General features: G+C 35.0%; 7 protein-coding genes and 1 non-coding gene across 10 annotated transcripts; 4 read left to right on the forward strand and 4 right to left on the reverse strand.

Moving 5' to 3' along the window:
- On the forward strand, positions 5,216-9,478 carry LOC109722618 (60S ribosomal protein L18a-like protein). Its single transcript, XM_020250712.1, has 4 exons — positions 5,216-5,613; positions 7,354-7,438; positions 7,601-7,715; positions 9,200-9,478. Exons 1-4 carry the CDS (start codon positions 5,394-5,396, stop codon positions 9,257-9,259), a joined length of 480 nt encoding a protein of 159 aa, XP_020106301.1. The 5' UTR covers positions 5,216-5,393; the 3' UTR covers positions 9,260-9,478.
- On the reverse strand, positions 11,778-21,028 carry LOC109722329 (protein VACUOLELESS1). 3 transcript variants are annotated; one of them, XM_020250354.1, is made up of 15 exons: positions 20,106-21,027; positions 19,188-19,478; positions 18,611-18,750; positions 17,066-17,171; positions 16,882-16,974; positions 16,351-16,440; positions 16,159-16,272; positions 15,332-15,439; positions 15,166-15,239; positions 14,998-15,052; positions 14,252-14,433; positions 14,043-14,172; positions 13,854-13,953; positions 13,269-13,366; positions 11,778-12,283 (listed from the first exon to the last, which is right to left on the reverse strand). In XM_020250354.1, exons 1-15 carry the CDS (start codon positions 20,886-20,888, stop codon positions 12,119-12,121), a joined length of 2,529 nt encoding a protein of 842 aa, XP_020105943.1. In that variant the 5' UTR covers positions 20,889-21,027; the 3' UTR covers positions 11,778-12,118. The 3 variants fall into 3 exon arrangements, 2 of the variants coding, with proteins under 2 accessions (XP_020105943.1, XP_020105942.1); XM_020250353.1 differs by having other exon boundaries at positions 13,851-13,953; XR_002219447.1 differs by lacking the exon at positions 11,778-12,283 and adding an exon at positions 13,636-13,736 and having other exon boundaries at positions 20,106-21,028.
- Positions 30,465-32,738, forward strand: LOC109721990 (cytochrome b561 domain-containing protein At2g30890-like). The gene is made up of 4 exons (XM_020249832.1): positions 30,465-31,200; positions 31,763-31,924; positions 32,141-32,289; positions 32,376-32,738. Exons 1-4 carry the CDS (start codon positions 31,051-31,053, stop codon positions 32,683-32,685), a joined length of 771 nt encoding a protein of 256 aa, XP_020105421.1. The 5' UTR covers positions 30,465-31,050; the 3' UTR covers positions 32,686-32,738.
- On the forward strand, positions 37,985-42,235 carry LOC109721961 (urease accessory protein G). The gene is made up of 7 exons (XM_020249794.1): positions 37,985-38,141; positions 38,246-38,440; positions 39,371-39,431; positions 40,107-40,308; positions 41,179-41,300; positions 41,388-41,492; positions 41,924-42,235. The coding sequence occupies exons 1-7, from the start codon at positions 38,086-38,088 to the stop codon at positions 42,005-42,007; spliced, it is 825 nt and encodes a 274-aa protein (XP_020105383.1). The 5' UTR covers positions 37,985-38,085; the 3' UTR covers positions 42,008-42,235.
- LOC109721960 (GDSL esterase/lipase At4g10955-like) lies at positions 45,350-47,616 on the forward strand. The gene is made up of 2 exons (XM_020249793.1): positions 45,350-45,530; positions 46,611-47,616. The coding sequence occupies exons 1-2, from the start codon at positions 45,388-45,390 to the stop codon at positions 47,521-47,523; spliced, it is 1,056 nt and encodes a 351-aa protein (XP_020105382.1). The 5' UTR covers positions 45,350-45,387; the 3' UTR covers positions 47,524-47,616.
- On the reverse strand, positions 47,697-47,769 carry TRNAR-ACG. Its single transcript has one exon. It is a non-coding gene; the product is annotated as a tRNA-Arg (tRNA).
- LOC109722101 lies at positions 48,266-54,267 on the reverse strand. Its single transcript, XM_020249985.1, has 11 exons — positions 53,489-54,267; positions 53,316-53,379; positions 52,749-53,096; positions 51,578-51,643; positions 50,631-50,705; positions 49,887-49,949; positions 49,734-49,793; positions 49,464-49,553; positions 49,259-49,366; positions 49,015-49,137; positions 48,266-48,616 (listed from the first exon to the last, which is right to left on the reverse strand). The coding sequence occupies exons 1-11, from the start codon at positions 54,223-54,225 to the stop codon at positions 48,488-48,490; spliced, it is 1,863 nt and encodes a 620-aa protein (XP_020105574.1). The 5' UTR covers positions 54,226-54,267; the 3' UTR covers positions 48,266-48,487.
- LOC109721962 lies at positions 54,476-55,140 on the reverse strand. The gene has a single exon (XM_020249795.1). It carries the CDS (start codon positions 54,842-54,844, stop codon positions 54,611-54,613), a length of 234 nt encoding a protein of 77 aa, XP_020105384.1. The 5' UTR covers positions 54,845-55,140; the 3' UTR covers positions 54,476-54,610.

The raw sequence follows: 71,190 nt of genomic DNA on the forward strand, positions 1-71,190 counted from the left end.
ATATATATATATATATATATATATATATATATATATATATATATATATATATATATATAGGCCGTGGCTACTATACTATTATGAGTATTGAAGCCCTCGTACTCATAAGTTGTTTTTGATGATGGAGCTTCCGAATCGACGATCCACTCCGTTAAATATGATCTAGAGTATTTGAAACTTCTAGAAAATAAATTTCGTAAATTTTTTAAATCATAATAAAGTCCATCAAGCGGGTATAAAATAAACGGTCAAAATCGAACGACGTCCTGAAAAAAGATGATCGGATCCTTCAATTCAAGATCGGAGTTATTGACATTTATCTAGATAGTGAATAGAATTTTCTATCAAAAATTCAACAAATTTCGATTCTTTTACACCGTTAAATTAGCAAGTATCTCATACCGGCCATTAAAAATTGTCAAATTTGTGACCTCTTGATTGTAAGGTAAATGCTGTCGAAAAATTATAAAATTTGATTTCTAGAAGTTTTAAATGCTGTAAATAACGTTTAACGGTATGGATCGTCGATTCGGAAGCTCTATCATCGAAAACAATTTATGAGTACAAGAGCGATCGTACTCATAATAGTATAGTAGCCGGACCCTATATATATATATATATATATATATATATGGGTCAAATGCATACAGCTCCCTGCAAACATAGCCAATTGCGGATATGTTCCTGCAAAATCGAAATTCCATAAGTTGTCCCTGCAAAAGTCTCAAGTTATGCAGATATGTCCCTGCAGTTAACATCTGTTAGTGAGCTGTTTGTTTTTTAACAGCGAAGTCGTGAAATGACCATTTTACCCTCACAAATATATCCCTCCAAAAGTTTTCCTCTTCCCCTTCTCTTTCTCTTCCTCTTTGGACCGTCGAAGCGGACGACGGCGGCGGCGGCGGCGGCGGCGCGAGGTCGAGTTCGCCGGCAACGAAGAAGAGGAAAGAACGCCGGGGCACCGGAGCTCTACCTAGAGCTCGTCGCCCTCAACGCCGTCTCCTCCCTCGTCGGCCTCCTCGGCGCCGACATCGCGTCGACGTCGTCTCCCTCCTCACCGACCTCACCGACGCCGACGTCCTCGGCGACCACGACGACCCCACGCACGCCCTCGTCGCCGCCCTCGTCGACAACAACGCCCTCGAGATTCTCGTCCAGAAACTCGCCCGCCTTTCCTCCGAGACCGACCCCAACGAGATTTTTCTCCCTCACCGGTGACGAAGAAGAGGGAAGAGGAAGAGGAAGAGGAAGAAAGAAGAAGGAAGAAGGAAGAAGAAAGGAAAAGAGGAAGAAGGAAGAGGAAAAGGAAGAGGGTTCGCCGTCGTCGTCGCCGTCGCCGCCGCATCTCCTCGCCGGCGACGAAGAAGAAGGAAGAGGAAGAGGAAGAGGAGGAAGAGGAAGAAGGGTAAATACGTCAATTCACACTATACTTAACCATGGTTAAGTATTTTAACCATGGTTAACAAAAAATTTCTAACAGATCTGGACGGCAGGGACATATCTGCATAACTTAAGACTTTTGCAGGGACAACTTATGGAGTTTCCGTTTTGCAGGGATATTTCCGCAATTCACTATGTTTGCAGGGACGTGTATGCAAATAACCCATATATATATATATATAGAGAGAGAGAGAGAGAGTCCGGCTACTATGCTATTAATAGCACGAAGCACTTAGTGCTACCAAGTTTTCCGCCGTTAGATCTATCATTTTGATCATTTTCACCCGTTAGATCATACTATTCAACCAACCACCCACTCAACCCTAGAGGACCCACATCATCCTAACCGCCCATCTCTTAATCCAATAGCCAAAAACTTGGTAGCACCAATGACTTAGTGCTATTAATAGCATAGTAGCCTAGTTCTATATATATATATATATATATAGAGTCCGGCTACTATGCTATTACTAGCACGAAACACTTGATGCTACCAAGTTTTCCGCTCTTAGATCTACCTTTTTTGATTATTTTCACCCATTAGATCATACTATTCAACCAACCACCCACTCAACCCTAGGGGGCCCACATCATTCTAACCACACATCTCTTAATCCAATGGCCAAAAACTTGGTAGCACCAATGACTTGCTGCTATTAATAGCATAGTAGTCTAGTTCTATATATATATATANATATATCTATATATATATATATATATATATATATATATATATATATATATATATATCTTCTGTAAGATTCTATATACATTATTAATATAAGAAGCACATTTGTAAGAACATAAAGAAAAAGAGAGTCGAATTTCTGGTCTTTTGGAAACCTCTGGGTAACAACCAAAAGTACAATCAATTATACTAGGCAGTGGTTGTTTACGAGCATCGTCTATTTCAAGCCAAAAATTACGCTTTTTGATTTTGTGAACTCATTAGCTTCTACTGTTTTTTTATAGAAAAGGTGTTGTCAATTTCGAACCAAATTGTCAGTTAGATGCGGTGTACGAGATTAGTTATTAAATATTAATTGAGAAAAAGGAGTGCAGTGATTGGCATGAACAAGTACAAATATCTCAATCCTTTCCTTTTCTCCAACTATTCCTTTTCTTTTTCTCTTTTTTTATTTGTGTGGAAAACTTGCTAAATTGGATGAGATTTGTCTTAACAAAGTTACCTAATCACTTGTTTGATTTTTTAAGCAGCCAATTAAAGTATGCTTTCATTAAGATAGAACAAATAGAGACTTTAAAAATTATGCACTATTTTTATTTTATTCACAAATAAAATAAATCTAAATAAATATTTAGTGGGAGCAGCCTCCAACGTGAAACCGTTCCATTAGACCTCCATCACGTGAATGACACGAACCTCAGTATCGCATAAATGGTGGATGAGACGGTCACAATTCTCACGTTAGGGATGTTTCCACCATTTTTTTTCTTTTTTTTTCCCAAGACTCTGAGTTTTAATAGAAGTTAACATATTTATAATGCAAATAATATAAATAATAACTCCAAAAGTATTAATTTTTATTACAAATAACTCTAAAAGTATTAATTTCTATTTTATTTTTGCATAAGGAACTAGCAATCCTATTGGACTCTTTTCTTTCATTTAACCTCAATAAAAGCAATGTATTAAATTAATTTCATTTTTTTTAAAAAAAAATCAAAATTACCTCTCTTGCTATAATACCATGTTGATAGCATAAATTGGATGAATAATTTTACGAATTTGCTACCACATAAAATAAATTAAACATGTCAGGGCTTAACATATTAGGGTTGATGAAGCTTGTGCCGACCCATTTCGAATAAGGTTGTAAATAAAAGCCAAAAATAAGAAAAAAAAAATAATTCATTTTAAATTCGTCTTTATCTACTAAAAGCAAGAAGTGTTAAGTGGAGAATTTCTTCATTTTCTTGATTTGTTCATCCATACAAAATATGTCAAAAAAGACAAAAATAAGATAAATTAATTTGTTCAGAATCTGCTCCAACTCGCCAAAGAAAAAATAGAGCGAGTGAGAGAAGATGGGGCCCTTCCCACGCTCTGAATCTGTCTCTGTGTATTCCTGATCATTTTTTATGAAAATGACCACTTATTGTATTAATTTTGTTTTATTTTATTTTTTTGGAACCTCCAAAAAGATTAATTTAATTTTATTAGATGAATCTTGTTGCAATCATCACCACATCTACACCTCATAAATTAATATCCCACAAGAAAAAAAAAGAAATAACACAATTGCACCTTTGAGCTTGGTGATTTCATATTGTGTTTGAGCTTAAACATTACAAATAATTTATCTAACTAAAAAAAAAAACAAATAAATAAGTAGATATGGATGGACGAAAAAAAAAGAAGATAATTCTTAAAAAAAATATTATTTTCTTTCTTTTTTTTTGTTCTCTTATTTTCTTTTCTCAGATTTTAATTCAGCTAATAAAAAATTTCTATTATAACCTTTTTTCTTTTTTCTTATTTTCTCTCCCTGAAGGAGAAAGCAATAGCCAAAACAAAAAAGTTTTAAAATTTTAAATTATTCAATATCAAACTTAATAATTAGAAAAAAAAAATAAATAGACGCTCCAAGCGTTATCAAATAGTTTAATAAGCATTTTTATTTAAGCATTTTTCCTTATTGAATAGCCACTTTGACCATATACCTTGTAAATAATTTTGTATAACTCAAAATAAAAAGGAATTTTTTTTTACTATTTGTTGCTTCTATTCTCGATAATTGAACATCAAATTTGAATAATAAAATAAATCTGTCCTTAATTTTTAACTTTTAATGTGTTAGAATAGAAAAAATAGATCCCTTTGAATTTTGTAGTTTTGTGATATTCTTTTTATATATAATAAAGTTAATAAAATAGCTGTTCAATTAGTAAAGGAAAAAATAATGGCTAAATTACAGTAAACATTTATGTCAAAAATCGATTTTTCACTTTTTCCTCACCTCATTTAAAAACCTACACTTTGCCCCCTTGTAAAATGAAAAATATTTACTTCATCCTCTACCGTTAGTGATCCGTTATGGTTCCGTTATAAAATATATTTTTATGCCAAAAATACCCTTCACCCTCTCTACTGTGCTTTGCCCTCCTTCGACTCGTCGCCTCGCCCTCCTTCACTGCCTCGCCCTCGCCCACATCTCCGTCCACGCCCAAAAACACCCTTTCGCCCTTCTCCGCCGCTTCGCCTTCACCTTTGTTGCCTTTTCCTACCTTTCTATTCACGCCCATCTCGATTTCCTCCCTACTGTCGTTGAAATGGAGGGACAACGAGAGTCCAGGAGGAGAAGGAAATAGAGAGGAACCGCGGCTGATCGAAGCTCGAACCGCAATCAATCGAGGCGGCGGATGAGCAAGTGAGGGAGGAGACGAAAATGGTGAGAGACAAAATTGTCATTTTGTAATCACATTTCATACCGTACCCCCGTGAACATTTTTCATTTTACAAGAGTGAAAAGTGTAGGTTTTTAAATAGCATAAGAAAAAAGTGAAAAATTAGGTTTTGATAGGAAGATTTATGTAATTTAGTCCTATTAAAAATAATTAAATATTTAAGTGAGTTTATTGAATCCAATTGTCAAGATCAAAAGTCAATTGTATTTATTTGCAAAAGTTCTACGATGCTTCTCGGTGGGCCACACAGTACTTGCCAGCTGATCACGTCCCCGTCCAATCAAAATCGGTCGTATATAAATTATCCATCCGAGACCCACATCCGATCCCCCTCGCCTCGATCCCGACCCCATCGCTCTCGAAAATTCCCCTTCACGTCCCTCTCTTTCTCTCTCTCTCTCTCTCCATTTCGAACGGCCCTTGGACGAGGACGAAGACGAAGGATCCATTTCCCTCCCCGTTCTAATCGACTCCTCAAAACCCTAACCCTATTCCATTCTCGATCGGAGGAGGGGCGGAGGAGGATGAGCGGAGGAGACGACGCGAAGAGCCGCGGCGGCGCCGCGGCGAGCGATCCCCAGCCCCAGCGCGCCCAGTACGGCACGTTCCAGGGCGGCGTCGGCGTCCCCGACTACTCTCGCCCGGCGATCGGCTTCCCCCAGCCGGCGCCGCCGCCAGGGGTGGCGGCGCCGCCCCCGGCCTACGCCGTGCCGTACTATGCCCATGGGTATCAGGCCGTGCCAGGTATCGTCGCTCCCGGATCAAACCCTAGAATCCTTGAGCTTTCTATTCATTGTTAATTGATTGAGTTGTTGCGATTAGTTGATGGCTCGTTTTGTTGTTCGTGTTTAAGATTTCCGTTTTGGTTTGAATTGAAACCGTTGGTAATATGCTTAATTTTGATTCAGTTTTCTCTCCTCTTTTTTTTTTTAGACAATTTTATTTTGAAATTTAGAAGATAAAGCGTAAGGAGAATTGAATGGAACAGGCGAGGTCGTATCTGATGTTAGATTCAGAGTATTGCGTCTATATAATGGATGTCAATTCGTTGAGTAGGAGATTCAGATACTTTTAGAGAAAATCATAAGGCTTTTGTGTTTCCATTTGGTGACTTTTTGGTGTTCGTCCTGTGCAGATTATGCATCTGTGGATTTAGGGCTTAAAAATCAGCAGTGAACCTTATATCAGGAGGTTTTCATCTCATTTTAGATAGATTTTCTGTTCTTTTCTTGGGTTGTTGTGTGGTGAGCCATGGTATTCACCCTGTGCCTGAATCTTAAAGCACCGTTCCAATACAGAAGCAATATAGATGTTTTCAGCGGAATCTCAATACTGTATTGAATGATTTGATTTGTATTAAATGGTTTCGATTTGTGGGGGAGCCAATAACGGAGAATGAGATTCTCCTTATTCAATTTTTTTCTGTTGAAATTGTTGTCTATCCTAACTAGGGGATTTTGTCTCCGGTGAAAAAAAATGGAAAGTTTGTTAATTTGGTTATCCTTTCTTGCATCTATTAGGTCGCATCGATGCACTTTCTCTTAACATTACTGTGTACATGTAAATGGATGCCTTGGGCTAGGTGGGTTTATACTATTTGCATGAAGTTCAATTCTTATCACACTGTCAATACTGTTGATTTGAATAGTTGTCAGACCTTTCTTTATTCTATCCTGCTTTAAAATCCATTGTGAATTTCGAACAATTCAATGGCCATATTTTGCATCTAAATCTTATGATCAGAATTGGTCTGTTTTCTTGTGCCTGTGTACTTGATGTTCAAGTCGGTATATGAACATCTCACAAAGGTGATGAAAATTGTTGTCTTAAGGAGAACTAAGTGACTAAGTGTTAGTGTTAAAAGGTTTGGGCCTAATAATTGTGTGGTGCAAATTTTGGCAGATAGTTGGCTGGAACTCGATTGTAATTTGTATGGTCCGAAGCCTACGGTATGAGAAAAAATTGTCTGGTGACAATAACAAATGACTTTACTTATACTTCCATTTATTGGAGCAAGGAGTTAGGAGATAAAATCAGTTGTGTTTCCTGTATTGGATCCCAGTTCAAAAATCTAGATGTAAAGGCAGAAAGTTAACGGTGATGTCAAGCATGTCCAAAAATTCTCTTCTTCTGATGTATTGAGGAATTCCATGTTTATCAGTAATATCTTAATTTAGGAATTTGGGATAACTTTTCAATTATTTATATTTTAAGTTCATGCAGTGGAGACCTTGGAGGAGGCCCTAGAGTCGTATACAGAACTGGAAGCTATGAGTAGTGTCTTTATATTTAACATGCATTTGGTTATTCAGATAAACTCTATTGGGTTTTGAGGAGTATTGATGTTTTAAAACATACGAAGTTGAGGCATGTAGAAGGAACTAGTATTGGGGCTAAACAATTTCTTCTATCTTCTTTTATACTATAATAGGGCTCCATGAAGATTCATTTGTTTACGAAATACTTTTTTGACTTGTTCGCTAGTTCAAGGCTATGTTGCTGTTGTTGAAGGAAGGCCTTTAAGAATGCCCCGTCTTCCCTGTTGTGGCATTGGCATAGGCTGGTTTCTGTAAGTTTCTATCCCTTCCACACCATAATCATGCTGTATTTCTGTTTTCATTTGTAGAATCTACTTTTCTTTTGCACACTTCTTGTTCAATTTGAGGCATTAATTCCATTTCTTTTTCACTGCCAATACCCTATCTGATGCATATTTCTTTTGCTGCGGTAGGTTCATCATCGGTTTCTTTCTAGCTGCTATTCCCTGGTATGTTGGAGCCTTCATCCTACTTTGTGTCAGAGTAGATTACAGGGAGAAACCAGGATTTGTTGCTTGCACTATTGCTGTGAGTAGTCCTCACTATCTTACTCTTTTATATTACCTGTTTATTTACTGCTACAAATATTCACTGTTGACACTTTTCTTGTGTTGACTGCAACACCGTTCGGAGAGAAGTTTGCTTTCTAATCTCATTTCTTACTTGACTGTAGCTCCATTTATAAAATTTAGTTACTTGAATCTTGTGCTTTTTATTATACATTTTAATACGACACTCAAGAAATATACCACCAGAAATCCGAAGAGCATTTGTAATATGATAGCATGAAACTTGAAATCATTTTCTGGTATGAAATTTTTTTGGTACTAGCAGGCGGCTAGATTTTCTGTTGTTGAATATCTAAGCTAGGTTTTTTATTTTAATAAACCATATTAAGTTGGTCTGTGTTTTATTGTTTTGGGCTTGGATCTCAAACTCAAGACACAATAGAAGAGAACATTAATAACAACAAAACTTATACTCATCAACATGTTATCTAATTGATCTTGTCGGTGACATCCAAAAAATTTTATCATTTTGGTTCTTACCTGGCAAGAAAGTATTGTCATAGCAGGCAAGTCCTTCAGTTCCTCAGTTTTATGAGAAAGGCAAATTACATATTGTTTGGATTTAGTTTTATTCAGATGCATGGCAGTTTAGAAGGTCATCCAAATATAATCAACCTAGAGAAGCTTTTGTAATTTCTCTTTCGGTATATGAATAGTCATTCCAAAATCTGATTACAAAGGTAAGAGGATCAGATTGGAATCAGTTGGCGTGTTATATTTACTTCACTACTTTACTGTCCTTTGAAGTTATTGATGAACCTCAAAAACACTCCTGGGTGCAATCCTGTGTATCCTTCGAACTAGCTTCCCTAAGTAGCTGCAGTTTTGCCTTAATCTGGTAGTGTCTCTGGTGCAATGCCAATCAACTTTCTGAATTCTATGCTTTGCTTAGCATGGTTGCAAAGTTCTAATTTTGGCTTGCATTCATTACTTCAGTGGCTGAATGGCTGACTCTGCTCCCATATTTAGCAAGCAAGTGCAGATGTGGCGAGTCTTATAGCACCAACCGAACACCACCACCACCACCACCAGCACAAATGGCAGTTTACACCACATAGCCACCCACTCGCACCATGAGGATGCCTAATTTAGATTCACGACTAATAGAATTAGTATGTTTAATGTGGCTGATACACCTGTCGAAGATGGCTTTACGAGTTCTTTTGAAATTGGTTCATAACTCCTTAATCTTATAAAAAGTGCCGGTCGAATTGTTGGTAAGTTATACTACATCACAAAATTGATATCTGAAAGGAGTGGAGGATCATTAGGAACAAATGACACGCAGTTCACGTGTAAACCAATCTACTTTTTCACCGCAACTTTCCTTTTTTTTTTTTTTTTCTTTTCTTTTTTTCTTGAAAATCTATGGTCTCTTACTTGGAAGGTGGGAGTTTTGAAGCTGTGTTTTATTGATTGCAAACTTTGATGTGTCCAAAACAGGCTGTTCTGGCCGCAATTGCGATTCTTCTAGGGCTGACGAAAGGAACAGATGTATGGTGAATCTTTTACGAATGGCGTCGAACTGCGCACCTCCAATGAGCATGTTGTTCCCTCTGTTCATTCAACTTGAATTCTGTGCAGATATATAAATTCAATATGTATGTAAGGCGGAGTTTGATTTCTTATGTGCTTCGTGCTTGACAATAAATGAATTCGAATCCAAAAAAAATTGTGACATTTAAATCCGAGCCATATATCTAGATGATGGATTTTCAAGTACGCATGTGTTTATTTACATTTTCGGCTAAATGCTTGTCTTAATTACTTTCTTGTATAAAAAAAAAAAACATCAATTACTTTCCCACACTTTCTCATTATTTAAAATAGGTTTAATTAATTGGAATAATTATTGAATTCAGCTATAAAGTTTTGTAAAAATAAGTTTGCAGATATAATTATCTGTAGTAATACAATAGAAGTATACAAATTAAATAAATTGTTTAGTACAGCTGTGTTTGGGTTTTGAGTACAAGAACTGCTTATTGATGTAAAAGAAGGAACTAGATTAATTTTGTATTTGGATGAAAATTGAATTGTTTCTAAAAATAATATAAATAGTATATTTTATCTAATTAATTAACATCAAAATATTAATTAAAAATAATTCAGTAAGTTAATAAATTGATTAATTATGAATATTATAATAAATTAATAAATATACATATTAGTTAATTAATACATTAATTAATTAATTAGTTAATTATAAAAATAATTTATTTTCTTAATTAGTTAGTAAACCATTTTAGTTAGATAATTGATTAATAGAAATAGTTTATTATTCACGCTTGAAATTTTACATATTTTTATTAAAAAATGGAAGAATAAAAACTTTAACAGGCTGGTACACGGCACGGCCCTGCCCGTGCCTTCCGGGCCTAAGGGCTGTACTGGGCCGGATGCCTCTTAGCTCCGGCCCGGCCCGGCCTGGATTTGGAACCGGGTCGGGGGCTGGTCACGATTCGGTCTTGCTAATGTGGGCCATTCCGGCACGCCACTACCTACATTACTCCTTTTTGGTCCACGCTCTTATATCTTTTAATCCTTTTCTCTTAAAAAAAAGAAAAAAGAAAAACAAAAGTTCAAAATCCTTAATTACCAAAACAGGATCTGCTATTAGCTACCCTGCTTCCGGACAGCAACATTTCCCATCATTATTTATACTACTTGTAAAATCGTAAGTTTTAAATTTTCTCTTTTAAAAAATATTTCTATTTTTCTTACCACTATTTTCATGTCCAGTAATTTTTAATCACTCATTTCAAGTAATTCTTCAAATAATAATTTATTCTTAAATATACATTTTAAGTTTTGGCCATTAAATCTCATCCAACGAGTAAAAATAAAAATATCTGACATTTTATTGATAAAAATACTCTCAACATCCGTTATCTTCTACCCGCCAACCACGTAATATGTAAAATTATATTTATCTTCACCAATCACGTAATACGTAAAATTAAATTTATTCCCAATCTACGCGTTTCACGAAATACGTAAAATTAAATTTATTCGCGTTTAAACATGCAAATAACGTAGTAATCAAAAATTATATTTTAAATTTTGAATTAAGTGTGAATTAAATTTACTATCTACACTATCTACTTCTTAAATATTATTTTTTTAAAACATAATACCTGCCAATTTCAGGTAGTATCCAAAAATTAAATTTTAAATTTTGAATTAAGTATAAATTAAATTTATCATTTACGCATTTTTTTTCAATATTTTCTTTCTATCAGACCCGCTAATAAATTTAATACCCGCCAATCTGATAATTTAAAATTTAATTTATAATTTTCTTACGTGAAATAATAGATTTAATATTGGCGGGTATTAAATTTTGGCATGCCACAGAAATATAGAATATGGCTAAAAAAATTTAATACCCACCAATATAAAATTTAATACCCACCAAAAAAAATTTAAAACTTATTTGAAAACAAATTAAAATTAGAAAAAAAAATTAATTGATAAATAAATTCATACCACCAACAACTATTTAAATTTAAAAATATAAATATAAATTTAATTTAATTAAAAGTGACGTACATCGCACATGCACTATAACTATTATTATACTTAAATATGTACTCCAGTTAAGTTAATAAAAGAGTATATGACACTTTTGGTCCCCACAATGAGTCGCGTGACGCTCATCAAACTTTATTTCGTTGTAATTTTTAACTCAAACTTTTTAAAGCGTTGCAAAGTCTCACAATCCGATTTAATAGACTAAAACATTAACAAATTCTTAATATAATATAAAAATGATATAAAATCTAAATTATTATCACATCATCAATTACAATACTTCCACATCAATAGTACATCATTAATTTATTAATATTTAGCCAACTAAATTAAAATTTTAAGACTTGATTGAATTAATTCACACGGTTCAAGCTAACAAATTACAACTAATTAAAATTTTGAGAGACCAAAGTGTCATGCGCCTCATAGTTTGACCAAAAGTGTAATTTAACCTTCGTTTAACCTCAACAAAATAAAATCATCAGCAGGAGAAAAAGCCGTCCAAGAAGCTATTATTAATGAACACACTTCTACACAAATAACACTGCACGTTCAAGGAGGGTTAATACGCGCGCGCGCACGCGCCACTCTTTTTAACCAATCAGCATTCTGCGGAAATTCTCACCTCATAATAAAACAGAATGAAATTGTTCTACAGCAAAATTACAACAGCTTCCCAAAAAGGGGGAAAGATTTTTTTTTAAAAAAAAAAACCAAATCATATTTGCACCAAAAAAGTTGCCATATATTGGGGGGAAAAAAACAGTAGGTTTAGACTAATTTACAGACTAATGAGATTCAAGAGCGAACCTCTGTTAGGAAGAAGTCTCAGTATACTCCTTGGAAAGAGAGTCGGTCCCGCAGTGTGTCGAAGATGGAGGAAGTGGCGGTGTTCTGCGCCAAAGTCTGTTTCAGACGACCGAACAGTTCGCTATCTTTGTCCTGAGAAGCAGCATCTGCAGCTTCCTTGGCCATGCCGATGCGTGCGTACGCCTGGTTTATGTATAAATCGGGTAAATTAAAGCAACAAATAGAGGCTAGTAATCAAGTCGGCGGAAATAAACAATGCCACAAATGTCAAAACTAGGGTATACTCGGCAAGACTAAAAAGTCACAATTCGCCCCCCAGAGTGAAAAATAAAAACAAAGAAACAACAAAAGAGTTAGGGGGCGTTTTGTTCGGCGTAAAACAAACCTAAAAATTATTTCGGTATGAAAAATGCTTTTCCGCTTATTTGGTTTGACATAAAAATATTTTTCCGTAAAAATGTTTTTACCTATTTGGAAAAATATTGAAGTTTTCATTTTCTGCTGATTTTCAGCGGAAAACAAAAACTCGAGTTGTAGAAAACTTTTTTCATTCATTTTTTTTCCACCGAACCAAACAAATATGTTTTTTTTTTCCTTTCAACCAAACAAATATGATTTTTTTTTTCCTTTCAACCAAACAAATGTTGATGAAAAATTACTTTTTTTTTTTTTTCCTTACAAACCAAACACTATAAAATGTAAAACTTCTTTTCCACTGAAAATTTTTTTCGACTGAAAATTATTTTCCACGGTTTTATGTTGAACCAAACGGACCCTTAGCGCATTCAGGAAAAACATATGTATATAATATAAAAATGATATGACTAGAAAAATACATGCATAACTTCTTCTATGTCGCTTCATTTTTGGAGTAACAGAAACAGGAAAACAAGATAGAATTAATATCTTTAGTTTTCTAAGTACTAATAGTTTTTTTTTGAATTATTACTGTTATTTTAGAAATGGTAGATATTTTATCGTGAGATTTTTGCCAGTAAATGCACTCCAATAAATTTGACGGATTGCATAGCCAACCAACCATTCAACCAATGTTTCCAAAATGTGCCATATGATCAGCATCAGCTTAAAGGCGGGGCGGAGAAGAATCAAAGTGTCTTTTTCTATTTTAGCATGTACAACAGCTAATTTGATCGAGTGAGAAGTGTACCTCTGATCTTTCGCGAGGTTCCGCAAGCTTCGGGATGTACTTGAGAGCTTCTGCTTTCTCATCAGCTTCAATGCATGCCTCCACAAATGGCTTATAACCTGTTAAACAAAAACACACGGATATGCATAAATAAATAATCACCATAAGACGTAGATGAAAAAGAAAGCAATAAGAGATAAATCTTCCTGCACCGTGTATTTCTCCAAATCTTATATGAATCAAACTGCTTTGTATTACTGAGATTCTTTTATCCTTAAATCATTGATTATGATACTAATTATCTAACAAGCCAGAACAAAACATAATTTACTGAAAAGGCAAATTATGCTTCATATTACCAATCTAGGGAAAGGAAACAGGAGTTTACATCAATTTGGGGGAGACACTAATCCATCAAATTATGAATCTCAACTGTGTAGTTCGCATGGATTTCTAGGATGCATGAAGGTCAACTGGCAAATTGGCCTTCTATAGAAGAGCAACATCCAAAAGTGACGAAGGAAAAAGAAAATTCAAGTCAACTAATGAAATTCAAGCATGAGCTGTGCAAGTTAGATGAAAAAAAAAAGACGATTATCTCACCACCTGGGGGCCTTTTCTCTTTTGAAAATTTTTCAAGACCTTCCCAGTCCCTGACTGTAGCCAGTGCAAATGCTTTAAGCCAGTACCACCTCTTCTCGGAAACCTATAAAACAATAATGTGCATAAAGTAAAAACTAACAAAATGGAATCCTATCTTTCCTAGCGGCATTGAATCAAAGAATCTGCAAGAACCTTGAATTCTGTCTTCACTTTCATTGCAGCTCGATGATTTCCAAGCACAATGCAAGTTCGAATCGTATCACTGATGCTTGAGTCCATGAATATAGCCTGCTTTGTAGAAACTTCTAATTCATGTTGTAATCTGTTGAAAATACAGAAAAGAATAATCACGGATAGTGTTGAATTAGCAATAATCTGTTGTACAAAATTGCACTCACTACCTCAGCAATTTTGCTTGCTCTTCAGCAGCTCTTGCTTCAAAGTTGTGTTCCTTGGTCTCAGAAAAAAGCTTCTGAGCCTGCTCTATAAGCCTTATACGTGGACCATGGAGGGGAGATCCTCTGCTCGCCATTGGATTCTTTTCAAATTCCCACGACTCTTTTAACAAAAGAAAAGCTACATCCTGTGCAAAACATGCATATCTCTTGACCTTGTAACAACTGTTGAAAATTTCATTTAAAAGCAAAAGCAGAAAGAGTTTTCCGACATCTGCCACGATGAGCAAGAGAACTTTTAACAGTAAAGATATGTATCTAGGCACATTAGAAAAATAGAAAGTGTGAAATCAAATATGAAACATATTTGAAGCATTATGGTGAGGCAAACAGAGACCAAAAGAATGTCTCACCACCAAGAAAATGATGAACAGATAGGACTCTTTTATAGAATAACAATCATGAAAATTGGTCGGCAGGGAACTTTGATCTCTAAGATAGAATATAAGGAAATTATTTCTTACACTGCCAAATCTACTCAAATAGCCTAGACAGTATTTTGACAATTCATACCTGCATCAACCAAGGTGATTGGTGACTCACAACTACGAAATATTAATTACTTTAACCAATATTCTACAAAGAAACATAGGATAAAAAATCAATCACACACATGAAGTACACATGATGATAGTTTTGAGGAAACATATATGATTATGAACAATCAAATTTCTATAATTAATTCAACCTACTTGCAGTCGGCCTGTTGATAGGAAAAAGTCCTTCAGAAATTCATGCTTATAAGATCTGCAAAGAGGAAAGAAGAAGAGCATAATTGAAGATTTCTGATTTTTGATAGTACAGTTTAGATGAACAGAGGTGAAGGAAGAATCATATACAGTAAGAAAGTTCCGAAGTACCTAGCATATGTAACAAACAAATCACGAGCCAAAGGTCTTGCATTGATTGTCCCAAAAAAATCCAGGGCGGGTTTCTGCAACAATAAGACAGAATTAACATGAAGAACCTAATAATATATACATTACAAGTTGAAATCTAAGATTTTTTAAAGTTTCCCATCAATACCGTTTGCCAGATATGGAAAAGAACAAGATAGACAAGGTCAGTATCACCACTTTCAGTTGCCTTTACAAGGGCAGTATCCTCCTCCCCAATACTCAACAGCAAAGGAACCTAATAAAAATGAAGCCAATATTTAACAACGATACCAGCTAATGGCATACTCAAAACTTGAATCAGAAATTCACATGACAGCACGAGGAGAAAATAATATGATCTACCAGCGATATTACAAATTTGCAAGGATAAAATCATACTCGTAGGTTGTGGTGATCTCGCCATAATATTAATTCTTGAATTTAACCCAAATTTCATTTTCCAAATTCTACAATACTAAACAGATAAAAGAACAGCTTAATTAAAACAAGCCAGCCAGCTGGCCAGCATGCAAATAGAAATTTACAGTACAGTATATGATAATCCCTATCTATTGCAGAATTTTTCATTCTGTTTGCTTAAATGCGATGCACCTCCACAGGAAAAAAAGAAGGAAAAAAAGAGTAGAACAAATAAAGACCATTAAAAAAAGGAGTAAATGTCCAATTTTGGCATGTTTAAAGGCATCAATTGTCAAGTAATACAGGACCATATGCAGACGAAAACTAATTCTAGTTCTTAATTAGTGTCTATTACAAAGAAATATATGAGAATAAAGCTAATAAACATAGCAAGGGCGTTCTTTCCTATAAGATGTCCGAGCATATGAAACACAATAGTCTGGTCACAAGTTTCAACTAATTTCCCAGTATTGTTGTCCTAAGGGTATCAACATGTGCATAATATGCATAAATGTATGCATAAAAAATATTCAATAGTCTGCAAATTAAACATGCCTGCTTCGAAGGTTGCAACTCATGGTCAACAAGCATTGCAGCTAACTTTCGTCTCCCACTATTATCAGCATGAGCAGCTATTGCAGCATAGGATATGCCTTTGCATAACTTGAGCTGTAATTGTGACACCACCTCTCCATAGTAAGAAGAAATAATATGGAATGTATAACAGTCTGCATTGAAGTTACCAACCTTGTCAAGCAATTGTTCAAGAAGGACGGCATCGGGAATAGCAGGTGATGCTGTTATCTTCTCACAAGCCCAATGCATAATAACAACCTCCTACACAAGTTTTTGACAAAAAGAAAGAAGAACTAGTTAGTAGTCACAGATAATATCCTTTTCCAAATTGATCCTATTTACTAGAAATGTTAAATGTCAACAAAAAAGTACTAATGGCTTTGATCATGTAGTCATCTTTACAGTTAGTGAGGTTTCGCTCCGTATAGCAAGCAAATTAGAGTGAATAGTATGACAACTAGATGACAGCAGTTCAAAAGAAAATTCACAGGTTGATGCCAAATTAATATTGCTACTCATTGAATATCCTGTATTTAGTATCCAAACAGACATATTAAAAGTTTTAAAAGGACCAACTAGAGAAGATTTGGAAGCTTCAGAAATATTTATATAAATCTGCAAACAGTCTTTTCTCTCCAGCTATAAAGCCCCAGGTTAAGATTGTAGTAATCAAGACCAAGTGACCAACAGAGAGAAAATTACCGGGTTTAATTTAAGGTACTCGGATATTCGCAGAGCCAAAAGGTGTTGGTTGGCATTAATCAAACGGCCAATCAGAACTGGTGCAGTGAGCATCTGAAATATATATATATATATCACCATTAAAAGAAAATAAACAAGATGTGCATGCTCAGTAAAAGAACGATACTCTCAAAAAGATATGTACCTTGTATTGCTGGATGCTAAGAGGGGTACCGATTTCATGGTTGCGAACAGCATTTAAAACTCTCAGTACTTTGCACATTTCTTGAAACCGCTCACGTGGAAACTGACTGCCAAAGCCAACTGGATATCATTACGAAGATCACAATCAGAAAGAAGTAGCTCTTTCTAATAAAGTAGCTCTTTCTAATAAACTATGTTAGTAACCTATAAGAATCTGTAAACATCAACATTGAACTTGCGTACATGCTTTTTATCAACACACAATAATCAGGTAAAGAAAACAAAATGCAACATAGTCAGGTAAAGAAAACAAAATGCAACTCAAAAGACGGTAGTTAGATTCGACAATACGATCATGAAAAAGACATTTTTAGAATAGAAGCGCCAACTGATGTTTTAAAAAATAAGTCAATGATTTGACATTCATTCACACAAATTGAGCATTAAAAATTGAGTAAAATCTAGTTTTAGAACTGAAACTCTACTAAAACCACAGAGTACCCTTTGCGCTCAAATAGACAACCATATTAATTAGAGGACATTTGAAAAGAGAAAAAACTGAAATAAGAACGAATAATGCAAACAAGTTCTTCTTTAGAAAGCCAACAACATTAATTAATAACACTGTTTACTTGTAAATATATTTTGAAGAAACAAACTGTAATAAAGGCAAAGACATTATGTTACATTAGGATTGTTAAAAGTGACATTAGCGAATCAAAACAGTACTGATGCTTCAATAATAATATCTTCTTAAACTGTCAAGTTGTTCCTATAAGTTTCATTCTTAAACTATCTGGCTGTCCCTATAGCTCTCATAAGTATCCAGGCATCTGAATCTTAAGAGATCCTAGAAGCATTGTGAAGCAGGGACAGAACAGTGTAAACATTGAAAACATAAGCTGCTAAGAAATTTAGGAGTCCTCAAAGATACGAGTAAAAACCCATGGAGCATATGTTCTGCAAATAAAGGGCATACTCATATTAATAAAGAGAATTCTGAAGGCAAATGTGCTGTAAACTATCTTCCAGTGAAAATAAGATATGAAAAACATCTCTGGCAAACAAAAGTCTATGACAGTCATACAACATCACCACTACTCATACGATTGCATAGTTAAATTCATAAATATAAAATTTACAAACATTTTGGTGCAAAATAAATGAAATTTACTCAGTAATTAAGTCTGAGAGTAAACTACAAATTAGCATATTTCAAATTGCATAAAGAGTTAAATTACGTATATTTTCAAACTTGTTGAACTTTAAAAGTACTCAACATTAGCAGTTTCTTTTAGTATATTAGTGAAAAGAACAAACGTGTACAATCTTGAAATAAGATATTTAAGATTGCTTGAGTGAATAACATGCATTAAAATGTAATGAGATTGGAACAAGAAAGAAAGCACACTAGTTTGAAAATTTTATTAGAACTAGAATAATCACAATGACATAACTAGCTAAAGAAAATAAGAAATGAAGTCTTGACAATAAATAAGTAGAATAGGCACAGAACATCTTATTATAAGACATCATAAAATACAACCTGCAGAAAGCCCGACCATAACTAGCAGCTCTAAGCAGTGTGCGCTGGCGGGAGATATCAAATTCATGCCCGGCAGCATCTATACAAGCCTCTATTGCCTCAGGCAGCGAAGAGTGAATCAATCGCAAGTTCTCATCAGCCTGTCAAATATCACCAGATATAGAATAGATATAAGAATTACGAAATCAGGAGAAATATCTTTCTCATAATAAGACACTTTATTCAACAAAATGGCCTAGGGATGATAAAGAGGGGTCTTCTAACTGGCCTTAGATCTTATGCCTAGTTCCCAGGCAGAGGGTTCTCGAATGTACAATCCACTATTATATGGTTGAAAAGCAGTTTATTTCTGTATCACGAACATTTAGATAATCTAGAAATGATTAGACATAAGTACAAAATACATTTTTTAAAAAAATTAAAAAAAACTTGAAAAAACTGTGCTTGTCAAACTTATCCAAAGAATCCAACACTAAACTCAGTAATGATAGACCTCCATGTTTCAAATCAGAATATTAAATTGAGCAAATACAGTACTTATAATATAATTCTAGAACAAAAGAAAATAATTAGATACCTTAGCACTGCGCTTGTCAAAATGATCCAAAGCATCATACAGCAAAGCTGCCGGTGACATGCTTCCTATACCGAAAATTGATACGGTAGAATCAGGAACTCTCTGTAGGAACTCCATGCTTGAATTTGAAAGAATTCTAACTCCATCACATTCTGGAATCAGTTTTATAGGTTCATCGTAATAGTAGCATACTGGTTCTCCATGGGGACCAACCATTAGAAGCATTTCATCCCAGTAAAGAAGCACACTGTCCAGCCCACACCAAGCTATTTGTTCCGGAGGCAATGCTGACTACAAGATATTACCGAAATGTTCAAAATTTCCAAAGTTCTTAAAATGATCTAGCATTGCTCCAATAAACAAAAATAAAACACTACAGGGAAACATGTGGAAGAGAAGGATAACTCTCTAAGAAATACAAATTTTTGCGGAAGTCGCAAATTACTTGAAGCACGCAAGCACGAAATGAATGAAGAGCAAGAAATGAAGGCCATTGCATCTCTTTCACCAATGTAACAAAAATTTTGTTCCTTGAAAACCGCTTATTGTGTATATTCAAAATTAGCAAACATCTCAACTACTGTTGTTTACACAAATACGCAAAGTTGTTAGGGATAGCTGAAGTTCATACATATTCAGTTTATTTTTTTTTCCCAAAAATCTTCTTTGACAGGATACATAACAATCGACCTAATGTTCTCCTAGAGGATTGCATCAACATTCTAATTTTCCCACTATTTCCATTTTCCTCTTTATTTAACAAAAGCAGGATTTTTTATAGAGAAAACTAATTGGCGATGTACACGAAAATTATCCTACGATTCCCAATTTAGGACTGCTGAAAATAAAAATAAAACAGATGAATGCGTCCAAGAAGATGAATTTCGCAGCAGAATTGTGAATCTTAACCGCACAAACCTCGCAGGTGTACTCGAATATGATCCTGGAGAAATCAGTGGGGATGACGAGAAGCCGCCCGTCGTGCGTGAACGTCGCCAGGTACTTGCCGTTCTGCGAGACGGCCATCCTCTGCAGCGGCCCGATCCCGACCCCGAGCTGCTGCACCCCGTCCTCCTCCACGGCGAGCACGTAATCCCCGACCCCCAGGAGCACCTCCACAGCGCCGGACATCGTGTACTGGGGCTCGATGACGGCGACGCACAGCGGGAACTCGTCGATCCCGGGGTCGGCGAGCTTGCACGGCCTGGGGTTCTTGAAGTCGGGGACGCAGAAGATCTGGTTGCTTTCGGTGATGGCGACGACGCCGTTGCCCCAGAAGACGCATTCGGCGACGCCCTGCTCGAAGCACTCCTTGCCGAGGGAGACTGGGGGGCCGACGAGCTCGGCGCGGATGTTGTAGCGGTAGAGGGAGCCGTCCTGGACGAGGCAGTGGAGGAGGAGGTCGTCGGACCAGGCCATGCCGACGAGGCGGCCGCCGGGGCGGTCCCAGGCGGCGGAGGCGAGTGGGTGGCCGGAGGAGGAGAAGATGAGGAGCTTGCGGCGCGCGGACTCGGCGAAGAGCTGGACGATCTTGGAGTCGTCGCGGATGGCGGCCACGGGGCCGCCGAATGGCGCGCAGGCGACGCGGTGGCGGGCGAGGTCCATCCGGGCACCGCCCCACTGGAGGCTGTAGAGCTCCGGCTTCCGGTAGAAGCGGTCGTGGAGCTGCTCCCACTCCGCCGCGACGGAGACGGACGACATGGCCGCGGCTGCAGCGGCGGGATCTAGGGTTTCGGAGGTGGAAGGAGGAGGAGGAGGAGGAGGAAGGAGCGGAATTTCGGGTTAGGGTTAGGGTTAGGGTTGCAAGGGAGCCCTAGACCGGAGAGAGAGGGAGAGAGAGAGAGAGAGAGGGAAGAGGGGAGCAGAAGAGGAAAAGGGGTGGAATGGGGGAGGGGACGAGAACGAGAGAGATCTGGTGCATGCACTCGGTGCACGGTGCGCCTCAGCCGTAAACCATATTACGGAGATTTTTTTTTTTTTTGTAAAAATTTTAAAATTTTAAAATATTTATTGTTTTTAATGAATTATTAATTTTTTAAAGTATTTAATATGGGCGTGATAATATCTTTTTACTTTATATTTTTAGATGTATAATATTTAAAAATACTAAATTATGAATTTAAAATATGAGACGGATGGGCCTATTACAAATTGGGCCCAATTTTAGCGGGCGAGATCAAATTTAGGGTTTACGTACTCAAGTACAAAACTAGTTATTGTAGGGATATCACCGGTTACGGATACCAAAAAATGTATCAAAGCTTGAATTCGAACGGACTTGATTTATCTGATAGTAAATAAATATGATTTCGTATATGAGTATAAAAATTAAAAATTTGATTATGAATTTTGTCTATTATGAATTTGAGTTCGATTATGAATTTTGTCTATACCCAACCATTATCTAAATTGGACCTAAACTCAAATAGATTTTATATTATATATATAATATATATATAAATGTTTGATGTTATACTTATATTTGTATTTTAAAATTTTGGCATTTTAACATATTTTGAAATATAGTAAAGAGAAATGATTGTTTAGGGTTTGGTTCGATTCGATTTTGGATTTGAATTTTCAAAACCCGCCGGATTCAGATTTCGGATTTCGTGTTTGGCTGTCAGATTCGTGCTTGGGTCTTTAAAAATCCGTCCCGAATCCAATCTTCCAGCATCCCTAATTGTAACTAGTTATGAAATTGCCCCTGCTTCACATTAAAACTTTGATGAGCAAAAAATAAAACTTTATAAATTTTGTGTGATGGAAATTTATGTAGTAACACTATGGCGAATTTGGGCCTACAAAAGCTGGATCAAACCAACATTGTGTGCGATTTTCGGGTCGCGGATCCAGCTGGGCTTGGGCTTAGATTGCTTGATCTAAACCCATATCGAAACCCGGTCCATTTTGCATCGAGGGCTAGCTAATGCTATAGTGCAAAATACAACTCCAGTAAAAGCATGTAAAGATATGTTTCTCCTGCTTTCCCGCAGAACGTATATTTTAGTACTGAATTAGTGCGGTATGGATGACAGATTATTATATGCAGAAACAACCGAAATATTTCTCTGGCGTAATATTTCTGACTACATTGAACGTGTCTTTCCCACAATTCTGCCTTAGATGAGGGAGAACAACTTTGTTACATCTATTTACATATTCATATTGACATTTACGAGAGCAACTTTGGAGCAATTCTAATGAGCATAAGATATCTAAACAAACTTTTCTTATCTTATTTATTAGTTCGCCCAAATGTTATCGTAAGAAAAAACCAACTTTCGAGAGATTGTGTTTAATGCTTCTATTATTATGGTTTTCTGGTCCAGCGTAAGTGACATATGATTTATTGGAGGCAAAGTAGCTGTCGGTCTGACCCTAACATCCTCAAGAGGTTCCATTTCTTAGCTGAAGATCACCACAAGATATGAGATTCTATCTTTTTTTTTAAGCGACATATGATTTATTGAAGGCAAAGTAGCCATCGGTCCGACCCTAACATCCTCAAGAGGTTCCATTTCTTAGCCGAAGATCACCACAAGATATGAGATTCTATCTTTTTTTTTGAGAGAAAGGTAGCATACCACCCGCTTCGTTTATTTCATTTAGAAATAAATATAGCTGAAATTGTGAATCAACTAGAATTCGAACTTGCGTCTCGGGTGTCGGATTGTTGGCGTTAACCATTAATCCCAAAAGCTCGAGCTATTAGAAATACGCAACCAATTCACTTAAAGCGTACAGAAACAGCGCCCAGGGGTAGGGGTGGAACTGGGCTGGGTTTGGGTCGGATAATACTATGCCCAAGCCTGGCCAAAAAAAAAATGTCCGGCTTCGGGTCGGGCTTTTATGCAATTTTTTTTGAAAATTAAGGCCCGGCCCAAGCCCAAGCCTAATGCCCAATACCCATCGGGCTTTGTGGAGACCCATTTTATGTATTTATCATATAATACATAAATACTTTTAATTGTATAAAATTAAAATAAAATGCCTATTTTTAGTTTGATCACATCAAAAAAATTAATATCTAATATCAAATATATCCTAATATGGAACTAAATATTTTGTTAATAGATAATATATCCTCATATATATAAGTATATATCATTAATAATAATATATACTATATATGATATACTATATTATTTATTTCTTTTATAGATAAATAATATATATATATAATTAAATATTTTATTTTGATAATTAATATATCGGGCTTTTGGGTCAGGCTCGGGCCGGGCTTGGACATGCCCAANAAATAGGCCCAAAATTTCTTCGAGCCTAAATTTTTAAGCCCGGCCCGAACCCAAAGTTATATTTTTAATACCCAAAGCCCGGCTCAAACATGGCCCATCGGGCCGAGCCTTGTTTAGGCCCGGGCCCAGTTCCACCCCTACCTACGGGTCTCAATTGTGACTCTGCCCACCTAGCCTTACGCCACTTCAAACATGACTTGGCCTAACCTAGCCTCACGCCATTTCGAACATGACTCGGCCCACATGGCAGGATGTTTATTTAAGCCAACAATCCCCCCTCCAGCACCTGCACATATTTTGCAGCATGCAGGAATCGAACCCCCCGTGACCTCTGGCTCTGATACCACTTGTCGGATCATTGGCGCTAACCATTAATCCCAAAAGCTCGAGCTGTTAGAAATACGCAACTACTTCACTTAAAGCGTACAGAAAGAGCGCCCACGGGTCTCAATTGTGACTCGGCCCACCTGGTCTCATGCTACTTCGAACATGACTTGGCCCAACCCAGCCTCACGCCATTTCGAATATGACTCGGCTCATATGGCCTCCCGCCACAGGGCAGGATGCTGGCCCATTTAAGCCAACAATCCCCCCTCCAGCACCTCCACATATTTTGCAGCATGCGGGAATCGAACCCGTGACCTCCGGCTCTGATACCACTTGTCGGATCGTTGGCGCTAACCATTAATCCCAAAAGCTCGAGCTGTTATAAATACGCAACCAATTCAATTAAAGCGTACAGAAATAGCGCCCACGGGTCTCGATTGTGACTCGGCCCACCTGGCCTCACGCCACTTCGAACATGACTTGGCCCAACCCAGCCTCACGCCATTTCGAATATGACTCGGTCCACATGGCCTCCCGCCACAGGGCATGATGCTGGCCCATTTAAACCAACATCGGGTATCAACCACCAAGCCCTTTTGCTACTTGTACTAGGAAAGGTCGGTTATGAGATTCTATCCTATCTCACACTATCGGCAAGCAAGTCAACTATGATATCAAATGTAATAATTCAGTCCATCATTACTAATAACTTATTGGATTTGAATCAAACTACCGACCTAAAATGCTTAAAACCGATGATTAGTATTATTATTATAGAGTCCCTAATCCTTATACTTCAATTATATAATTTTTTCATTCAATATAGATTATTGGAGTGTCACAGAATAAGTCCCCTTTCATCAACACAAGTAACAAAATTTCTAATTTTGGCTAAAAGTTAAGTCCACCCTCTCCACTTGTGTCCAAATAATTAAGCATCTGCTTAGAAATTGATGTTTTATTATTTATGCTCAAATACATAACCTTGGAATAAATTAGAGCATAAATAGAAGCATTAGCCATCATATCTCCTTTTACTCCTAATCAACTTTTGTCTAAGTAGGTGAAATATATATATATATATATATATATATATATATATATATATATATATATATATATTTACATGGATCCACAAATTGTCTTTCAAAAAATTTTACAGCTAAAATAAATCTAAAAAAAAAGAGAAAAACAAAGAAAAAGCTAAAGTTGGGGTGAATGTCAATGTCATAAGAGCATCTCTAGGCATGCAAAAGTGTTCTTCTCCAAATAATTTCACAGATTCTTCAAAACAAGAAGTACTTTGCCACCAAATGTGTGAAGTGGTTTCAGAATAGAACCTACCAAAGTGTTCAATTTCAAGTCAAAGAACAATTTTAATTTCAATTTCAATTTCAATTGCAAAATTTTTCCTTTTTTTTGAATAAATTATATATATTTTTAAATATTATTAAAGAATCAGTATTATTTATAAAATAAGTAATGATTGATTTGATTTTCGATTTTTAGATGTGACACATCACATAGACATCAAATATAAAAAGTTGAATTAATCATTGATGGGTAGTTATACTAGGGTTAATTGCATCGTTGCTCCCCAACTTTTTTTTTTTTTTTTTTTTTTAGAGATAGGTAGCACACTACCCGCTTTGTTTATTTCATTTAGAAATAAACTTAGCTGAAAATGTGAATCAACTATGATTCGAACTTGGGACCTCGGATACCAACCATCAAGCCATTTGCCACTTGCTCTAGAAACGGTCGATTTGGTCCCCAACTTTTTATCTTATTTTCTATTATGGCCCCCAACTTTCTGTTGCAATTAGATCCGTCATATTTTGAATTAATTGTATCACCAGCCCCTAACCTTTACCCCTTTTCTTTTTTTTTGTCCCTAGCCTCTTCCGCTATCTATGCACTTATTACGTCAAGTCCAATCTCACTATTCTCGGTATCGTCTTTTGTGTCTATGAACGCATCGACCTTGCACATAATATTTATTGACTTTTTTAGAGTATCTGACTATATAATGTCAAGCCAGATGTAACACCAAATTTTTTCAAAAATTTGAAAAAGTCGGCGCTGAAATTGATCGGAGGTTACCAGATCATAACTATTAAGAATGCCAACAGGTCGGATTCGGGGCAGATTTTCAAAAATCCAAACTGAACCCAACACCTAAATACGAAACTAAATCCGTACCCGACGGATTTTAAAAATCTATATCCAAAATCAAATTCAACCAAAAGTCCAAAGCCCGAACCAAAATCCGAATCCGATACAATTATTTCTCTTTAAAATATTACAAAACATGTTATATTAATAAAATCAAATATATATATATATATATATATATATATATATAGAGAGAGAGAGAGAGAGAGAGAGAGAGAGAATTGAGCTCCTATGCTTTTAAAAGTACCAANATTCGATTTTCGTTTTTTGTACCCATATCCAAAACTATATTCATTTAGCATTAAATAAGCTGTATAGTTTAAATTTGGATTCAAATAAAATTTTGGATATCAATATCCATTGACATCCCTAATAACCATGATCAATTTAAGTAGCAGGAGCACATTGGAGTTTGTGTTGCCAATTTTAACAAAAATTAACAAAAATTTAAATATTTAAGATCTAATTATAAAAAAGGGAAAAAAATTCTCTATGCAATACTAGGGCTCATCAATTATTATCTTTGGACCTTTCATCTTTAGAAGCAATCATTCAGTTGGTGATGAAAGGAATAATCCAACAGTTAGAGGATAAGAAATCTTATTTCAATTTTTTTTTTTCAAAAAATTCACCCTACCAATCATTTTAGCTACTTGTTTATTTCTAAAATATTATTAAGGGATTTTTCTTTCTTATTTGAGTAGAATAAGTAGATGTTTGGCTGTGCAGTCGCGCGCACTCGACTACGAAAAATTACAGATTATGAAAAGTTACAATGTAGCTCGATCGTCAGCTGAATTGTGCAGTCAAATAAATTCTAAATAAACATTGTATGTGTCCCAATTTTCGCAAAAAAAGTCACTAAATTGAAAGATTTAAAAAACCTTGTTAATTCTAAACTGTGCATATGAAGAAAATCAAAATTCATCATTCGAAATATATATTAAGATAATTTATATTCTGTTCTAAACTGCGTATATAAATAAATCAAAATTCGCTCTAAATATATATTAAGATTTGACGCTGTTCCTCAATTAACACTGGGTTGAATATATAAAGACCCCAATTATATAACTCAAATCATGGGTAAAGCATAATCATCATGAATGATAAAAATGAAACTATTTATCTTAATTATATCCCAATTTTCAATGGCCCTCTCAACTTTTATTTTTTCGGTTGAAACTTTCAAAACCTTTGATTTTTTTTTTTCAAAATTAAGTAATTTTTTAAAAAATTAAAAAATTTAATCAAATTTATTGATAATTTTACAAAATTTAATAATTTTAATTATTTTCTCACAAATAAAATTAAAATATCAAATATCAATAATTAATAGAGCAACTAAATTTGAAAAAAAAAAATCTATCTTAACTAGATATAAAAACTCAAATAAAAAAAAAATAGAAGTAAAATCAAAATGGTTGAGGGGTCCATTTTAAAATTGTCTATAGTTGAGGAGATCCTCATACATTTTTACTAAAATATATTATAACATAAAAGGGGTTCTTCTTGGTTGAAAGAAAACAAGGTGGAAAAAGAAAAAGAAGCAAAAAAGCAAAAAGGGAAGAACAAAAAACTAATGGGCTTTGTGGGCTCAACTCTTTATTCAATTGGTTTAATTATTCCTAACTAATCCTTCCATTAGAGGAAGGAACTTTTTCTTTTTCTTTTTTCTTTTTAATTACTTTTTTCTTTTTTTCTTTTTCTTTTTCTTTTTTATTTTGAAGAACCTGATTCCAAGTCTTTTGTTGATAGATATTGGTTGTTGAGTGAGAGACCACAAACATAATTATGCATCAATGAGATTTTCCTCTTGTTATAGTTTTATCAAACACAAGAGAGCAAAAGTGTTTCTAATTTCATTATAATTCTTTTTAAAGAAAAATCAATGCAAAGAGACTCATAAAATATTAAATTATTATTTTGTATAAGTTTAAGATTATATTAAAAAAAGTATTTCCAATATCTAGATACTAATGAGTTTATCATTACGTTACTCAGTTTTGCTGTTTATATATAATTACAATAATCTCACAACCTTTTTAATGTTGAGACTAAACGTTCGATGTATTTGAGAGCAGATAATTATTCTTCGAACTCTACGTTTGATTGTTGCAAAGGTCTTAGGCTTCGTAATAGACCGTGTTTGTCCTTTAATTTTCTTTTTTTTTGTGTCATTAACTAAAAGGAATTACTTGCAATTACTGAAGAGTCAGTTGAACACTTGCATCAAGATATGTTTTTTTTTTTTTTTTTTTTTTTTTTTTTTTTTTTTTTTTTTTTTATTGGGTGAGTGATGAACAAATGGTGGACATAATGCTTGTGAGATGTCAACTTCACTGCTGGGAAAAGGCAATATTTAAGGCTGACTTGTAGTTCCACTTATTCATCATTGTTAGTGATCTGGAATTGTTCCTGGTGGTCCAAAACCTAATCAATAAGCATAGGCCATTAGAGGAACAAATCCTTGCATGGAATTTTATGTAGCTTGTCCCCTTTAACCCATATACTTTGTCAATCTAGCTCATACTAACCAATGATTGTTGTCACATGCATAATGTTGATATCCAAATACAAGATTATGGGATGATTTAGTACAATAATACTAATTTAATCAATGATAATCTTTTCTTAGGTTTTAACTAGTCCTATGTATGTAGTGGGAAGGAGCACTTTCAAGGATTAAAGGGTTATTTGGCTCGTCTAGATCTTCTGTAAGAGTATTATTTTAGCAAAGGGTCTGATGATTGGTATTCGAGATCTTAAGTTCGAAGCCTAATTGCTTTACATTTCTAGCTAAAGTTAATTTCTAAAAAAAAAAATTTAAACAAAGCGGGTAGCATATTACCACTCTCTCTCTCTCTCTTAAAAAAAAAAAAAAGCAAAATCTTTTAAGTGACATGAATGTCTTTTGATTAGTATAGATACTTTTAATTTAGAAAAGTAAATCTTAATTTGAATCACACTTTAAGCCTATATGAATAGGTTGCATGCATGAATTACCACAAACTTGATTTAGAAAAAAGGTGTAAATTGAACAAAAAGACCTTCAGATGGTGAGACAGATTAATCCACCGTCCACACTATTTCGAGATTAGAATACTACACATGATTGATTGCAGATTAGACAGTCTCACTCTGATAAGAGTTATTTTTTTCTTTTCTTTGTTTTTGGGGCAAAATCTATAAAAGTTTTGGGCATATACATCTTACATCTATAACAAAACTGATAGAGTCCCCCTACCAAACCCTTTTACTTAAACGTGGTCAATTTTTGCAAATCTAATTAAGCACTACAGCTAAAGCAATAAAGCAATCTCTGAAGAAAAAGTATATATGAATCACATTTCACCTTCAATGTCCTCATGGATCATGTAGAATCTTTAAACACTAGCTTTTCTCTTACCTTCCACATATGAGACCAAACAATGTACAGTGGGAAACAGTGTCACATGGAAATCACTTTAAACTTATTTTGGTATCTTAAGCTTGTTGTATAAATCCTTGTATATCTTGTTGTATAAATCCTTGTAAGTTTATGTATATATACCACTTAAAATGAAAGCTACATGTCACTATGACATCACCAAAATGCTAGACTTTATTGTTGTAAGATGTTTAATACATTGTTCTTCAGGTGCAGTTAATTTGCATGCACCATCAACTACTTAATTTTCAGTCATTTTTCCAAACTTTTCCATAATAGAGATCTTTCTAAAAGTACCCATTTGTGTTTCTTAAGGTTTCTACTTACTGTTGTTTTGGCTAAATTACATAAAACCCTCGTGTCAAAACCCGATTTTTCATTTTCCTTTATGTCATTTAAAAACCTACACTTTACCTCCTTATAAAATAAAAAATGGTCATAAGAGGGTACGGTGTGATGACAAAATGACTATTTTGTCTCTCACCATTTTTGGCAATAAAAGAGAAGGCTGGGGACATTTTTGGCATAAGAACATATACAATAATATTTTATAAATAAAATCCTAACGGATCACCAACGGAAGGGGGTGAACTGAACATTTTTCATTTTACAAATGAGCAAAGTGTAGCTTTTTAAATGACAGGGGGGGGAAGTGAAAAATCGGATTTTGACAGAAAGGTTTTCTATAATTTAGTCTTTCATTTTCGGTAAACTAATTCTTTTTCTCTAAAACTTAAACTATTGTTTCGCGTGTATTTAATATATATACATGTAAATCTATTCTTGTTCACAGGTAAGAAATCTTTCTATCAGATGCATGCTTTCAAACACACCATTCTTTGCTGTTAGATTCCGCTGTTTGTAAATTTAAAGTACCGCAAAGTAAAATTCAAAATTACGTACTGTTTGTGCTATGATTTGTGTAACAACTATTTTCTTTAAAAATTTAAGCTGCTAAAGAACGGTATCCGTAATATTAAATCCTCACAGTATGGAGGGGAATGAACCAGACTAATTGCTGACTCCACATAAAAAAGAAAATGGCCAACTACTCCTTTGTGCTCTCTGCTACAAATCCACAAACCTTACCATCATACCACAAAGCTGTAAAAGTTTGTCCTAGCTCCTTAAAGCTTCTTATTCCATTCCCCTCCACAATAAAAGCACTTGTAAACAATATTCAAAAGCACTTTTTATGCCCATGACCATCCAGAGCCAACCCTTTTAAACTACTCTCTGATATACATCTCATAGCTTTACCTTGTAGGATTCCTTTATTGGCCTACAAGCTTTCTTAGGATTCTTCACATAGTATTAATTGAAACATAGAAAAAAAAAAAAAAACCCCACCAATGCAGCAGTTGCTTCATTCTTGTTGTTCATATGGGGAATTTATTCCATAGGAGTATGATCTTATTGTCCTTCATGAAGGAACCTCAAATGGGTATTAATGTATTTCAAAGGGAGGGGTAATTAGTGTATATAAATATGAGTTTGCTTGTTCCACTAAGTTTTCAAAGCTTGAGGGATATATATATATATATATATATATATATACACATACACTTATCTATTTTGAGTTACTGTTTAGATTAGAGTAATAGAGAAGCTTAGTTCAACTGAAGTTTTGGAGAGAGAAAGGAAAAGGAGGAGTCTTTTTTTGTAGTTAGCAATGCTAACATATGGAAGGGAAAGAATGCTTAGTACTTTGGCAGGTTTTATGGCTCTGATTCTTCTTGCACCATCAGCAGACTCTGCAAGAACCCCCCCAAGATTAAATCAAATTCACAAGATCAGCCAACCCAGTCCATCATCATTGAAGGTAATCAATATGGTTTTAAGCACTTCTATTTTGAGCTCATTGTTGTCGCTATTACTTTATTCTGTGAAAATTTTAGTGAAGCTTGCATTTTCTCACATTTGCTTACTTTTACTGGTGAAAAATTTTCCTACAATGATCATTTTTAGTTGTATGACTAGTTTTTTTGGTCATCAGAATCATCGATTGGTACTATTAGATATGAACTAGGTTATTTGAACTTTGTAGAAACTAAATTTCGTAATTTTTTGACATCATTTAGCTAATGATCACATGATCTCAAATTCACTTTATATTAGCCATTAAAAATTATCAATTTAGAGATTCTTTTTTTTTAATTCTAGGCACAAATGACGTCGTAAAATTATGAAATTCGAAAGCTGATAAGTTCAAATAAGCTAGATCAAGTTTAACAGTGTCGACCGTCGATTCAGATGCCCCATCTTCAAAAACAATGTGGAAGTAAAGAGAGAGAGAGTTTGCTACCTGTATTTTACCTTTTATTTTCATAGATAAGTAAATCATCAAACAATGAATATGCCAATGCTTCAATTTCAATTTGCAGCTGACTCCTCAGCTCTCATTCCAAATCAAGCTCCATGCATTCCTCCTCTGGGCTTCAGTAGGTTTCTTGATGCCCATTGGCATACTTGTAATCAGAATGTCGAACACTGTACAATGTGGCAGAAGACTAAAGATCCTCTTCTACACTCATGTTATGTTGCAGGTTTGTGAGCTCTTTTTCCTCTTACTCCTCTTTTCTTTTATTGATCAGCTTATCAATAGAGTTGCTTTTATTGCATTATTCGTCGTGCTCGAGCAGTTCATAACGCAGGCACGTAAATTTTATATCATACCAAAAAGAAGATATTTTTTATATAATTTAAGATCCCCCCTTAACATTACAACTATCTAAAAGATCGCGGGTGCTCAAATTGTGCAGATTACAGCAGTCCTGCTGGCCACCGCGGGAGCCGTTTTATCGATGAAGAACTTCGAGAACTCATTCAACAACACACACCAGAGAATAGGCCTGGCACTCTATGGGTTCATTTTGCTTCAACCATTCATCGGTTTCTTGAGGCCTAACAGGTAATAATAATACAATAACACAAAGCTTAATCAAATTACAAGTTGTGTAACATTATACTTATTATTTCATTTTCGTTATTCCGCAGAGGAGTGAGAATAAGGAGCATATGGTACTTTGTGCATTGGATACTCGGAATCGGTATCTGCACTGTGGGGATAGCAAATGTTTACATTGGTTTGCACACATACCATGAGAGGGCCTCAAGAAGTGTGGAGTTGTGGACTGTTCTATTCACTGTGGAGGTCTCTTTCATTGCTTTTGTGTATCTATTGCAAGGTAGATGGGATTATGTTATGAAGCAGGGAGTTAATCCTGGTGATGAGCAAATTAGACCCACTGATCATGTAACATCACCAAGTGGTAGTGTTCATAAAGAGTTAGCAGTGATGTCCTGAAGAAGTGTTAAATATAAGATTGTGCAGTTTCTTATTGTTTTCCTGTTTCTTTAGTTCTGGGAGTGACATCATATTGGTTTGCAATCTTTCAAGTGTAAGCTGAAAGAAAAATCAAATCCTGACTTGATGGCAGAAACAGTGGCACTCTGGAAGAAAACCACATGGAATGCAAAAGATGTGAATCATGTAAAACTCTTCTGATGTAGCATCTTAATCAAACAAAATAGACTAATTGTGTGACAAAAGCTGAGAAAAGGAAAATACAGTGGGGAGAGCTGAAAATCTAAAATTCTTGACAAACTACAATCAAATGTGTATGCAGCAGAAGGAAAAAGAAAAAAGGAAAAGGTAAAAACATACAGGAGTCCGGCTAGTATATTCTTATGAGCACGATTGTCTTCATACTCATAAGTCAATTTTGATGATAGAACTTCTAAATCGACGATCCATACCGTTAAACATTATTTAAGACATTTAAAACTTCTAAAAATCAAAATTTATAATTTTTTGACATCATTACCTTACGATCAAAAGATATCAAAATTGATAGTTTTAATGGCCGGTATGAGATATTTGTGTAAAAGAATTAGAATCAGTTGAATGTTTGATAGAAAATTCTATTCACTATCTAGATAAAGATCAATAACTCCGATCTTAAATTGAAAGATCCGATCATCCATTTTTAGGATGTTATTCGATTTTAACCATTCATTTTGTACCCGTTCAATGGACTTTATTATGATTTTGAAAAGTTACAAAATTTATTTTTTAGAAATTTCAAATACTCTAGATTATATTTAACAGAGTAGATCCTCGATTTGAAAGTTCTATTATCAAAAATAACTTATGAGTACGAAGGGGTCTATAAGAGTATACTCAAACATACAAAACTTATATAGACTACTTTGATTTGGCTACCCAACATTTCAAAATTTTGATTTTAGTACATAACGTTTCAATTTGTTCGATTTGAGTCAATCGACGATACTTTAACTTTAAAATTCGAATGTGTCCTTTTATTTTTACAAGTTTAATTAATTTATTTCATTTAATTTTTATAATTATAAATTTATTAAAGTAATCAGCCGTCCTTAGCGCAAGTGGCAAAAGAGTTGGTGGTTAATATCCGAGGTTCCAAGTTTGAATTCTAGTTAATTCATATTTTCAGCTAAGTTTATTTCTAAATGACATAAATGAAGCGGGTAGCATGCTACCTTTCTCTCAAAAAAAAAAAAAAAAGCTAAGTAATTAGTTTAAATTAATGTCAAAGTGTTCTTGCCTGACTCAAATCAAACAAATTGAAAGAATAAGTAGCAAAATCAAAATTTTAGTTAAACAATTAATATAATAATTAAAAATAATAATTCCCAGACAAAGACATGTATTTTGGAAAAAAGTTTAAAATCTAGTAGTTATGTGAATGACGTGGCATCTTCAACCAATCATATTTGCTCTATTAGGTTCAGCTATGCCATCATAATTTTTTAAAAAATATTTTTATTATATTTTTTTTTAAAAAAAATTGATGGGATATATATAGATAAAACTAGAGAAGTAACTCGCGGGATGCGACGGATAAATAATAAAAAAAAAATTATGAAAGAAATAAAAATATAGGAATATAAATATTTCATGATATTTGAGAATGCGGCAGCCAACGATGATACCATACGCCGTTCTTGTTGAGGACGTATGAGGAGCAGCGGGTGAAGGCAGAAGGGCTCCGAGTGGGGCTGACAAATAAGTGAGCTAGCTCGTGTTCAACTCGCGTTCGGCTCGATATTCGGCTCGAATTAATTTCAAGCAAGCTTGAGCCTAAATTTAGGCTTGAAATTAATTTCAAGCCGAGCTTGAGTATTACTCGGCTCGCTTAAATTAAGCTCAAAAAGCTCGATATATATATATATATATATATATATATATATATATATATATATATATATATATATATCTATATATATTCGGCTTTTGGATGAAGGGATGTGCGATTAGAATGATAGTGATTCCCTAGGATTGAGTGAGTGGTTAGTTGAGTAATATGATTTAACGGCACAAAATTCGATAGCAACAATCATTTATATAGTATTATCGATAATATAATAGCCGGACTCTCTCTCTCTCTCTATATATATAGTCCGGCTACTATACTATTTATATTATCCATAATACTAAGCGCTTTGTACTATTCAGTTTTCTGCTGTTAGATCTACTAATATATATATAGAGTCCGACTATTATATTATCAATAGTACCAAACATTTGGTGCTATCAAGTTTTCTGTTGTTAGATCTATCCCTTTGGCTATTTTCATTCGTTAGATCATACTATTCAACTAGCCACCCACTCGACCCTGGGAGGCTACCATCATCCTAACCGCACATCCCTTCATCCAAGGGCCGAAAATCTAATAGCAAGTGGTTTGTACTATTAATAGTATAGTAGCCTAATTCTATATAGATAGGCTCGGTCTACTATACTTTTATAAATATAGACTCTTTTATACTTATAAATTTTCAGCCGTTGGATGTGCGATTAGAATGATAGTGGTCCTCTAAGATTGAATGAATGGTTCGTTGAATAGTATGATTAAACAGATGGAAATAATCAAAAGGATAGATCTAACGGTCGAAAACTTATGAGTATAAAGGGGTTTATACTCATAAAAGTATATATAGTAGCAAAATCCTACTCTAATTGCTCTCTTTCTCTCTTTTTCACTTCCTTGTAGAGTCGCTTTTCCTAATTTTTTTAGTATTATAATATTGTATTTCATGCAATCATTTTGTATGTTAAACTATTAGATATTTTTTATATCAAATTTTAGATAATATTTTACCGACCGTCCCAAGAGCAAGTGGCAAAGGGCTTGGCGGTTTGTGCCCAAGACCCAAGTTCGAATCCTTGTTGATTCACATTTCTAGCTAAGTTTATTTCTAAATGAAATAAACGAAGCGGGTAGAGTGCTACCTATCTCTCTCTCAAAAAAAAATAAAATAGATAATATTTTATAAAAAATAAATTATAGATTGCACTATGTTAAGAATTTCAAGTAGCTTGTTTAGGGGTCGAGCTCGCTCAACTCGAAGTTAGGCTCGCTCGAGCTCGGCTCGAATTAATTTCAAGCCAAGCTTGAGCCTAAATTTAGGCTCGAAATTAATTTCAAGTCAAGCTTGAGCTAAAGTAAGCTCGCTCGAGCTTGGCTCGTTTCCACCCCTAGCTCCGAGTGGTGAGCGAGAGGAAAAGAGGGAGAGAAAAAGAAAAACCTTAAATTATGGATGCAGAGATCCAGAACCTTTCATCCAAACTGTTGCGTAGGCAAAATGAGGGGAGAGGGAGAGACGCCGTTGTCGGTTTGGGAGATACAAGAAATTAAGAGATAAGAGGAAAAAGAAAAGAGAAAGAAAAAGTGAGTTGAATGACGTGGCTATGAGGAAAAAGAAAGGTTTTACTAAGATAAAAGAGAATAGAAAAAATTTAAAATAAAGAGTGGGTCCCACAGCCCTCAATTAAGGTAGAATAGAAAAAAAAAAATAAAATAAATAGTGACTCCTACTGTCCTCAATTAAGGTGGTACATTTAAGTTGAATTTGACCATAAAAAATAATATATAGATATAGAAAATAAGGTACCGCTAGAAAATTTCTTGTATTTGGGGGTGACTAGTTGCACTGCCCTTGTTTTAAACTTTTCTAAATGATTCTGAATTTTAAGGGGAAAACTCCAAATACTCACACTTTTTCATTTTAGTATTTTGTGGTTTAAAGTGTATCAATTTAATATCATGTGGTTTCGCACTTTCTCACTGCTCTTGTTTTAAACTTTTCTAAATGATTCTGAATTTTAAGGGGAAAACTTCAAATACTCACACTTTTTCATTTTAGTATTTTGTGGTTTAAAGTGTATCAATTTAATATCATGTGGTTTCGCACTTTCGCACTTTCGCACTTTCGCACTTTAGTACCTTATGGTTTAAAGTGCATCAATTTAGTATTCTGTTGTTTCATTTTTTTTTTTTCTTTTCGTTGGCTCTTCTGTTAATATTTCATTAAATTATATACAAAAAACTTCAGATATCCTATCTAGTTTTATCGAATATTTACTTTAGTATCTTTTAGTTTTAACTTTATCATTGATTATTTTTTCCTCCGTTAATATTTCGTTAAATTATATACAAAAAAACATCAGATATCCTACCTAGGTTTATCGAATATTCACTTTAGTACCATTTAGTTTTAACTTTATCACTGATTTAACGAAAAAAATTAGTGAAATAGATAATAAAAAAAGAAAAATGAAATCACAGGGTACTAACTTGATACGCTTTAAACAACATGATACTAAAGTGAGAAAGTACGAAACCATAGAGCTAACTTGATATACTCTAAACTATAGGGTATTAAAGTGAGAACTTGTGAAACCACGGGGTGTATTTGAAGTTTACCCAATTTTAAAATAGTGATTTTTACATATTTGACAATGTCCCGTTTGGTCTTATAGATTCCATTTTCGTATATTGCTTCTTCTCCAAATTCCAAATGCAATTTTCCGTAGCCTTCGACACCTCAAGGTAACGTCTTCTTCCGGGCTTTTTTTCAATTTAGCCCCGGGCAAATTTTTATTTTAAAAATAGTCCTCTTAAAATTTAATTTGCAAAAATAGTTCTGGCCCTGCCACGCAGACGCCACGTCAGCGCCACACGGGCAGGACTGGGGCCAGTGTGTTAAGTTGAATACGGTGAACCATTCACCGTGTTCAAACACGGTGAATCACTGTGTTTCACACGGTATATTTATATTCCTTTTCTTCTCTTTTAGGAATGTCAACAGATCGGGTTTGGATCGGATTTGGATCGGATTTTTAAAAATTCGAAATCGAATTCGAAAATCAAATTAAAACCCAAACACGGTTACACGAATCCGAGCCCGACGGGTTTTAAAAATCTATACCTATATCCAGATGTTAAAGTTAAATGGGTATGGATTTTTAAAACCCACCGGGTTTGGATTCGGGTTCGAGTTTTAATTTGATATTAGGATTCAGATTCGGATTTTTTAAAATCCGATCCAAACCCGACCCGTTGACATCCCTAAAAGAGAAGAAAAAAAATATAAATACATCGTGTGAAACACGGTGAATCATTTACGTGTTTGAACACGGTGAATGATTCACCATGTTCAACTTAACACACTGACCCCAGCGACGCCCGCGTGGGGCTGACATGGCGACTGCATGGCAGGGCCAGAACCATTTTTGTAAATTAAATTTTGATAGGACTGTTTTAAAAATAAAATTTTTCAGAGGCCATTTGCAAAAAAAAAAAGCCCTCTTCTTCTTCTTCCTCTTCCTCTTCCTCTTCCTCCCTCCCCTAAAACAAATACCCACACTTAAACCCTAATTCCCATGGCGTCTCATTACCATCCCCACGACCACGACGACGACCACGATCACCACCATGAGTGCTGCTACTCCTCTCTTCTTCTTCTTCTTCTTTTATCTCCTCCTCCTCCTTCCCTTCCAGTTCATTACGCGCCCCGATCTTATAAACACTAATTCTTCTTAGTCGCTCGGACGCGTCGGCGATGTCGTGGGTCGGGGCCGATGGTAGGGTTTACCACTCCCACGATGGCTTGGCGCCGCACTCGCACGAGCCCATCTACTCCCCCGGATACTTCGAGCAGCGGGCGCCGCCGCTCCCTTCTAGAGACTTCGAGGAGCGCGCCTTCACCGTCGGCATCGGCGGCCCCGTCGGCACCGGGTGCTTCCTCTTCTTCCCGCTTTCCCCCGATTCACCATTGCTCTTTAGGGTTTAGGTTCTGATTAAGATTGCGAAGAAATTGCATTACGTGCTACGATAAAGCATAACTTTGTTCTCTTGTTTCTTTCGCATATCTTAATGAATCGGTTATAATATATTTTCATTTTCTGCAGTTCGTTCCAACTCTGTTGTTGAAATTGATGCAGTTTTTATGCCATGGGTAATTTTAGTTTAGCTTTTTCTATAACTGGGATATGAATAGGCGGTATTTGTTGACTGTTGTTGAATCTGGAAAAATTGCTTTTTTTTGGTTGGGAGTTACTCTGGGACGGCGGTATCTGATCCTTGGTTTTCCCTTAAAATTTGACCTTAATTAAGTAGCAATATGTAGAAATTTTTTAGATTAATACCTTGTTTAAATTATGTTTTATCAGTGAATAAAAGATGAATTTTCTGTTTTTAAGAGTAGTACCTAACTAAATAAGCATATTAATTTCATCTAATAACCTTTTTTAAGTTCCGTAAGCACAATGTCATCTTCGTCGCAGTCATGTGTGGTACAACCAATCAAATTGTCATGTACTTAAGAATTCAGGTATTCAAAAGGGCTAACTTCCTTGCAATAGAAATAATCTCTCAAGTGTTGGTGATTATATCATTAGGTTGTGGTTTGGTACTGTGTTTAATAGATGGTATTTGGACTTTGTTATGATTTCTTGATGTTATAAAAAATAATGCTTTACTTCCTACTGCTTATCCCTTTCTACTTAAATTTCATCAGTTATGGCTGGTCGATTTCTTAGGTGCTTACATTGCTTTATTAGTGCTGCACCTACATGCTTACTAGTTCGTACTCAACCTGTTTCTATATTGTTTTACCTCCTACAAGATCAGCATAGCTGAAACGATTTATCATTCCAAAATTTTCAGGAAAACGGCTTTGATGCTGGCACTTTGCCAAGTCTTGCGTGACAAGTACAGTCTTGCTGCAGTATGTATCATCTTTCAAAAATTAAAAAAGTTATCTTCTACTTTAACTTATTGTCCTCAACTACATGTTAACTGCTTATAAGTGCCAAATATAGTTTAGGTTGTGTTCATGGCCTCTAAGCTTACCTAATCATGAAAATGGTGATATTTATTTTTCTTTATTTATTTTTATGATCCACACTTGATGCAATATGAAATTTCTTGTTTTTCCTGAATTACAAAACTAAACTACTCTCAAAATTAAAGGGAAGAATAAATGGCTATCTACGCACACCATGGGGACTCACCAGCAGCCCTCATGGTTGCAGCAACTAAACTATGCTTGAAAAGCTCAAGGTTTATGCTTTGATATTTGCTTGAATTACTATATATGAAAATAAGACTTTTGCATTTAGTAATGTATGGTCAGTAGCTTGTTAAATGTTCGCTGAATACTGATATTTCTTCTTTACATAGATATGAAGAAATTTTATTGGCTGCCAATCAGTTTGCAATTTAGCAGTTATCTCTTTCTGATTTGGGCATATATATTTTCTGTTTTCTTGTGATTCCTATGGTTTCTTATTAAGTGAATATGGTTGGCTAGTTCAAATTGTTGAATGTGACATATTTGTTAATACGAAGTTCTCAAAGTTGGTAGCTTCTGTTTGTTTTTTAATTCTATGATATTCTTCAGGTAACTAATGATATATTTACCAAAGAGGATGGCGAATTCTTAGTGAAGCATGGAGCACTTCCTGAGGAACGGATTCGTGCTGTTGAAACAGGAGGCTGCCCGCATGCTGCTATACGAGAAGATATAAGCATAAATCTAGGTCCTCTTGAAGAGCTTTCTAACCTATATAAAGCAGACCTACTACTCTGCGAATCTGGAGGAGGTACTCTATATTTTTTTAATCAAAATTTCCAAGTACTTCATAAACTTTGTCTGACCAGAAATGATTGATCAAGGTTGTTTGATCATGTATTTTAAATCGTGTATTTTAAATCATATAGGTGATGGTTGATAAACACGTCGTTCTTAAGTTTGTCAGTCTATATAGCAAGCCCACCGTTTATCTAATTTTGGTTCTATTTGACTCCAATTCCTGGAGAGTTGTATCAAGTTTATGATCAATTTCAAAGATTCACTATTCCTTTGGGGCTTTCTCTCATCTCTGCATTGTGAATCTAGGTGCTTCGTCACTGTTTGGTTATGCTTCGAGAATGATGTTTTGACAAAATTCAGTTTTGAACTTCAGTTGATAACAGAACATAACTATTTAAAGTTGCAGTAACTTGAGTAAAGAACCATGTAATCATGATAACTTCCAAAATGTTATTAATGAAGGAGAGAACCCAGACTACACAGAGGTTGAGATAAGAAGCCTTCTCCTTTTATATTCGAGAACTTTAAGAAAGATTACATGGAAGGAAGACGAAACCTATACTAAATTTTGAGGCTCAGAACTTCCCCCAAAAAAAAAACAAGGGAGAGCACAAGAAGAAGGGAACAAAATAATTTTAAAAAAGGAAGGTAATAAAGGTGGAGAAGAGAGAGGAGAGAGATCCTCTGCATAACTTAACACACTGATCAAATATGTAAATTAGACTATGATCTAACAAGTTGGTGTTCTTGCCGTAAGCAGCAGTATTATGATCTCTTTTGTTTTGCTATGTGCTTGTCTTGACTGACGGGCAACATTGTATCTTTCAAGATGGTGAAAAAGATGTAAAAATAGTAATTGAAAATATTTTTGATGATGCAGATAACTTGGCAGCCAACTTCAGCAGAGAATTAGCCGACTACATAATTTATATCATCGACGTCTCTGGTGGTGACAAGATACCGAGAAAAGGTGGTCCAGGGATAACACAGGCCGACCTTCTGGTATGTAAAAAGAAATTGATGCGTCGGTTTCTTAATTTGGATTGCAGTTATCTTATGATTGGCTTAATTTTTTTTTTTTAAATATAGGTAATAAACAAGACGGATCTTGCACCAGCAGTTGGAGCTGATTTGGGGGTTATGGAGCGGGATGCACTGAGGATGCGGGACGGAGGACCCTTTGTTTTTGCTCAGGTACTTCAATCTTGAGCTGAATCGGCAGTAATGGTGGTTTTAGACACTTCCCTGTTGTTTATTTTAACAGTTTTTTTTTTTTTTCTCTTTTCTAAAATTCATCCTAGTCCATATGCGAAAAACGTCTAAGGTTTTGAAGTATCACACTAAATCAGCAATTGTAAATTTTTGGTTTTTCATGCCCTTTGAATCGTCAAGCTACCTAACCGTCTTAACAAAAAATAGCTACAATACGATCAATCTTTAGATTTAAAATCACTGCCTATATACCCCGATATTGGTCGTAATTTACAAGAACTTTCTGTATTACTAGTAAGAGGGGTGGGGATTGCAAATTTGCAATCCGTGTGTATGGGTCGAAGTATTCTTTTCATAATTCTTTGGCGATGATAATGATGAAGATGTGAATCGCAACCATGTTTCTTGTGCAGGTAAAGCACGGAGTGGGCGTGGAGCAAATCGTGAACCATATCTTGCAAGCATGGGAGGCGGCAACTGGGAATAAGCGCCATTGAACCTGAGCCCCCACATCCTGTGTTGTACTTGAATCTTGTGATGTTACTTTTTCTTTTTTTCCTCAATAATTTTTGAATGGTTATCAACTGTTGGATGCTCAATAATTACCTGAGATGCAATCTATGAAACTATTTTTCGTGTGCGCTGAAATTATACTTTTCGCTCTTTTTGCAAAAAATAAAATGTTGTAAAGTTGTTTGTAAGTGAAAAGTGTTTAACTTTAGGCCTTTTTTTTTGAGTTAAAATTGTTCAAACATTGATGAATTACCTGAATTTTCTTTCATTGAGTTACTGGTGGTGACCATGATAGCTTAAGCCAATAATATGAAATTTGTGTAGTTAGTTCCAGTGTAACATGTATTGTGACTTTTAATTTATGTACTTTTCACTCAAATACTCTAATTGCAACAAAAAGGTTTGCAAAATCAAGAAAAGAGTAGTTTCCAACAACTTGGAATCTTTCAAAAACTCCACAAAGCATTAAATTTACATCAAGTTTTAGAAATATGGTTAGACTATTATCCAATGATGGGCATGTTTGCCTTAATTGTGAACAATAGTGCCGTTGAAAAAGTACTGTATGAAATAGTGTAATGCTGTTAAAAAAGCTGTAGAATGTTTGGTTGTTTTATGAAAGTGTTGTCTTCTGTATAGAGCTGTATAGTTAAAGATTTAGAAGCTTTCCATAATTTATGAATCAAATAAATGTCAGGCATTTCCAGGAGACAACAAGAATCCTATTCTTTTCTTCTTTCTCAATCCTTAGAACTCCTAAAGAGAGAAAAGGGTGGTGATCACCTACAATGTAAAAGTTATCCCATTAAAGATTGAAAGAAAGACCCTTTTTTAAAGTAGCAAATTCAATGCTTCTTTAGTTGGAAGATTATAATATGGTTAGCTTGATTTATACCATTTAGAGAGAGAGAGAGAGAGAGAGAGAGAGAGAGAGGTGAATATTTGGATGAGTGATAGGGTTGTTACAATCTCCTATGGTACAATTTAATTGATTGAGTGGTAATATGTTGTTGATGTGGTAATGATGTGACTGTATAATGATTAATGGCATGATAATAATTAAAGGCTAAATTACAAAAAATCCTTTTATCAATACCCGCTTTTTCACTTTCTCCTTCTGTCATTTAAAAACCTACATTTTGCCATCTTAAAAAATGAGAAATATTCACTTTGTCCCCCCGCCGTCAGTATTCTGTTAGGGTTCCGTTTATATCCTATTATTATATATTTTTTATACCCAAAATACCCTCTCATCCCTGCCGCCTCCTTCCTCGCCGCCCTACACCGCCGCCTCGCCCTCGTCCACCCCTCCATTCGCGTCCAAACACATGCTCTCGTGCTCGCCGTCTCGCCCTCGCCCTTGCACGCCTCTCCGTCCACGCCCACGCCCACTCCGATCTCCTCCCTATCGTCGCCGAAATGGAGAGGCAACGCGAGTGCAGGAAGAGCGGAGGAGCATGTGGAGGAAAATGGAGTCAGAGTTGCGGTTGAGCGAGTGTGAAAAACGAAAGAGGAGGGGCAACGGCTGAGCAAGGTTGGGGAAGAAGACGAAGATGGTGAGGAGCATTTTAGTCATTTTGTCACTGTGTACTCTCTTGTGAACATTTCTTATTTTTCAAGGAGGTAAAGTATAGATTTTTAAATGACAGGGGGAGAAAGTAAAAAAGCAGATATTGATAGAAAGATTTTCTGTAATTTAGACATAATTAAAATATCATGTTGTCAGGTAATGATATGACTGTATAATGATTAAATGGCGTGATAATATTTAAAATATCACGTTACCACTACATCAGCGATTCACCATCATCTAGTCAATTAAATTTAACTGTAAGTTAAAAGGTTTAAGCACAGAATTACACTAATTTTTTTTTAAAAAAATGATCAAAGTGTTACTTGTCCTGCCTCATAGCTTGAGGACCAAAAATCTAATTCAGCCCTCAGAATATCGCACTCATAAATTATTAAAGTTCCAGTAAAAGAAACTTTTACTCTAAAAATAAACGCAATGATGAATCAAAATCCATTTTGATTGCTATGCCTATATATCAATAACAACTAAAGTCCACATTACAGAATAATGACATTTTATACATAGATTCTCTCAACCCAAAAAGCCTTCTCGGTTACACTTATTCCACAATGCACATAAGCACAATAATAATCTTTTTCTAAAGCAATATTTCACTATAAAATCATAATATTATTTTTTATTAGACTTTTTATCATTCTATAAAGCATAATAATATCAGTTTGGAACATATCATATGTGGTGCTATTTTTTTTTCTTTCAGAGAAAGATTACAAATAAGCTATCCGCTTTATTCATTTTTTTTAAAAAAACTCCACTCAAAATGAAAAATAATTAAACTTGGAACTAATACGGTGCAAATTTCGAAATGACTTTTGTGGCTTTGTAAGTTATAGGAAAAACTTTAAAAACCCCTCATGTGGTTTCATAGTTTCTCACTTTTGCCCCCTGTGGTTTAAAATGTATCAATTTGTCCTCCTGTGGTTTCTTTTTTTTTTTTTCTTATCAATTTCATTATTTTTTTTTTCTTAAATCAATGATAAAGTTAAAATTAAAGGATACTAAAATGAATATTTGATAAATCTAGATGGGTATCTGAAGTTTTTTGTATATAATTCAATAAAATATTAATGAAAAAGCTACTGAAAAGATAAAAACGAAACCACAGGGGGACAATTTGATACATTTTAAACCATAGGGGGGCAAAGTGAGAAACTACGAAACCACAGGAGGGATTTTTGAAGTTTTTCTTAAGTTATATTAAGAAACAAGAGCAATAACCAATTGTCTCTAGAGCAAGTGGCAAAAGGCTTGATGGTTGGTACTCGAGACCCAAGTTCGAATCATAGTTGATTTATATTTCTAGCTAAGTTTATTTCTAAATGAAATAAACGAAGCACCTAGCGTGCTTGTGTCATTAGAATCTTTTAAAAAAAATTAGTTAATTATAAATAAAATATTTAATCTTAATTAGTTAATGAGGTAAATTAATTTTTTTTTATTCTTTTTCAATTATCATTAGAATATTAAAAAATTATATATTTATAATAACAAAAAGATCATTTTATTTATAAAATAAATAATACTTTAACTAATAAATCAGAAGGATATATTTCAAAATATTAAAATTTTTTCTGTGACAATATATAAAAGTTAAATTTTATAAGAATATATTTATAATTTACTCTATTTGTAAGGTGATGTATAAAATTAATCCTAAAAAAAAAAAAAAAAAAACTTTTATCACTCCGTTTTCCACTTCATCAAACATTCCTCCACTCAACGAGCATAATTTTTTTTTTTTAAAAAAAAAAAAACTCTAATTGGTCTCTAATGGCGGAGGGTTCCTCCGTGGAGGTCAACAATGGCGATGGAGGAGGAGGAGGAGGAGGAGCGGGGCATCCGTACGACTTCCACGTGGCGGGCCCCCGCAGCATCGCCGCCCCCACCTGGAGAGATCTCCTCCGCTCGAGCTGGTTCGTCGTCGTCTCCTCTCTCTCTCTCTCTCTCTCTCTCTCTCTCTCTCTGAGTTTTACCAAACCTCGCAGTAGTTGATCGTTATCTAGGGTTTTGTTTTTCTTTGGTGGAGCTATTCACAATCCCCAAGATTGAGTTTTTTTCTTTTTTTCTTTTTTTTTTTTGGGGGGGTGAGAATTTTCCTCGGTTTAACTCATTTTTATTTTAAGTAGCTCAAAAAATTATACTTTTACTTATCTTGTTTAACAAATTATACTTTATTATTTTATAATTTTATTTTTATTTTACTGTAAGTATTTATTATTATCAGAATTTCGTGACGATTGATATATAGGTTTAAAGTTTGCAGCCTAGTTTCCGTCTATTTTTAGTTGTTTTTTATTAAATAACTGAAGGAAATAATTTTATACTTTTTTCAAAAAGAAAATTTTGCGTAGAAACAAAATTATAAATGATTGATAATTTTGTTTGCACTATACGATAGCAAAGTAAAAATATTCTAGTACTATGGGATAGGAAATTAATGTTTACCCATGATTTTGCCTCATGAATTAGCAATGTAATGCATATTATTACTAATGATTTTGTTTTAAAATATAATTCAAGTTCAGGCCTGACGTATGGGAGATCTTCGAATGCAATTTTTTTTAATTTAATTTTGGAGAAACTTCAAATAGCATTTCTATTATTTCACATTTTCTCACTTTAGTATTTTATGATTTAAAGTGTATCAATTTAGTATATGCGGTTTTATTTTATTTTTTTTTGTCAGATTTTTTTTTCGTTAATCAATGACAAAGTTAAAATTAGAATGTATTAAAGTGAATATTCGATAATATGAAGTTTTTTATATATAATTTAACGAAATGTTAATAATGGAGCTGATGAAAAAAAAAATACAGAATATTAAATTGATTCACTTTAAATTATAGAATACTAAAGTTAGAAAGTGTGACGAAAGTTTGTATTTTTTTATTGTCTCTCATGGTGCGCAACTGCCATATAATTTATCATCATCATCAGTGTGCAGATTGAAGATCTTGAGCTGCTTGTTCTGCTTTTCAATTTGATTCTTTCAGGAAGAATCCCAGTTACAGAAGAATGGTCATTGCCTGCTTCATTCAAGCAGTCTACCTGCTGGAACTGGACCGGCAAGCCGAAAGGCGCGGAGATCGTGGCCTCGCGCCGCAATGGTGGAAGCCATTCAAGTACAAGCTCTCCCGGACCCTGATCGATGCGCGCGACAATTCCGTCTACGGAGCAGTCCTAGAGCGGGACCGGTCGGCCGCGCTCTCCGATTTCATCCCGGTAAGGCCGAGCGGCGCGCCGAGGGCCGTCTTAGCCCTCAGGGGAACACTCATAAAGAGCGCGACTGTAAGGCGGGACGTCGAGGACGACCTCCGGTTCTTGGCCTGGGAAAGCTTGAGCGGCTCGGTCCGCTTTTCCGGCGCTCTCGAAGCCCTGAAAACCGCGGTTGACAGACATGGCAGCAGCGGGGTCTGTGTCGGCGGGCATTCGCTGGGGGCCGGTTTCGCTCTCCAGGTCGGAAAAGCGCTTGCGAAACGAGGCGTGTTCGTGGAGTGTCACTTGTTCAATCCGCCGTCGGTTTCGCCCGCGGTGAGTCTGAGGAGCGTCGGCGAGAAACTCTGCAATCTTTGGAAGAGGGTTAAAGGCGGAGAGGAGGGGAAGGTGTTTGAGAGCGAGGTGACGAGGCTGCGCGCCGCGGAAGTGCAGAAATGGATGCCGCATTTGTACGTGAACGACTGCGACTACGTCTGCTGCTACTACAATGATCAGGCAGCAGGAAGTGCAGTATCTAGTGATCATGTCGGTTCGTCGGTCGCGAAGCTTTACGTGATGTCGAGGGGGCCGACGAAGTTCCTGGAGGCGCACGGCCTGCAGCAGTGGTGGTCCGACGATGCGGAGCTCGAATTGGCTCTCCGCCACGGCAGGCTCATAAACAGGCAGTTCAGGTCTTTGTACTCCGCGTGATCGGCATCGCGCACCGGAAATTCGGAACTTGTTATAAGAAGGAAAAAACAGTGAACTCTTTGATTACTCATTGATAGTGATTTGGTGGATGAAGTGTAATTCATTCTTAAAGTTTAAATTTTTTCTTTCTCAAAGATTTAAAAAAAAAAAAACATAAGAAATTTGATAAAATTCGACTCCACTGGGGATCGAACCCAGAATCTCTGGTTCCGTAGACCAGCGCCTTATCCATTGGGCCATGGAGTCGTGTGTTCGAAAATGTTTAATTTTAATATTTAATTTATATATACTTTTAAAACTTTTTAGGGATATTATTGGCATTTTTTAAGTTTATTCAAAATAGAATTAAAGACACTGTACAACACAAGAAACAAGCCTGCTAATTCAACAAGTAAACTTACATACTATTATGTGACAATGTGTATTTATCATCTGGATATGAGTTTTTTTTTTTTTTTGAAAAAAATAAAAAAGAAAAAATAGTGTCTTTCTTGAGTTTCCATAATTCCAAAAGCCATGAAAGTGGATTTTATCTGAGCAATTCTTGGCATTGATATGTTATGTTTAGTTGCAGCTGTTTCTAGAATTACCCCATTCAATAAAGACTCAATATCAGTTTATCTTTTTTTTTTTTTTTTGGCGGGGGTCATATTTATGCAATTTTACATTAAATTGGATAACACTTTATCTGATTGAGAAAATAAGAGAAGCTACAGGGAAAAATAAGCGTAAAGAGCGCAAATTCATACATTTCTATGCAAATAACATTAACTCAAGATAATTGATTTCAATATTTACTGTCTCACATTCAAAACAACCTACCTTTTGCTTCCTCAAAACTCTCACGAAAAAAGAAAAAGAAAAAGAAATTTTAAATGAAACCGCTATTCAACTTTCTTACTTTCGTGAAGCATTCTTGGTACATTCTGTATTTATTTTTTGTGCCGCAAAACATAATCCTGCCCTAAAGACTAACAGTAGTTGAATCTTTAGTTACATCCTTAGTCGACAGGCCCAGCGCCTCTGCGATGCTTTTCACCTCAGCAATCATCGCCACCACGTCGTTGAGCTTATTTACTGCCGAACCAATACCCTGCATTCGAATTAAGAGGAGTCATTAGTCACGGCGGGTAATCAACCATTCGCCATGACGATGAATCTTACACAAGTTCTTCGATGCATATCGAATTCAGCTTCAGAAATGCACTTTTAAGTTTATAATAATATTTTGGTGTAATGATTGTAATCTACATGAGGTGTTATGTCCAAAGTTTATGAATGTACACCCAAAAAACTGGATTATAAATGATAATTGTTGAGATCAAAGTTATGCCGAACCATATGAGATTGGTTTTCCCATTGGAACTTCTGACAACCAGACCAGTTTTTTAAGAACACGGTTTATTTCCTCTTTTTTCTTCAGTGAGGAGTGAAGTAAGAAAATTATGAGTATCAGAGAGATTACAGAATAAAAGAAACAAATATACATACCACACCAGCTGCTCCTGCTGTTAAGGCCATTGGTGCGGTAACAGCACTTAGTCCAGATGAACACATTACTGGAACGGTGACCGCCCGAGAAATGGAATACGCAGCTGCTAATGTAGGTGTTGCCTGTAATAACCAGTTCTTAGGGTTACAATGTCGATAATAAATGATATTTAAGTTGGTCAAGAGATAATAATATAAATAAAGGTTGTGGTTCATTCTCTGCATTATTATCCTTTTCTCATACCTTCTCAATTAAGCCAAGAACACCAGGCTTTGTGGGAGTAGAGCATTTTCCACCTTCGGTCTGGATTATATCAGCGCCTTCCTCTTCGAGAAGCTCAGCAAGCTTCACCTGTTGCGTATGTTAGCATGTATAGTAAGACCAAATTCCCCCTGTATAATTCTCGACAACATCGCACTCTAAAATACTTCAGCAAGACATTATTTACCTGATCAGGGAGACTTAGTGTGTGAGGTATGGTGACTGATAGTGTGAGGAACGGGAGAATCCTCCTTGTCTCTTGTGTCAGCTTTAGTATCTGTTATCAATTAAACTATGAATGAGCGAACTTTAATGAAAGATCAACCATGACCAAGTTCATACAATGATATTAGGAACAACAGAAGAAACAATTTAGTAACAAGTGCATTAGGCAGTGTAAAGAAACACTTAATATTAACAGAAGTTCTAGTATTGATAGCTACAACTATAGTCCTACCTGCTCCGGAGAAAACTGGATACCGAGCTCATAAAATGAATCGTAATTTCCGATCTCAATCTGCATCAAAAAATGTTTTTGAAGTTGTTGGGACTACGACATAAATGTGAAGAGGAATGTAACCCAATTAGCCTGCAGATTTAGGATCCTGACCATTTGAGCACCTGCTTCAACTGCAGGAGCGAATGCTAGGGGATCGACAGAGGACACACAAATCTGCCAACAATCGCAAGCAGCTTTTACATAAGAGTTAGAAACAACATATTATGGCAGAAGTATGACTAATTTCAGATTAAGTGAATAAAATATCATTTGATAGTTGTAATCTGTAGGAATGTAAAACCTTTTTTTTCATTTTTTGGCAGATAATATACTGTAGGGTGATTCCCTATGTTTCTCCCATGTCCAAATACTAAAATTTTAAATTTTTATTATGGTTCATCATTTAACATAAACATTAACAGATTGCTATTTGTTTTCTTTAATGGACAAAAAAATGAAATAATAGTTCAAACATGTTATAAATTTATGCTACACCATTGATTTTGTAGAAGTTGTGCCGAAGGGCCAGATTGTTTCATATTGGAATGGTACTTTCTAATAGTTGATAAATGTTGATGACAAAGTACTAAATGTTACACCAAAAAAAAGCAAAAAAATCACCTTCAGAACCTCAATGTTCATCGCATAACTATATGCAGAGTCAAAGAGGGAATATAAGAAATAAAGAAAAAACGATGAGATTGTCGAGAAGTTGTAAGGTGTTAAAGCATTGCACCGCAATAAGTTAGCAACTTCTGCACTAATTTGAGCACGAATGCTCGATATGTTTTTCACAGGCCACTGTTGCTTATAATATGAATATCTGAGCTTTCCAAAAGAAATATAAGAGTTTACCGGAAGAGAGGTTAAGTTCATGGCAAGTTTCACCAACTCCTGATCGCATGCTATATCAACATGAGTGGCACCTCCCTGTAATTTATGCATATAAGTATAACATGACATTACTATGAGAAGGCAACTTTTGTAGAAGAAAAGACAAAAGAGGAAATCATGAAGTGCATAAACAAAATTATGAAAAGTAAAAAAAAAATAAAATTATTAGAGATAAGAAGGCTAAATTGAAAAGCATAATTTACACTCGCATCAGCATCACTATAAAAAGTCAAACAATGTAAATAAGTGAAAAGCCAATTTATACTGAAGGTATAGCTGATATGAGGCATAAGTATTATTCCCGCAGTTAACAGTTTGAGTTAAAAATGTTCTGCACCCTGTTATTAATATACTTAAACAAATGTATCGGTAACAGGTAAAGGTACACACCGGGACCAAACCATGTTTTCAGTAATTCCACTGCAAGGATACGTTTCAAATTTCATCGAGTACTATTCAAGACTTGGCTCAAAGAAACTTTACAAATCAAGTATGTATTATCTTTGCAACAATCTGCAAAAGTTCTATATTTGCGCTCCTATATTTAAACAACTTTCTTTCCGCTGCGTGACAAGAAACATAAAAATAGCAAGATTTGCATTATTCAACGAGCAGACAAGTATAGAGAACCAAAGCAAGTTTAACGCAGAATATGTCAACACTGGAGAATCAAGAAGAAAAAGTGGAAATAAAATGGCCATGATCATCTGTATAGGAAATAAAATGACAAATCTTGCTAAGGCCGGATAATTTGGGGGGTGAAAAAAGAAATTTAGAGTGCAGGTAGTTGTGTTTTACATTTTGCCAGCTTCTTCGCAAATCAAATTGCATAGAGTGAAGCATGTCATACAGCGAAGAAGGAAAAAGCCAAAAAAAAAGAAAAAGAAAATCATGACAGAAAAGCAAACCTGATCTGCTGCTATAACAACCGAAGCAACTCTGTCCTTGTCGAAATTCTGAAGACCAGAGATGATCTGCACTAAAAGAAAATATATGTAAACAATAGCGAGATTCGCGTGAGGAATGACTAGTACACATAGAGCCACAATGAAAGATAGGATTTGCATAAGAGGACATGTAATTTGCTTTCCGACAACCTGTAAGTAGTTAATACTACAGTTAACAAAGTTTTTGTTAGAAATTTTTAGATAGTAAGTTGTTTTTCGTCTCGAATTTCCTTAGACTTGATCGCATTAGCTTAACATTTATGTTGAGACAAAAATTCAAAAATCAGAGGATTAATATTAAAGACAGTTGCCCACTAAACATAGATTCTAAGTAGAAGGTAAATTTTCCTTTTTTTTTTTTCTTTTTTGGTTTTTTATGCACATAAATCATTTAATTCAGTTCAGGATAAAGATTTTTCCTTAAATCAATTCACATAAGTGTAAATCTATTCTTGAATATCTAGGAGCATAAACCATCACATTACATCCAAGTTTATGTGCACTAGTTCTGAATAAACTTTGTACAAATCTAAAGCAAATATCCAAAAAAAAAAAAGAAGATAAAATACATACAAATATCATAAAAACCTTCAAAAGCACTATTACATCGTGCTACAACTGAATTGATCACTATGTTAGGTATGTACTAGTTTTTGCCATACAGTAAGCTTATTACTACTAACTATTCTACTAATCATAGGATGATATTATGCGGCATAAAACACATTATCAATCCTTTTAGTCATTTCGACAAACAATTGGTGTGCAAGGCCTAACATCTCTAAAAAATAAAAAAACAACAAAAGTATGTACACCCCCATCTACTGTCCCGATATTGCGACTATATATATTTTTTTACTTGATCTGTCACATATAGTACACTTCCGTAAATCCGATTCTCTATGTAAAATGGCCATTGAATCCTTAAATGCTCATTTTCATAAGAAAAATAAGTTTTTTTTTTTTTTTTGAAGGCGGGAGACAAAAAGTGCAATATATGTAGAAATTCAGCGACAAAATTATTTAATTGAAAAGTTTATGGACCAAGTTTTATCCTTCTTATGGATACAGTGAAACCGAGACTGGTTTTGTCAAATTGAAGCTGTAAAAAAGAAAAATCCAAAGGTGAGACCTTTAGAGCTTTTTTGTCCCGAAAATCTCTAAGAACGAGCTCCTTCGAGCTCGAAGCCGAAGCTCTCGCCGCGAGCAAAGCCGGGGCACTCCGCGCGGAGCCAAAGCGGCGGCGGGGGTTGCTGCGGAGACGAAGAAGGGTCTGGGGGTTGTGTCGGAGGAGGAGAGCGGAATCGGAGTGGCGATTGAGGGTGGAGAAGGGTTGGATTGGGAGGGTTCCAATTTGAGCTCCAAGAGCCATTTCTCTCGGAGAGTGGGGGATTAAGAGGGAAAGGGATAAGATTTTGAAATGTGGAGAGAGAGAGAGAGAGAGAGAGAGGTGGAATGGTTTATAAATATCCAAGAGTTGCTAAGAAAATGAAATAGTAATGATTCACTCTCAACCGTTCATCACTTTAAGAGTAGTAAATCATCATGTAAATCGTAATGTTGTGGGTAAAGCATTACTCTTTTGAGATTGTGTTATACTTTTTACTTTTGTAAATTCCAGTAATAAACACCTTTTTGTAGCGTAAAATCATTAAAGTGAACTCTATCATTCACACATTTTTGCAAATAGATAGATCACAGATTCACAAAGCAACACCATTTCGCAACATAAACACCAAAGCCTTATTCCAAGATCACGAAAACTGCGGAAGAAAACACATATTTAGCAGTAGCAGTGATAACTTAAAAAAGTAATTACTACATGGATATCGCCACAGAGGCATAACCACAAACACCTGGCGCTCGTCGAATTATAACCCATTCATCCTCTCGATCACGGTGATGACGCCCTGCATCCCCAGTTTCCCGTCCCCGTTCGCCACCATTCCCAGAAACAGCTTCTGGAAAAGCGCTGCGCCGGGAAGCACCACCACCGCCCCCTTCTCTTTCGCGTCGTCGTCGTCGTCCTCCTCCTCCTCCTCAGCTTCTTCGACTCCTCTCCCCAACGCCATCCCGAGATCCTTCACCATGTACTCGACGAACCCACCCGAGGCGAAGTCCCTCTCCACCATCCTCCGCCCGAAGATCTCCGCCACCCTCGACCCCGCCGCGCCGGCGCCCACCGCCTCCATGAACGTCGCGGCGTCGAGCCCCGCCGCGCGCGCGAACGACGCCGCCTCCGCCGCGCCCACCACCGCGCCGGCCACCGCGATCTGGTTCGCGATCTTCGCGCTCTGGCCCGTCCCGGGCGCGCCCATCCACGTCGCGCGCCCGAGGCGGCCGAGGAGCGGCGCGAGCCACGCGACGACGCGCTCGTCCCCGCCCGCGAGGATCGCGAGGGTCCCCTCCCGGGCGCCCACGTCGCCGCCGGAGACGGGCGCGTCCACGGCCCAGCACCCCTTCGCGCGCGCCGCGGCGGCGACCGCGCGCGCGAGCGCGGGGTCGCTGCTGGTGCAGTCGACGAGGACGCCGCCGCGCGGGAGCGCGGCGAGCGCGCCGGACGCGGGGTCGAGCAGCGCGGCGCGCACGTCGGCGGGGTGGCCGACCATCGTGAACACGACGTCGCTCGCGGCGGCGGNGACGCGGCCAGGCGCGCGCCGGCGCCGGCGAGGCCCGCCGCCTTGGACGGCGTGCGCGCGTAGACGGTGAGGTCGTACCCCGCGGCGAGGAGGCGCGCGGCCATGGCGCCACCCATGACCCCGACCCCGATCCACCCGATCCGGGTCGAACCCGGCCGGATCTCGACCGGGTACCCCCGCTCCACCCCCGCTGCCCCCTCCTCCTCCCCCTCCTTCTCCATTGCTCCTTCACACACACACACCCCCCCTCTAAACAAAACCCCCCAAACCCTAACCCGCCTTTATTATCCCAAAGCACGCCGCATGAGGACAAAATAAAAATCCCATTTTTACTAGAAAGTGCGCACCAAAACCGTCAAAATTGGCATCCGCAGCAGAGGAAGAAGCAGGAGAGGGCGAGAACGAGGACCACGGCTTCGACGACGGAGAGGATGCGGAAGAGGACGTCGTCGACGAGGGAGAAGCGGAAGCTCAAGCGCGTCCACTTCCACGAGGGCGAGAAGGAGGAGAAGAAGCTCGGTTTCCAGCTCCTGGGCCCGCGTCGTCCCTCCTTCGAATGCTGGAGCTTCCGAAACCACCGCGTCGCCATTAACGGCGAGGAAGAGCCCTTATTAAAAAAAAGTACCCGTTTTCCTCGTCAATGGGGACGGGGACGGGCATGGGGGGTGCGCTTTAAAGTAGGGAAAGGTCAGGGGTTTTTTGGAAATTTCGACTATACGCGGTTTCAAAAGCTGGTGAAGAGGTGGCCGAGGCAGTGGGACTGTGGGAGGAGACTACTACTATGTGACTTTGTATGTGCTGGAACTTCGATTTTTTTTATTTTTATATTTATTTTTATTTTTTTTAATTTATTCTTTGCTTAGGGATCAAGGTTTGCATCATTTTTGGCTTCCACAGAGGATGTTGGAAAATTATGTGTCATCATTTTTGACCTGACCATCTCTATTTGTACCCACATATATTCGTAAATTATTTATAAATTTATATTAATTAAAATTATGGATAAAATTGATGAGTATTTTTTTAATTATGAGCATTTTTTGTAACCTACGAATGCTCAGGAATACCCGCAAATATTTTTTAATTAAAAAGTTTTTTTTTTTTTGTCTATTCATCTTAAGAATTATAGATCTAATTGATTCTCATGTGTTTTTCTTTTTCTTTTTTTTTTTGGATGCGGCTTTCTCTCCTACTATGATGCCTCTTCCGCCGCACTGCTCTATCACTCTACGATGGACCGGTCTATATGTAAAATACTTTTAGATATAATTTATATGTTTTAAGACTTTATTAGTATTTATTATATATTTTGATATTTCAAACAACAAGTTATATTATGAATTTTTAAAAACTATGTACATGTGTTTTGTATTTGGAAAGTATAGAATTAAAAAAAAAGAAAAAGAAGAACATTATACTGGTAACCTGCATGCCCACCCTTCCGATCCTACATGGACGAGTATATGTAAAAATATAGGCTATTAAAAAATTTGCGGATAAATCTTACCCTCTGCGGATAAATCTTACCCATACCCATATAATTCGATGGTACAATAATCCATCATCAGTTTATCCAATTCATCTAGTCATCTTATCTGCCTATCTCTCTCCTATTTCTCTCTCGTTCATTTTTCTCCTCTCATTTTATATCCTACCTTTTCATGGTCTATTTTTGCAAAATTCAGTGATTTTTTTTTTTTTGCTAATTAGTCAAAATACTGTGGTGGACAAGCAATTAAAATTTTGAAATTATTGATAAGGATGCTGTAAGAAAACATTGATTAAAACAAAAAGGTAAAAAAAATGTACAGAACGTATCTGAACTTGAAGTATTTTGAGTTGACTATCCAATCATTTAAAATTTTAATTTTACTATCCAACATTTTCATTTATTTGATCCGAGGCAGATCAACAACACTTTGACTTCAAATTTTTAATATTTTATCTTTTTTGTAAGTTTTAATGCAATTTTTGCAACTATAAATTTATTAAAGTGATAAGTTCAAATCAAACAAATTAAAAGATTAAATAATAAAATCAAAATTTTAAAAATAATTTATAATTTAAATAAATTTTGTATATTTTTACCAAATAAAAAATGCATTACATAGACACCATAAAAGACTGTAGAATCGGATGGTGATAGTGGCCTAATAATATACTAAGAGTTACTTCTAAGAAAGATCTAGAATAATGTAGAGACTTGTGGTCAATATTACCTGTGTTACATATTTTGATGGGTTAGGGGGTGTTATCAATCATGCTGCTGTTGACTTAATTCATCTCTAAGATTTGTCTTGAGATTTGGTCTTGCGTGCATTTTTTGCCCGATTAGAAATTCTACAAAATATTATTTACGTAAATGAGAATTTTATCTTATTCAGATTTATGATGCACGATTAACTTGTATATACATATTTTGATGGATTAAGAATTTTCAATTATACTACCACATGTAAGATTTGTCTTTAGATTTGGTCTCGCATGCATCTTTCGCCTGATTAGAGATTTTGCAAAAATATTGTTTACGTAGACGATAGTTTTATCTTATTCAGACGTGTGATGCACGGTTGAGACCACACCTAATATAATAACAACGGCATGCAGTCATTAGTCCGGCCAGAACTTTGTGTTGAACTCCTACATCATATTAAAGAGCTTGAAACCAATCCATAAGCCTAACTTATAAGTGAAATATTATCCACATTATATATATATGTGGATAAGATTTCTTTTTGTACCTAATATGGGACTATTCGTGGTAACACATATAGTAAATTCAATTTGGAAATATATGCAGCTGCACTTTTTACTTGTTAATCTCAGTTGTTGATGAGGCTTTGAAAATTATTAGGACTAAAAGTATGGTTTGTTTGTCTACTTTTTCTGGTTTTAGCTTTAATTGATGGAGATAGTTATGTAACAACTTAAACAACTAATTCCTTATTATAGGTATAATTATTAGGGAATTATGTAGTGTTTCTAAACTTCTTAAATGGACGCAGATACCTTCTTAACTCCAACTAAAAAAAAGGAAAAGAAAAAGAGAAGTATAAAACTACAAGCTAAGGCCTCGTAATCTAAAAGAGATTCATAAACGTGATGGGCACGTCTAAATTAATTTTGGCAATGTGTTGGAATCTTTTTTTTTCTTTCTTTTTTTTTTTTCCGGATGATTTGTTAAAAGTATGAGATGAGATAGAAGGGAATTGCAAAGTGATGCATAAGCTGATATTGGATCATCTTATAATATCGAGTTTAGTTTTAAGCACTCCTAGTTCCGATAGGTCTTTGGTTCAGTTGGTTTTCGATCGAATCTGCCATTTTAATGCCATTAATTTCTGCACGTATAATTTATTGTTCATTATCTCTTTCTCTCAAAATAAATAGCATAGTTAAGTTGATATTTTCTGCACATAAGAGTAGAGTTACAAAAATTATTTATAAGGGGGTTCTATCTGATTGGCTTAAAGGGACTAACACCCTATCCTATACCGGAAGGGTAGTTCGGACTGAGTCACCTTTGAAATAATGGGAGGTTGGATTGGATTGAATCATATTCGAAATGACAGGGAGGCTAAGTAGGCTGAGTCACAATTGAGACTTGTGAGTATTGTGTCTACATGCAAGTAAATTGGTTATATTTTTTTAACAGCTCAAATTTTTGAATTAATGATTTGTGCCAACAATCTAATTACAGCAGATACACGCAACAATCTCTCTCTCTCTCTCTCTCTCCTTGTCTTTTCTTTCTCATATTTTATCTTATTTTGCTCTAACAAGGCATCCCTTGCTTCCAAAGAATTAATTGAGAAGAGTGTGGGTGAGGACTTTTTTCAAAAATAACTCTGTGAAAGTTCGTATTTGCCAAACTAACCCTGTGAAATTTTTATTTGTAAAACTAACACTCCTTTCGCCACGTGGGCGCCACGTCAGGGATTCCTCAAAAAGGCGGTGAATCGTTCACCGTCTTTGTAATTTTTGTTTAAAAGCGATGAATGGTTCACCGTCTTTAGAAGATGGTAAACCATTCACCGCCTTTAGTGCAAAATTTTTCTTTCCGCCCTTTTCCCTTTCCGTCCTCTCAAGTCCGCCTTTTCTGTGCCCTCGAGAAGACGGGGAACGATTCACCGTCTTATCAAGAACACCATATTATGGACTTGGAAAGATTTGCGCAGTGTAGGGATTTGTACTAAAGACGGTGAATGGTTCACCGTTTTATAAAGACGGTGAACCATTCACCGCCTTCACAACAAATATCAAAGACGGTGAACGATTCACCGCCTTTGTGAGAAATCCCTGACATGGCGCTCACGTGGCGAGAGGAGGGTTAGTTTCATAAATAAAAATTTCACAGGGTTAGTTTGGTAAATACGAAATTTTACAGGGTTGTTTTCGAAAAAAGTCCGTAGGTGACAGATAAATGTGGGGAATTTAAGTAAACATTGTGATGTATTGTAGGGACCATTTTAGAACTCATGAAAACAACTGTTGTGACTTGTCAAAAAGATAATAATAAATGAAAAGCTTTGTTTGAGGGTTGAGTGATAGAGAATTAACTTTTATTATTATCATTATTATCACCTTATCCCCTATGCCTATTAACAATCACATCTTTACTCAAGCCAGTTTAAAACACTGCTGTATAACAAGTATTTCATACAGAGTAATAACATTTAATCAAACATTTTTATTTCGTATAAAAATATAAGAATAATTTTTATACTAAGATGATCAGACTAATTTTGAATTATTTTGATCAAAAGTATTAAGAATAGTACTGAATTATATTCAGTACTTGCAGATAAGGGGAGATAGTAAGACTAATTTTAAATTATTTTATATCATATTAATCTTAATTTATATTTTATATGGTTGGATAAAATTGATCAGATTCAAATACTATGGGGAGTAACTACCACAAAACAAAACTATGTTTAGAGCAAATCAAGATAATAGTATATTCAATGGAGACTAATAACACTGAAGTAGTTCAAATACGTTCTCAAATCTCACGGTTTTAAGGAACGAATTAATCTAGAAGGTTCTGGTTGGTGTGAGGGGCCACAACACGAAACAGCAGTACAAGTTAATTGCATTCTAGCCCCTGAACTTGTCGACTAATTTCAATTTGGTCCTCTAACATCTAACTTATTGCCTGCACCAGGAGTATGCATATTTTATATACATATATATATATATAGAGAGAGAGAGAGAGAGAGAGAGAGAGAGAGAGAGAGTGGGCTGGTATGCTCATGGAAGCACGGAGCCCTCCGTGCTTCCAAGTTGTTTTCGATGTTCGGACTTTCGAATCGACGATTCGCTCCGTTAGAGTTGATCTAGAGTATTTGAAGCACCTAGAAAATAAATTTTGTGATTTTTCGATATCATTTGCCTAGTGATCGAAGGGGCTCAAAAACAATAATTTTAACGCTGTGGTGAGCCGGTTGCAAGTTTAACGGTATAGAAATATCCAAATCACATGAAGTTTTGATAGAAAATTCTTTATACCATATAAAACAAGATCAATAACTTTGATCTAAAATTTTAATGTCATATCATCATATTTTGTAAGATTTTTATTTTCAGCTGTTGATTTTGAGCACTTCGATTTACTAGGCAAAATGATATCGAAAAATTGCAAATATATTTTCTAGATATTCAAATACTCTAGATGAATCTAACGGAGCCGATCGTCGATTTGAAAGTCCGAACATCGAAAACAAAGTGAAGCACGGAGCCCTCCGTGCTTCCATAAGGCATCTAGCCGCACTCATCACTCTCTCTCTCTCTCTCTCTCTCGATCTCTCTCTCTCTCTCTATATATATATAGATAGAGTGCAGGCTATGTGCTTGTAAAAGCACCAAGCACTTGGTGCTTGTAAGTTTTGTACCGTTAGATCTACTCCTCGGATCATTTTCAACCATTAGATATACTATTACAACCAACCCCCACTCAACCCTAAGGGCCCACATCATCCTAACACATATCTTCTAATTCAATGGCTAAAAATCTATAAACACCAATAACTTGATACTTTTAAAAGTATAGAAGTAAATTCTCTAATAATATATATATATATATATATATATATATATATATTATATATCTATATAATTATATATATATATATATATATATATATATATAGAGCAGGACTGCTGTGCTCTCAGGAGCACGGAGGCCTCCGTGCTCCTGAGCCGTTTTCGATGATGGAATTTTCAAATCGACGATATGCTCCGTTAAACTTGATCTAGCGTATTTGAAGTTTCTAAAAAATAATTTTTGCGATTTTTCAATATCTTTTACCTACCAATCGAAAGGATTCAAAATTAATAATTTTTAACGGCTGAAAATAAAAATTCTATAAAAAGTGGTGATATAGCACTAAAATTTTCGATCAGAAATATTGATCTTGTTGTAGATAGTATAAAGAATTTTATATCAAACCGTTAAATATTATTTAAAGCATTTAAAATTTTTAGAAATAAAATTTTATAATTTTTGATATTATTTATTCTACGATCAAAAAATCTCAAAATTGACAATTTTTAACGGTCGTATGAAATTCTTACTAATATAATGGTGTAAATGAATCAAAATCTGCTAAATTTTTAATAAAAAATTCTATTTACCATCTAGATAAAGATCAATAACTCCGATCTTAAATTAAAGGATTCGATTATCAATTTTTAGAACGTCGTTTAATTTTGACTGTTCATTTTATGCCCGTTTGATAAATTTTATTATGATTTTAAAAAATTATGAAATTTATTTTTTAGAAGTTTCGAAAACTCTAGATCATATTTAACGAAGTATATTGTTGATTCGAAAACTTCATCATCGAAAACAATTTATGAGTACAAACGGCTCCAAACTCATAAGAGTGTAGCAATCCTACTGTTTTGCGTGTGTGTGTACTTTCATGCAACACGCATTCACTCATGATCGATCTAATCTTTTATTTCAATCCTATGACACCCGTTTGAGTTGCTGATTTTTCTCATTTAAACATCGAATTGATGGTTAAAATGCGAGATGGATATACAGATCGAAGAACGATAGATTTGTAGTGTTCGAAAATACGGATGTACAAAGTTCATGTTATGTTCTTTTTTTCCAGCCCCAATATGATAAATTGAATCACTTTCACAAGTTTGACTTTTTAAATGTCTAATGTGAAAGTTTAATGCTCACAGTAACATTTGACTAGGTAAATGTCTAATTTGAAAATCAAACTGATGCTAACCCCAACTAGAACATCACGTACAGTGATGTGAAACCCTAATTCATATATCACAAGTACCTATTTACCGAGTGGAAGTTAATAATTATAGGGTTAATTTCATACGGGTCCTATAAATATGGTGAATAGTAGATATATTTCTGCAAAATTTAACTTTCATAAGTTATTCCTACAAAAGTTTTAATGTATTAAAAAATGTCTCTGCCTTTAACCGGCATTCGTTAGAAAAATTTCGTTAACCACAGTTAAAATATTTAATCATGATTAATTAATAATATGAATTGATAATTTTGTCTTTCTTCTTTTTTCTCTTCCTCTTCCTCTTCCTCTTCCACTTCCTTTCCTGCTTCTTCTTCTTCCTCTTCTTCTCCATATCCTTTTTTTTTTCATCCTTCTCTTCTCCTTCTTCTTCTTCTTCGTTGTCCTCGATGATCCGATCGTCGTCGCCGTCGTGGTGCCCGCGGCGAAGGCCGTCGTCACGGGCGCCTCCGATGGCATTGACCGCGCCTTCCCCTTCCGTCTCTTTCTCGTCCTCATTGGCCGCAATCCTGACAAGATCCGCAAGGTCGCCGTCGCCGCCACCGCCGCTGCCGCCTCCCGCTCCCACAGCCTGAAGAGAAAGAGGAAGAGGGCAGGGCAAAATTGTCATTTCACAACTCTACTGTTAAAAAATTAACAGTTCTCTAACAGATCCTAACCAGAGGGACATATCTAAATACATTAGGACTTTTGTAGGAATAACTTATGAAAGTTGAACTTTGCAATAATATATCTGCTATTCACTATGTTTGCGGAGATCTGTTGAAATTAACCCATAATTATATATGAGAAAAGGTAAAGATCAATATAGAATTTCTAGGAGACTCGGATGATATATGAGATGGTGCCTACATGTGACAGTATTTTTTGCCATGATAAATATTTCTCAGCACAATATATTAGTCACGACTAAGAGGTCAGGAGTTTGATGTCCCATAAGCGTATTTTTAGTGAGGTGCTCAAGCTCTTAGCTTTTTGAGAAAAAAATTACATGATCGCGTACCTAAGAGGGATACTTAGATGGAAACTACGGGAATTTTTTCTTAAAAAAATAGCTAAATTATACGTTTGGTTCTAAATAATGAGGCTTGCGATACTTTGGTCGTCCAACTTTAATTCATAGTAATTTTTAGCTCAAACTTGGTAAATTGTTGGAATCAAGTCACACGTGTTAATTTAGTTCACTAAATATTGATGTGTCGTTGATGTCGAAGGGATGTGGCATCTTAATTATTATTGTATAATCAATTATAATACTGTCACATCACTTACATATTATAGACACAATAGAGTATTTAGTTAGCTGAATTGAGTTGTGGGATTTGATTGCAATAATTTAAAAAGTTCAAACCAGAAATTCTAATAAATTAAAGTTTGGGAATAAAAGTATCACTTGTCTCATAGTTTGTGAAGCGAAATTTTAACTTAGCCAAAAAAAATCATTAATTTACTTAACAGGTTATGGGCTAGGGTCCAAGGAATTAGGGTCCAAGCCCAATTCATCGTAATGGGTTTGATACTCCTCCGAGTTTGTGCTTGGGCTTAAAATCCTGCTATATATTGTCTCAATTTAATTAAGTCAAGTTATTTATCTTTGTAGATGGAATAGAAACACCAAAAATTAAAAGAAAAATTAAAACAATACCATTGATCGCAAAGTTTCGGTTCCTACACTTCAATTTATTACTAATAACTTATTGAACTTCAATTGCTATTTTAATTAAATTATTTCAAATTAAATTAGCAGCTGACTTAGTTATCACAACATCTCTAAAAAATAATAGTGATATTCATATATTTCCACAGATGACACCACATTTGAATAAATCACTTATGGGCTTAACCACAAGAAGCCCAAACCTTCGCTTGCCGAGCCGGTTTGCTTGAAATTGGATTGGGCTCGAGCCATGTGTCTAATTCAACTCAAAGATGAAGTTAAAGGTCCAATTTCAAACTTGGATTCGGGTATAGATTTGGTTCTGATCTAGTTCATTCATCCAAAACCCTACTCTTAATTCCCCTTGTAGGGTCTTTTTGAGCATATATAACACTATATATATGTTTCTGTCCCTACTTTGTCTTATCCGAAAAAGTGCTAAACTGGTGTCAATGCCAAACTAGATATGCATTTTCCTCAAATAAAACCTCTACCACTAGAATTATCATCTTCTTTAGATCCTATCTCGGAGAGATCACAAATATATTTCTCTAATTTTCAGTAAAAGCGTACATATATATCTTATTGCAAACGAACAAGCGCGATCTACACAATGCATTAACTTTACAGAAATAAATAAAATTTGTTTCTTCTATCGTATTTGCTCATTGTCCTGGTCTGATCTAAAGCAGTGCCTACACTTACAAGATCCACCACCATTTTGTACCCTCTAAAAAGATAGATCCACCACCATTTTGTACCCTCTAAAAAGTTATTTATCTTAATATACAAAGTGCTTTTTTTTTTTTTAAAGAAAGTAGATGAATAAAAGTGTTTATATATTTGGTGGAGACCACATCCCAACCCCAGGGGCTCAGATTCACAGGAGAGACAGACATCTTTGTAGGGCTTTGAGTTTGTGAAACCCTAATAATAAAAATGAAGAAGCTTAATCAATTAATTGCAGGAATAAAGAAATGGAGGTTGACTTTTTCATCCCCCACTTTTGCTCTTCTGCTTCTGGACCTGTGACAAAGCATCACAGCTTTTGTCTCTCTCTCTCTCTCTCTCTCTTTGCATTGCATGTGGAAGCGCGCCATGCACATGCATTTGTTCTCCCCATGCTAATTTGACCTAGGGTTAAAAAATCCTTACTTGTATATTAACTCATGTCTTATAGCATGTTATGGTTAGATCTTTTTAATAATATGGCGTTGGCTTAAATGTGCCAGCATTATGCCTTGTAGCGAAATGACATGTTGGACTGAGTCATATTCAAAATGGCGTGAGGCTGAATGGGCCAAGTCATGTTCGAAGTGGCGTGAGGCTGATTGGATTGAATCACAATCGAGATCCGTGAACGCTGTATCTATACACTTTAAGTTAATTGGTTGTGTATTTCTAACAGCTCGAGCTTTTGAGATTAATAGTTAGCACCAACAATCCGACATATGGTATCAAAGTCGATCCTCGTATGCATGTGATATGGTTCACTTTTTCATCAAGAAAGTATATTACATATATATTATTGTTGTGTAATTTTGTTTTTTTGCCGAGTTTTTGGGAAAAAAAAAATCTATGAGACAAGTTATATACCTCCCTATTGATTACAGTTTCTGAATAAAAAAGTTGCGAAATAATTATTAGTCTTTAAAAGTTAATTTAAATACAAGAAGATCGTTTTTGATTATTTTATACTTAATTGATATCCCACTTTAGTTTTTCGATAAGTTTTGAATGAAATGAAAAGGGTTATTGTGATTGGACGCAATTGGCAGCAAATGTTTTGTTCCTTTTTTAAAAAAGAAAATAAACTCAGCTATAAATATGAAATAACTAGGTTATGAATTTGGAACATTCTTTTTATGCTTGAAGGGTAAAATCACTAAATATTGATCCAAAAATATGTATAATAATAATAATAATAATAAAGGGTCCTAAAATTAATTAGTTGTTTTCATGATTTATATATTAACCAAGAGTACACCATGCAACTATATATATGTCTTAGAAAGGGTTACATAGAAGCATGCTTTTCTTTTTCCTTTTCCTGAAAAGCTTTGAGGCTTTTTATGTACTTGCTATGCTGATGCCTTTTTCTCATAAACTAATGAGTTTTTTATCCTAACAAATAAATTTTTTTTTGACATGAATTAAATGCACAAGTAGTGCTGGTTCTTTATTATTGTACTTTTTTCCCACATAAATAATAGATTCTTCAATGGTCCAGTACTCTTTAGAATGCTTAAAGCATCAAATTGGCACAAATTGCCAAAAATTTGAGTCAAAAGAGCACTCAAGAGAATAAGGTAAAAAAGTACATAACTTCACTGAGGTATGAACTAATCTGAATGAGCTACACAATTTTTTAAAATCTTTAATTTAACTATTGAATATTTTAATTTGTTTGAGTTAAGTTAGTTAATAATACTTTGACTTTGATTTTAAGCTAATTACTAATTTTAATAAATTTATAATTGCGTAAATTATTTTGAAGCATACTAACAAAAGGTTGCGTCATAAAATCAAAAAATTGAAAAGTTGGAGAACCCATTCAAAATGGTCTATAATTTAAATAAGTTCTACATGTTTTAAGCAAAAAATAACCAATCGGAAAATGACTCAAAATGTTTTTAATGCTTGTGCTAATAAAAATTGTGAAAATCAGATTGACGAACCATACATTATATACACTAGCTGAAAAAGGTAACAAGCATGAAGTAATTAACACCAAATTGTATCCTGTAGGATCTCTTGAAATGAGAAACATTAATAGGACCAGTTCTGATATCATATTAATTTTTTAAAAAAATTAACTTTTTTAGTCAAATAAAATCCAAGAAAAATAGAACAAAATAGGACATTAAAAGAAGGAGACAACAAAGCAGAGTGGGCATGGGGCTCCAAACAACATGGTGTGGATGCATGTGAAGGCCCAAAGTTTGAGTTACACCTCTAAGCATTTATAGAGCTAATCATTGAAGCCCCCCACAACAAAGTGTGAATGAAATCACTTAAAAAGGAGACTTTCCTAAGAAGATTCATATGTAGCTAGGCCCCCCTATAAAATTATATATATATATATATATATATATATATTAAACTTAAAAAATAAACTTCATTCACTATAATAAAATATATTTTAAATGACACTTAATTTTAATGTCTTTAATATTTGATATGTGTCGATATTAATATTAAATACTGCCAATAAATATATTTTTATCAAAGATAAAATTTTTTAATACTATTTAAAGTGTGATATATTTATCCCAACATATAGGCATCTTAATGAACTCTTTCTCAAGCGTCTACAAGCGCTTCAGATTAATTCTTTCGATGTTTAAAATTCTCGTTGATATTATATTTAAAATGTTCTTAAAATATAAAAATATTATGGTAATTATATATAGTATAGATATATATATAGAGAGAGAGAGAGAGAGAGAGAGAGAGAGAGAGAGAGCTAGTCTCGATCAGATACTATCTATAGTACCGGAACTTCGGTACTATAATCCCGTTTTCGATCTTAGGGTGTTCAAATCAACGATCCATATGGTTAAAACTGATCTAGGATATTTAAAGTTTTTAGAAATAAAATTTTATATTTTTTCGACATAGTTTACTTTATGATCAAACCATTTCAAAATTGTCAATTTACAATAGCTACTATGACGAGTTTGGAGTTTAACGGTGTAGAAGAATATAAATTCCTTCAAATTTTAATAGAAAATACTTTAAACTATTTAGATTAAGGTTAACATTCTTGATCTTGAATTTAGAAGTCCTATATTCAAATTTTAAAGATTATTCAATTTCTACCGTCTATTTTGACATAATTTATTTACTAAATAAACAATGTCGAAAAAAACTAAAATTTTATTCCTAAGAACTTCATATACCCTAGATCGTATTTAACGGTGTGGATCGTTAATTTGAACACTCTAAGATCAAAAATAAAATTATAGTACCGGAGCTCTGGTACTATAAATAGTATAGTAATCTAATTCTATATATATATTATATTATATTATTATATATATACTATTATTATAAAGAAGAGAGAGAGAGAGGAGGAGAGAGAGAGAGAGTTGAGCTAGAATACTATCGATAACAAATCGCCAACTTTTGCCACCCATTTGTTTTCGATGATGGAGCTCCAAATCGACGATCGGTACGTTGAACATGATCCATACCACTTGAATTGTTTAGAAATCAAATTTCAAATCTTTTCGACATCATTTGCCTAATGATCAAAGAGTTTCAAATTTTGTAATTTTAATGGTCGATATGAGGCGTTTTCTAGTTAACGGTGTAAAGATATCCAAATCAATTGAATTTTTGTTAGAAAATTCTTTAAGCTATTTAAAACAAGATCTATACTCTTGATCTTGATTACAAGACTCCTATCATCATTTTTTTAAGAATATTCATTTTCAGCCGTTCATTTTTGTGTCACTCGATGGATAAGAGAACAATATCGAAAATGTATGAAATTGATTTCTAAATACTTCAAATGGTATAGGATCATGTTCAACGTGCCGATCATCAATTTCGAGGCTCCATCATCGAAACAAATGGGTGGCAAAAGTGCCAATTTGCTATCGATAGTATGCATAGCTCAACTATATATATATATATATATATATATATATATATATAAATAATCTCCTCGGAATACCCACAAAGCAACACCAAAGTGGTAGTAGTAACTAGTAACAAGTCAAAAGGAAATAAGAAATATTTTTATTTTTTTTAAAATTTGTGGGGAATCATCATAACATTACCTGCTCCCTTGTTAATTATTATAAAATAACTCCACACCTTCAACGATCTTTGACATGTATATATAAATAAACGTACAAGTAAATCACACAGTAGACCCACTATCATTTTTTTATTTTATTATTATTATTATTAAAAAAAATTTCTTTTTATGGATCACATGGAGTTGAACCTTAGCTAAAAGCTCCCAATGGTTATTGGTTGTATGCACCAGTGATGGTCCAAAGTATTAAACAAAGGAGAAGGTCTCTCTCTCTCTCTCTCTCTCTCTCACTAAAATAATAATTTCTCCATAAAAAGAAAATTAAAATACATGATGATAGAAAACTATATTTTATTATTTTATGTTTAACATTTTGGTATGATTAACTAATCTTTAAAAAAATTAATTTTACCTTTTTTTCTTAAAATCAACAGCTGAAAATAAAAATCTCACAAAAAGTGATTATATGACACTTAAATTTTAGATCAAAAATATTGATCTTATTTTATATAGTATAACAAACACGCGTGATTTCAATATTTCTATATCATTAAATTTATAAAAGGCTCATCACAACTATTAAAATACTCTATATCAGATCTAATAGAGCCGATTATCGATTTAAAAATTTTAATATCGGAAACGATTTAATAGTACGGATGCCACCATATTTCTGAAAATACACAAGCCTAACTCCTTGGGCAGTGATGCATGATTTAGTATTTTACATTCAACTCTCTTAGTCTCTCTCTAATAAATATACTTTGTGTTGTTACATAAAATTTCTCATTGAAAGAAAGGGGTCATATCTTGATCATAGGGCTGACCTTTTTTAGAATATTGAAAGCTTTGGTCCCTACATATATAATAGGAGATAGTGAGACAAAATGGAGAGCACAAATATGAATCAATTTTTGTGAAGGGAGAAATTAAAAGCAATAGTGGTGAGCCCTACTACTACGTACTACTACTACTACTACTATTTTTTACTTTTTCTTTTTCCTTCCTTTTTACTGGTTCTTGTTCTCTTACAAAGGTGGGGCTTCAAAGTCCAAAGATCTTCCAAACCACTAAGCCACCACTTGCACCTTTTAATGCCATTTTGACAAAAGATCCCCACCCCCACCCCCTCTTTAGGAGTCTTTAGGGTCTCCATGACCAAGTCAAGTTTTCTCCCTTTCTAGATAACTTTACATGGTCTTTTATACCCTAAGAGAGATTATTGCATGGAAGACTCATCCATGCATCATGTGAGTTCTGTGTCTGTAGATTACTCGCACGCATCTATTTTTCTATTTGGCATATAGCTCAAATCGAGTATTCGAGAATGAGAAGGATATTATGTAACTGCTCTATATATTCATAGGTGATGCACTAACCAAGATAATCTTTTCTACATCTTATCTTTAGTTTCAATCTTCAACTCTTTTTTTTTTTTAGTTTTTTGAGGGTAAAAATGTATGGAAATCCCCTAAAAATGTTGTCCATTGAACCTAAGTTCATCAAATTATTAAGTGACTCCATAAAATTTTATATAACTAGATCTAATTATTTTTCAACTGAGGGAAGTGTACGGATATTGCTAGTTGTAATTAACAAGAAATAGCTAATGGAACTATTAATTTTAACAAAATTCTCAACTTAAGTGGATCAAATCGAATAGATAATTGAAAGTTGAGACACCGTCATCGATCAAATACGAAAAAAAATGGCTTATAGTTGAGGAGGTCTCCATAAATACATTTTATTTTATTAAATTTCAAATATGGAAATAGACGACAATTACTTAGATACAAAATGACGGCAATTAAAAAAAGAAACCAGCTGAATGGACGGCAGATTACTAAGCAGTACTTCGTAGTTGATACGATAGATTAGATACATGCAATAATTTCTCTCTCTCTCTCTCTCTCTCTCTCTACTTTGAGCTTTTGAAGTTTTCAAAGGAATAAATCAAATTGCACCCTTTCCAAACAATGACATGAACCCATGATAAGTGGTCTTTTACTGGCCTTGACTGGGTTAGCTTGTAGAATGAGATCAAGTCCAAGTCATACTCTACTTTTTCTTTTTTTTTCTTTTTCTATTTTTAATGATTCCTTGGTAACTTGTAAGCATCAATGTGCCATTATAAAATACTAGGCCGCAACAATTAAGTGTAGTTAATGTCGAATATAAATGTAGCTTAAATTAGGAATAAACAATTACTTTATTTTCTTTAGCATGATATCAGTCGCTGTGGACTTATCAAAATGTTATGTATCTAGAACGTATGCTTTAATATAATTAAACAAATATATCATTCTCTAGCAGTTTTAAGTTTTTGAAAATAAACAGTTATATTATATAATTTAACAGCTAACACCACTCCTGATCCACATGTTGTGGGAGAAAACATGAAAAGGAATGGATTAGATAGATTAGGAGTGTATCCAATATTATTACTATTTGCATTAATTTATTAACTATATAATTGTGTTTGACCAAGTACAAGGATTGAGAATTGATTGCGGAGTTTTGAGAGGAAAATTATAAGAGAGAGAGAGAGAGAGAGAGAGAGAGAGATTTTTAGAAAAAAATGTTGGTTTCCATATTGGAATCTATACGTAGCGTTCTATTATGTTTGGCAACCTAGGTATAGGTTTGATGTTTGCGTGCACGTACCTTGTTATATACGTGTAACGCCAAAAATTAATCAAAACATAGTACAACGTTATATAGCCTACAAATAGCAGGGAAAATGTTAAGATACCAATAATGCATTATTGATAGTATATGGGTACGTATACAAATAATGGATATATATATATATATATAGAGTTTGAGAGATAGGTAGCACGCTACCCGCTTCGTTTATTTCATTTAGAAATAAACTTAACTAGAAATGTGAATCAACTAGGATTCGAACTTGGGTCTCGGGTACCAACCACAAAGCTTTGCCACTTGCTCTAGGGACAGTCGGTAGTTCAACAAAAATATTATTGATAGTACATATGTATACTATTCACTTTTTTTATCTTAGATCATTATTATTACACTAAACATCCACTGAACCCTAGACATTCAATATCCACAAAGTAAATAGTATTATACTATATATTAATAGTATTTCAGCACAACTCTCTCTGTATATATATTAACTTCACCCTGGCTACTTCTGCAAAAGTACTTTAGCTATAAGCGAGGTATTCTATTTTGATATTTTATTATATTTTTAATATGTT

Source organism: Ananas comosus, linkage group 16 (genome assembly GCF_001540865.1).
Source record: "Ananas comosus cultivar F153 linkage group 16, ASM154086v1, whole genome shotgun sequence".
Taxonomy (NCBI): Eukaryota; Viridiplantae; Streptophyta; class Magnoliopsida; order Poales; family Bromeliaceae; genus Ananas; species Ananas comosus.

What these genes read in the sequence shown, in the direction of transcription:
- LOC109721990 (XM_020249832.1), top strand. Translation starts at nt 31,051, where the DNA reads ATGCTAACATATGGAAGGGAAAGAATGCTTAGTACTTTGGCAGGTTTT. An exon ending in ACACTCATGTTATGTTGCAG is followed by an intron (nt 31,925 to 32,140) that starts GTTTGTGAGCTC and finishes CAAATTGTGCAG; the next exon opens with ATTACAGCAGTCCTGCTGGC. An exon ending in GGTTTCTTGAGGCCTAACAG is followed by an intron (nt 32,290 to 32,375) that starts GTAATAATAATA and finishes GTTATTCCGCAG; the next exon opens with AGGAGTGAGAATAAGGAGCA.
- LOC109721960 (XM_020249793.1), top strand. Translation starts at nt 45,388, where the DNA reads ATGGCGGAGGGTTCCTCCGTGGAGGTCAACAATGGCGATGGAGGAGGA. An exon ending in GATCTCCTCCGCTCGAGCTG is followed by an intron (nt 45,531 to 46,610) that starts GTTCGTCGTCGT and finishes TGATTCTTTCAG; the next exon opens with GAAGAATCCCAGTTACAGAA.
- LOC109722101 (XM_020249985.1), bottom strand. Translation starts at nt 54,225, where the DNA reads ATGGTCGGCCACCCCGCCGACGTGCGCGCCGCGCTGCTCGACCCCGCG. An exon ending in GAGAGGATGAATGGGTTATA is followed by an intron (nt 53,380 to 53,488) that starts ATTCGACGAGCG and finishes TTTCTTCCGCAG; the next exon opens with TTTTCGTGATCTTGGAATAA. An exon ending in TTCTTGGCTTAATTGAGAAG is followed by an intron (nt 49,138 to 49,258) that starts GTATGAGAAAAG and finishes TGGTTATTACAG; the next exon opens with GCAACACCTACATTAGCAGC.
- LOC109722618 (XM_020250712.1), top strand. Translation starts at nt 5,394, where the DNA reads ATGAGCGGAGGAGACGACGCGAAGAGCCGCGGCGGCGCCGCGGCGAGC. An exon ending in TGGGTATCAGGCCGTGCCAG is followed by an intron (nt 5,614 to 7,353) that starts GTATCGTCGCTC and finishes CTTGTTCGCTAG; the next exon opens with TTCAAGGCTATGTTGCTGTT. An exon ending in ATTGGCATAGGCTGGTTTCT is followed by an intron (nt 7,439 to 7,600) that starts GTAAGTTTCTAT and finishes TTGCTGCGGTAG; the next exon opens with GTTCATCATCGGTTTCTTTC.
- LOC109721962 (XM_020249795.1), bottom strand. Translation starts at nt 54,844, where the DNA reads ATGGCGACGCGGTGGTTTCGGAAGCTCCAGCATTCGAAGGAGGGACGA.
- LOC109721961 (XM_020249794.1), top strand. Translation starts at nt 38,086, where the DNA reads ATGGCGTCTCATTACCATCCCCACGACCACGACGACGACCACGATCAC. An exon ending in GACCACGATCACCACCATGA is followed by an intron (nt 38,142 to 38,245) that starts GTGCTGCTACTC and finishes AATTCTTCTTAG; the next exon opens with TCGCTCGGACGCGTCGGCGA. An exon ending in GACCCTTTGTTTTTGCTCAG is followed by an intron (nt 41,493 to 41,923) that starts GTACTTCAATCT and finishes TTTCTTGTGCAG; the next exon opens with GTAAAGCACGGAGTGGGCGT.
- LOC109722329 (XM_020250353.1), bottom strand. Translation starts at nt 20,888, where the DNA reads ATGTCGTCCGTCTCCGTCGCGGCGGAGTGGGAGCAGCTCCACGACCGC. An exon ending in TTGAACAATTGCTTGACAAG is followed by an intron (nt 16,273 to 16,350) that starts GTTGGTAACTTC and finishes TCACAATTACAG; the next exon opens with CTCAAGTTATGCAAAGGCAT. An exon ending in GAGCAAGCAAAATTGCTGAG is followed by an intron (nt 14,173 to 14,251) that starts GTAGTGAGTGCA and finishes TATTTTCAACAG; the next exon opens with ATTACAACATGAATTAGAAG.